Raw genomic sequence first — 72089 nt, 5'->3', positions numbered from 1 at the left:
GTTCCAAAGGTCCAAAGGTGTTAGAATGGATGCCCTAATTAAATACTTACTGAACTTCTGCTTTATTATTTATTCTTCCTCTTCCTTTCCTTTTATTTGTATTATTTTATTTTATTTTATTTTATTTTATTTTATTTTATTTTATTTTATTTTATTTTATTTTATTTTATTTTGGTGAACACTGTGTATTACAGTGTTCAGTTCAAGGTTCAGGCATTCAATCAAGTCTAAAATATTCATTTAACAACAACAACAACAAAAAAAAGAAAAAGAAAAAAAAAACTTGTTCTGTTTTATACAGCACTATTCAGCTATTCACTGTTTCTTTTTGAAGAATGTGTGTTAAAATAGAAGATTTCTTGAATAACAGCTGCTGAATAATTGTTCTTGTTCATCTATAACAGGAATATTGACCACTAAGAAATCCAGTATAAATTCTAATTTAATCCAAAATTCCTCAGAAGTTCTAAAGAGAAGTGCACACAGCAGCACTTCCAAAGCATAGTTATTAAGTCATGACTGTTCAAACAGAAGTGAACTCTGACACAAGCAGAATGGGAGCTTTCACAGCCAGACTTCCTATGCCAGAACTGCCAACTTAAATCCTCTTTGTTAAGGCTGGACAGTTCTAGTTTCTAGCCATCTGACCCAGTCTCCTGTTTATGACAGATCAGAGGTTATAGCTAGAGGTTGCTGGGAGCAGAGGGAGCGGAAAGACTGCTGCTGAAAGAGAAATATTCTTGAAGAAGGCTCCAGGAAAAATCCCTACAGAAACTGCTAGAGCAAAAGATTCACAGTTTAGGCATGTGTGATTCACAAAGGAAATCAGCTTAGTCATTTTCTCACTTCCAAAATCACCCTTTCTCATTAAAAGAGCTCTTAAGAAGATATGTATTATACACACACAGGCACACACAAGAACAAATTTATATAAAAATACAAATATATGAAAAATTCATGCTTACCACTCTAAAAATAGGTTGAGCCACAGTAATTGTTCTTGGCATACTGCTGTTAGGCTAACAGAAAAATATCCTAAAAGTTTCCCCCAGATTTTGTCAATTCCAATATTTTAAAAAATAAATAATACTAATTATTATTATTATTATTATTAATTAGAAAGGTAATTATTTCTTTAGTTTATAGAATCATAGAACGGCTTGGATTGAAAGGCACCTTAAAGATCATTTATTTCCAACCCCTCTGCCATGGGCAGGAACACCTCCCACCAGATCAGGTTGCTCAAAGCCCCATTCTACCTGGGCTTGTTGGGCTTGGCCCCAGGGATGGGACATCCACAACTTCTCTGAGCAGCCTTACACAAACCATCACATGATTTGCAGCACAACTCTAAGCATGTGTTTGGGAATTTACAGATAATACAATGAGATCTGTTTATATTTAACTGATTTTAGAGACAGTAGAAGAAAAGTGTTTCAAGGGCATTATAATTTTGCACAGTGAATTTTCTGGCTATTCTTTTCCCTGATTATTCCACATCTGTCTGTGCATGGCCTGAACCAAGAAACATAAGTATTACTATTCTAGTGAATGCCCTCTGGGGACAAACTGGGCTGTTGCGGGGCAGGAGTGATAGTGATAACCTTTCCTTTATGCTATTTAAAATATGCATATGGAGCAGGACAGGCCAGAGAAGCAACATGAGAAAAAAAAAAAATGTAAGGAAAGTTTTAAAAAGCTTTCTGATTGTTAACAGAGTGCAATTTAATAAACTAAATGCTTGATGGACTGATCTGTTGCTCATCCTTTTTGTTTTGTTTTGTTTTGGTTTTTGTTTTTTTGGTGTGTGTGTGTGTGTGAAATTTCTATGAGCAGAAATTGTAGAAATCTTGTAGAAATCTTATTTCTTTTGAGACTGAATGCTTTCTTTCTGTACAAACCTCAAAGCATTATGCAGTTGTTTACAAATAGTTTGGATAAGATACCAAAATCTGTCTAAATCCCATTTGTCTCACAATGACATATAACACAGTGTTATGACATTGTGTCCACTTTCAATTCCACTTCATTATAAAAAGTCATTACTGATGTTTGTGGGTGTGTATGTGGCAGGAGTCTAAACCTACTTAAAAGAAATTCTTAAGCTAACTTTTTCACAGAATTGTCTTAAGCAGAAATAATTTAAACCCATTCAAATAATCAGTGGCAAGAAAATAAATGTTTTTGTTACCATTAAAGTTATTTTTCACCCCCAGTTTGGCTATATGCCTATATGACAACACTATAGTTACTATATATATATATTTTTTTCTTTCAAAGATTTTGGTCCTATTATGATTTCAAGTGCATATCCTGTTTTTCCCACTGATGTTTTGTAGGGTTCAATGAGTATGTGTACTGTGTGGTATTCAAGCTTTTGTTGGCAACATAGCAACAGTAGAGAGAGACCTAGGTAAACACAGAATAGTTTAAAGTTGGAATATGGAAGTCAGGATCGTTGGTGTTCTGACCAAGTATTGGAACAGGATGACACCTGAGTAGGTTTTCTGCTGAATGTATCATAAAGGTGGTAGCCTTCACCTTAATGGAGCACTGAACTGCTTTAATTTCCAGAAAGTAGCTAGTACATACATCTTAGTGCATTCTACTTAATGTCACTGCTCCCATTTCTTTCAACCATTAAAAAGCAAATCATTGTATCTTGTGCTTTCAGTGCTTCACACTAAGGCCATGGCGGAAGCCAGAATTTAAACCTTTCATTTTCGGTACAGAGTTGATTCCAGGAAGGTTAAAATCCATGCCTGCTACACTTCAGTTTTTACCACTACAGGTGATGGTCAAAGTGATAAGCAACAGACTATCTTTTTCAGGTTACAGGGAACTCTGACACAGATTTAAAGAAAAGTCTAAAACTGAGCTCCTAAATGTTAGCTAAAAATCTTAATGTCTGGTCTTGCATAAAAATATGCACTATAACTCTGAAAATGCTTTGCCATTGCAAGAGTTGTACTTAACTGACTTGTATATGTTGACAAAAACTTTCACCTTTCAGATGTCTTAATATTTTACGAGTTGAGCACTCAGAAAGCCATGCAGTATGACATTGGTGTAGATATTTCAAATGTGCATATCAGATACTTCAGCAGGGTATATTTAAATATATTTATCAGACATCTAAAATAATATTAAATAGGCTGTTATGCAACCAGTGCAATTATTCTCCACATATAGACTTCCACTGAATTATTCGTAAAACAAAGTGGGCCTGAATTTGAGTCATTAACTGACTGAATTGCATAGAGAGATATGCCTCTGTACTTTATCAAGGTATTGGTGAGTGGTCAAGGCCAAAATGTTGCATTTAAATAATTAATTATTAATAATTAACTCTTCTGCACAGCACCTTTCTGTAGGCTTAGGCAACTTTTATAAGAGACAGCCTTAGTTTTCCGTTTGTAGATATCCTTGGGAGCAACTGTTCCCAGAGTACTGAAAGACCTTACAATTACTGGAATCCCTTTTATTTTTCTTCTTATGAATTTTTTTTTTTTTTCCTACACTATTTTCCATATGCTTTAGTCTTCAAGGAAAGATTCTCTATCTTGAGTTGCTATGCCATCATTGTGACTTAGCCCCAGCATGAAGCTCAACACCACCCCACTGCTCACTCACTATCCCCAGGTGCCAACAGGCAAAAGTGCAAGAACTTGCCCTATCTAAAGCCAATGGCTTTAGATAAAGGCAGTTCACTAGGTAAAGCAAAAGCCACATGCACAAGCGAAGAAAAAGAAGGAATTCATCTGCTGCTTCCTATCAGCAGGCAGGTGTTCAGCTACTTCCAGGAAAGCAGGGCTCATCATGTGTAATGGTTTCTTGGGAAGATAAATGCCATCACTATGAATGAACCCCTTCCCTCTCACTGTCCCCCCTTTCTTCCCCTTCTTTACCTCATTTTTTATTGGTTTTATTGCAGATGGTCCCTCTGGCCAGCCTGGATCAGCTGTTATGGTTGTGTCCCATCCCAGCCCCTACTGCATTCCCCAGCCTCCCTACTGGCAGGGCAGCACCAGAAGCTGAAAGTCCTTGGCTCTGTGTAAGCACTGCTCTGCAACAACTAAAACATCATTGTGTTATCACCACTATTTTCAACAAAAATCCCAAACACAGCATTGTGTGATCTTCTGTGAAGAAAATTAACTCTTTCCCAGACAAAATGCTGACAGCTATGCAAGAAAAATATGCAAGAAGCTTTTGGCACTTAATAAGGATTTTCACATTCATGTCAGGTAGGTAGAGATTACCAAGGAGGTTTGTGTTTTGCTGGAGAAAGGACAGAAATGATCTCTAATATCATTTCTAAGATTCCTTGGGATTATGAAAAATGGATGGGATGAACTCTTCCTTTTCTCCTCACCACCTTCCTCCCCCTCCCCCATTTTCTTGTATTCAGTCCTAAGTGTTTAGATGGATAAAGTCATTAGTGGTACATTCTCCTTTTTATTTTTAGTGTTTTCACTTCATAAACATCATCTTTCCCTCTCCTTTCCAGACTCCCATTAAATATTTTCAGATGCTTTTTGTTCCCCTATCTTTCCTGAATTTCACCTGCATCTCTAACACCTGACCGTCCAGAAAACCTAATCACTGCTAAACTACACCGCCATTAGGTTTCTAATTTGTCTTGTACCTTCCTACAGAGCTTTGGTCACCTCTGACAGACATTACAATTTACCTATATTTCCCATCCTTCCTCACTCCACTCGTGGTAAGTGTGATTGCATAGGGACAGTATGAATGTTACACAGTATCATAACTGATCCATTTACCTTCCAAAAGTCTGAATGAAGCCCCTTGTTTCTGTTACTGGGTTTGAATTCTGAAGACTCATATATGGTTGGTCTGCTGAACCAAAATAGAAAGTATTTAGAATTACACAAATATGGAAGCTCTGAAATCCATCTGGAGTTTTGGCTTGAGATAGATGCTGAACAACTGAGGGGTTTTGGTGCTATACACATCTGTAGTCAGGGCACTTGGATTCCACATGTTCCAAAGAGAGATTTTTGATGTGATTTTATACTCGAGTACCTAATGTGTCAGCAATGCCCTTAAGAACATTTCTAAGTAGCAGAAGCTTTAAGCTGGTTCCTTAAATAGTTTAACTATGCTGCAGCTATATTGCTTCCAGATGTGCACTGGTACATCCGGATACATGTTACTATGCTGTGTTCATGTGGACGCCCTAACTTGCTTTAGTCAGCTTTAACATGGGATTTCTGCATTGTATTGCACTGGGATCTGCAAAAATGTTTCATATTACCTTATCTATCTAGCTCTCTGTGTATGTTAACAGTTTGCAGCCTTAGAACCAGTTATTTGATATCTAACTTCTGGTGACTCATGAAGGGAGTTCTGAGACACTGAAGAATGATCATGCAAGAATAACCTTCAAAGACTGCAAGTTAAGAGTTTGTGGAAGATTCTGTAAAGACCGCAGTGGGTAAAGGGGTTGGCTAGAACATTAAAAAATATTTAAGGAAAACGAAAAACAGAAACAGAATGCTTGGTAAATGAGGGAATTTTCCAACAGAGAAAGCGGTTTGGACCAGCTTGAATAAAATATAAGGTTCTTGCTTGTAAGTAGCCAAGTCCTATCACATTCAGTTACAGTTTTTCTGAATAATGCCTGAGTAGAAACTGCATTAGGCTCACAGGATCAAAATATTCTGAAGAGAAAGGCTGATATAACATTGTCTCAGAAAGAATACAACATAGGATAGCTGAACAATTTTAGCCTTCTAAAAGTAAACCACAATTTCCTTTAATTAGACAACTTTTGCCTTCTTCCTCCTTAACTTTCCATCTGGAGGTTGCAGTAAATGATAGCAGTATTGAAAGCATTTAATGAGCTGTGTGATTTAATGCTCTAAAATCTTTCTGCTGGTTGTTTTCATAAACACCTACTGTAAGTGCCAAATCTGTGTATGATGAGTCATTTGTCACACATGGCTAATTTCTTTATTTAGGATTGCATGGGAAAAGAATCTCATTATTTCATTCTGAATTCTGTAACTATATTTTGCTTTTAGTTTATAGGTTTCAATTGTACCCCAGTCTTGCTTTGGTGCTGTGCGAAAAAATGCATAACAGTTTCTCAAAAAAAAAAACAACAAAAAGTCATAAAAAATAAAACCTTTTGGTTTTCTATACCATTTTCACCACAGTTCCACTGGTTGCGTGATCTTCTTTTGTTTTCTTGTTTTTTTTTTTCTTTTTTTCTTTTTTTTTTTTTTTTTTTCAAACTGCCTAATCAGATATTTCTGAGTAAAATCTCACTGGCCTTGGAACAGCTGAGTTCATGGTACCAGAAAATCAAAGCTAAATTTTACTCTCGGATTCTTATGTGGAATTGTAAAAGAAAGATTATATAGTATTTTCTGTCTTTGAATCTTATAACATCTCCCTTATGACTTTGCACTTAGGCAGCTTCTGTGCAATCTCAGATCCAAATGGTTCCAGTAAGTGAATGACTTCAGGTGGAAACGTTTCTAGCAGTTTCAGGTTTACACTAAGAATTAAACTTGTTTATAGAGTCTTGATGTTCTGATGATGAACACAGTCAAATTCCTGACCATTGTTTCTTCAGGGTTCTCATTAGACTTGAAAAGAGGTTGTCTCAGGGATAGTCTCTTGACTGTCAAGATACATTACAGGGCCAAAAACCTCACTCTGCCAGCAATGGTAAAGAATGGCACAAAAGTTCTTTTAAGGAGGGTTATTCTCAGGCTATTGGAGCTCCTTTCTCTACAGATAAGAACGATGATCAAGAAGAAATATAAACATTGTCCCTGCATAGCAGTCTTTCTATACTAATTGTTACTTCTAAGAACAGTAGCTAAATTATGATAGATGAAAAAGCAGAGTGAAGAAGAAAAAGAAAAAAAAAAAAAGAAAAAAAGAGAGCTGTAGAAAGTGTACTACAAACAGTTGTACAAGAAAAACAAGTGGAGATATAAATTATACCTGGTTTAGCATACAATTGGCTTTCAAAAATTTCTAAAGGGTGTGTAGATATAGCAGTAGTGAATAATATGAATGAACTGACACACCCTAACAAATAACTATGTGAAGCCTAGGAGGTACATGTTATGGTTTGGACAAACAGCTGTAAAATCTCAAGACAAATTATTGGGATCTATCAAAGCAAACAAAAGAATGCAGTCAAGCTTCCATAATAGTTTCTGCTTTATGAGAAATTATTAACTACACCTCCAGGACCACATAAACAAATATAAATCATATATAGAACATATATAGAATATATATATATATTAATCAAAAAACAGCTATAAAATTTGTGCCACTGGCTTTTTTTTTTTTTTTTTTGTTTTCTCTCTCTACCTTTTGGACTGTATATAGTAACTATGTTACAGACTCATCTAGTTATTTTGAAATGTAGTTTGTACCCCTCAGATTTCCATGCAATTATCTTTTTGGATGCAGTAGAGAAATAAATCATCTCTTTTTGTATCAAGTGTTGACATTTATTGGTTCATGTGAAGCTTTTCAGGAAAGTAGTTTTAAAATACAAAATCAAGTGACTGGAAATTAAGAGATAACATTGTAACAAATTCAGATAACTCATCATTATGAAGTTTGCAGATAAATAATGCAGTAAGACAGACTTTCCCAAATATATAGAGCATATTCACTGCTATTTTTTTTTATTGTTTTCTTTTTACATTACATTATGATCTATTTATTTATTTATTTATTTATTCTGTTTGGTGGTGGTGTTTTGGCCAAAGAAGTTAGTAATGCAATTCTACCTTACAGTTTCCTTCTTGAAAGTTGCTCACAAAATTCTAAAATGTCTATCAGAAAACATAATTTCTTCTCTTTAGTCATGTGCTTTTTCTTTACAATTCACCATGCAAAATATGACAAGTAGCAACAAAAGGTTAAAAATTGTAGATAACTTAGAATGGAAAGGAAAGAAAAGATGAATCTTGTACATAAAGAATTGGTTTTGTACTCAGAAAGGCTTAGGCTTACTTCTAGCAAAGAATGTGCCCATAAGCTAACCAATTAATTATTCTGTATTCACATTTTTTCCATGTGCAAACTGAGGCTTTTCCTGTAGTGCAAAATATACCCAAATAGTTACGGAAAAAGCAATCTTTCACTGACTTAAACCAATATTCTATAAGAATTTCCACTTGTATTTCTATATGTACATATAAATATATTTAGAAAACCACTTAAATGGTCTTAAATACCTATTTTATTTCCATAAGCATGAATTCTTCAGCTATCAGATTTGCACAGGTTTGAAACATAATTCACCCACTGAAAGCTGAATAAAAAGTGGTGGCTATAATGTAGCAGACTAGATGAACTTTTCTAGAGATTTGGAACCAGTAAACATTATTAATGAAGTCCATGTTAACTATCATAGAGTCCCAGAAATATAATGACAGATTCCTACAGGTAATTTAACTTTTTTTTTTTTTTTTTTTTTTTTTTTTGCCACTCTCTGTAGCTTTCATACTGTTTCTGTTTCTACTGACGGCTTTCATTTCCTGAAGAGTTTATATGTGTGTGTGTTTTTCTTTCGCTGTATGTGTATCCTTGCTGATTTTACCTTTAGGGCAAGGCAGAGATGCAGGTGTGTGGCCTCTTGTTTAATCATAATTTACCTGTGCTGGGTCTGTATTTCAAAAACAATATCTGCTAATTAATAATATAATATAATTAATAATAATAATTCTTATTACTATTAACCAATCTACACATTTTATCAAGTTGTCTGAGACAGGGAAAGCTATTTAAAATCTTGCAGTAAAATAAAGATGCTCCTTTTGAAAATTCTTCTTGGTCATACTGGGTGAGCAGTGCTCAGAAAACCAAGCTTGGACTGCTGCACTGTGGAAACTGCACACAGTGTGGGTTTTAATTCACAACTAATATGTTTTGTCATCCACTGCAGGCTCATGCCACATAGATTTGAGTGTAGCAGCTACTGGTCTGTGTTGAACTCTTGTCATTTCAAGCAGGCTGAAACACAATAAAAAAAAAAAAAAAAAAGCAACAAGGAAATACAAACATTCTGCAGAAAGTACATGTTGATTGGAGTCTTTGGGTTAAATCTCTACTTACAGACAGATATTTGAGTTTAGGAGACAAAATCACTGTTGGAATTAGGCTGCTCCCTCCTGGGGCTTGACCTCTGCAGCCACAGGGTCTCAGCAGACCTGGAGTGACCTTGCTTTGCTCGTGAGGGGCTTTAACCTTGACCTTGCACCTCTTTGTACTGAGTATCCATTGTAATGAATGCTTTATTTACCACTAAGAATATGCAGTTCACAGGCCTGTATCTAATGTCACACTCAGACACAAGGTCTGCCAGGCACTCCTGTGATCAGACTGCTTACTCCTAGACTTGCAGCCCTCTGTCACTCAGGGGCCATCATTTGAACATTGCAAGGGAGCAAAAGGTTGATGCGCTTTATTAGATTCCTGGCTCCAGACATATGTTCAGTGCACCAGTTGAATTAATTATGTGGAAGACAACTTTTTTAGAACAATTTTATCTATGTAGACATATATTTTAATGTTTTGATTCAAATGTAAATGTTTGTTTATTTTGGGAACAGAGCTCTGTTTTTCTTGTTTGTCAGCTTTAGCTTCACTATTTGCTGCTGAGTAGAGGTGCTACTTGAGCCTCTTTTGCTACAGAAACCACTGGTTGGCTACAGTGTTATTCATAGAATCGTAAGTGGACTCTGATATTTGACAGCATTTCTGCATTTTGGCCACTCTGCCTTCACCTGCAATTTATTAGGTGTCCTGTTTTCAGCTGGGATTTTTTTTTTTTTTTCCTTCCTAGAAGTTGGATTGTACTTAGGTTGGAAATAACCAACCCAGTAAGATTGGATAAGATACTAATATTTAAGTTGTTGCAGAGTGGTGCTTACACAGAGCCAAGGACTTTTCAGCTTCTGGTTTTGCCCTTCTAGTGAGGAGGCTGGAGATTCACCTGGAGCTGCAACAGGACATAGCCATGATAGCTGGCCCAGACTGGCCAGAGGGATGTCCAAGTGGTGTTATGCTGAACAATAAAACTGGGGTGTCAGGATGTTGTATGTGTGTGTGGAGGACACTGTTCCTGGTATGGCTGGGGATCTGCTGGCTGGTGGTGGGCAATTGCATTGTGCTTCACTTGCTATGAATATTCTTTTCATAGAATCATAAAATAATTAAGGTTGGAAAAGACCTCCAAGACCATCTAGTCCAACAGTCCCCAACCACCAATGTCACCCACCATACCATGTCCATAAGCACCATGTTCAACCCTTCCTTGAACACCCCAAGGGACGGTGACTCCTCCACCTCCCTGGGCAACCCATTGCAATGCCTGACTGCTCTTTCTGAGAAGAAATTTCTTCTAATTTCCAACCTGAGCCTCCCATGGAACAACTTGATGCCATTCCCTCTATTGCTAGTTATGTGCTAGAGGCTGACCCCCAGCTCCCCATAGCTTCCTTTCAGGTAGGTGTAGAGACCAATGAGGTCTCCCCTGAGCCTTCTCTTCTCCAGACTAAACAACCCCAGTGCCCTCAGCTGCTCCTCACAGGACTTGTGCAACAGCTTTGTAGACCTTCTCTGGACGTGCTCCAGGGCCTCAATGTCCTTCTTGTACTGAGGGGCCCAAAGCTAAACATAGTACTCTAGGTGCAGCCTCACCAGAGCAGAACACTGGGGGATGATCACCTCCCTGGTCCTGCTGGTTGCACTATTCCTGACACAAGCCAGGATGCTGTTGGCCTTCTTGGCCTCCTGGGCACACTGCCGGCTCATGTTCAGGTGAGCATCAGCCAGCACCCCCAGATCCTTTTCCTCTGCCCAGCTTTCCAGCCCCTCTGCTCCAAGCCTGTAGCACTGCATGGGGTTGTTGTGGCCGAAGTGCAGGACCCAGCACTCAGCCATGTTGAACCTCACCCCATTGGCCTCTGCCTATTGACCCCTCCTGTCCAGGTCCCTCTGCAGGACCTTCCTATCCTTCCACAGATTGACACTTCCCCCCAACTTGGTGTCATCTAAAAACTTACTGAGGGTGCCCTCAATTTCCTCATCCAAATAAAGATATTAAAGAGTATGGGCCCCACTACCTATTCCTGGAGAAAAACACTTGTGACCAGTTGCCAGCTGGATTTCACTCCATTCACCACTACTCCCTGGGCCCATCCATCCAGCCTTTTTTTAAACCAGCAAAGATGGTACCTGTCACAATGAGTATTATTATTTCCCCTTCCTTTACTGTTTTATTGAATGGATTTTATCTAAACCAACAAGTTTTACCTTTATTATTTGTTCTTCTTCCCCTGATTCTCTCCCCCATCCCACTGAGAGGGGTGGTGGAGTGAGCAAGTGGCTGTGTGGTGCTTAGCTGCCTCCTAGGTTAAACTACAACTCTAGTATCAGAATGGAGGCATTCCTACCTTTCCTGCCTGTACAAGGTTATCATATGAGGTAGCAGACAAGCTCTGTATTTCTTCTACTCCTCTCTGTGGACATGAACATGGGCTTTAACACGGACTGATTATTCTTACCTCATTCTAACATATAAATATGGTAAACAGAAGAAATTGTGTGTGCTCTTATTTGTCGTCACACTAGAAACATGGAGAATATATCCATGAATAGAAAACCGAAGTCAAACTGAATATCAAAAAACATTTGGAGACATTAAAAATTAAGTAGGCTTTTTCTCATCTAGCGCTATCCACATATGTTACACTCACAGAACAATGGACAGGCTTGCTCTATTATGAGTGCAGGGAAAAGCATTAAGAGGCAAAGGCAAGCAAATCAAAGCCAGGGACAGATAGCTAAAAAGAGAGAAAATGAAACCTGGCTAAATACATGTTCATCAGTCAGTGACTCTATTTATTTATTTTCTGAGAGAGGTACAGTCAGAGTAGAAGGACATTTTTTATTTGCAGAAAGTTTTCTGATGTGTCTCCTGTCCTTGATAGCAATCATTGATCAAGATGGAAGTAATAAATTAAAAGCTAGCAAGCAAACAAACAAAACCAAAAAATGATCAGGAAGATATGGAGTAAACAGCAAGAGAGGGCACTTTCTTAACTTATTAACGGCTCAGCAACTGTATTCTTGTGTGTGCAGTGTTCTGCCACTTTTAGTCACATTTTTTTCCTCTCCTTCCTGCCCATGAAAGGTTATGTTTTACTATAATTACCACAAGAAAATCTTTCCTTGGCAGCACATGTAATGATTAATCGCATTTCCTTTATTGCAGTAGTGGGTGGCTTTTGCGTATCCTCTCTTTATATATAGCCTTTAATTTTCTATAATACAGACAGTACTAAGTAGTTTGTTTCTAGTAACAAAGATAACAGTTAGCTACATATATTACAGAGATGGAGCTCTCAGACTGCCTGTGAGCTTTTTGAGCTAGGTACCTCTGCTTAATGGGTGTGAATAGCTACTACAGAAAGGAAAATAAATGACATCTAAATACCTATGAGTGTACAAATTAGAAACAAATTCTTGATTTCTCTCCTAAAATATGATACTGTAATAGCTTGAACACTGGATGAGTCATCCTGTTCATTAAAACTGGAACTGCCAATAAAAATGGTAATACAGAACAGCAGTGGTTCAGGAAAATACAGAGAGGGTGGGTGAAACAAACTGCCAGGTTATTAAGGTTTAGGGCAGGTTTGGCTATGGATTCTCTGGTATGACCCTAAGCCGTATCATTCTATTTTAAACAGAAAATAAATATCCAAGATCTCTGAAGTTAGGCTTCGGAAAGAGTAAGTAATGATTATATGTGGAGCCGTTTTACCCACAAATGATAATAAACCATGGATGTCAGTATGTGGGCACGATCTGTTTAGTTTCAACTATCTCATGTGCAGTGAGTACGTGTTAGAAATCCCTTGACACAAAAACAAAACAAAACAAAAAATAATTAGGGGTTAGATGCTTTCCCCACAGCAACACAACATGCCAGGCATCTTACTTTCTTAAGGCTTGTTAGTGTAAAATGCTTTTTCCACACACCTCAGCGCCACCTCCCAAAAAGTTAAGTGCATATTGTAGAAAGCTCGTGGTATAAGATTTGCAAGAGCAGCTGAACACTCTAGTAACCATAAAGGAGTATTACGCCTGCTAGATTGCTTAGCTTTCATACAGGTCAGGAGAGACATATTAAAAAAAAAAAAAAAAAAAAAAAAAAAGATACTTGAAGCTGTAGAAATACACTAACGTGGCAGTGTTACTGCTGTGATTAGCTAGAAGATTGAACTACAAGACTCTTTAGTAAGACTGCACTTATCCATGAGAATTTTTCCTGTTTTTGCATCTTATTTAGCTTAGGAATATCTAATGAACTCTGGTTCCTTCCAGATATACATCTTCATTTCATTCTTAAAGATGCCTACCAGAGCCACTTGCAGCAACTGTGGGTGACCTGGCCCTCCTATAGCTTTCCACAGAGCTCTTTCTATGTTCTCACTACCAGATTTCCTCTACTCTTGTTATGTGTTTGGATGTTGCAACATCCCACAGCAATGAGGTTATTACAGTCTTTCCGCCCACCCCTTCCTGAATTCCTTAATTAACATTTCTGTGGTGTTTGTGAACTCTGAAGGATTTACAGGAGAAAACAGACAGATGACACAAAGATTAAACGCACAGTCTTCCCACTGGTGAATCCCACACTACTTTTAGCTAGCATTGCATAAGAACAGAACATAGTATTGCAGGTGGTGAATTCAGAATTGTAAAACCACAGAATCAAAGACTAAAGAGTTGGCTTGATGGCAACACCCTGAGAGTTGTAGTCAATGGTTCTATGTCCAGGTGGAGACAGGTGACGAGTGGTGTCCCTCAGGGGTCAGTCCTGGGACCGGTGCTTTTCAGTATCTTCATCAATAACATAGACAATGGGATTGAGTGCACCCTCAGCAACTTTCTGGATGACACCAAGATGAATGGTTGCGGTTGATACCAAACAAGGAAGAGATGCCATTCAAAGGGACCTGGATGGGCTGGAGAAGTGGGCCCATGTGAACTGCATGAGGTTCAAGAAGACCAAGTGCAAGGTGCTGCACCTGGGTCAGGACAATCCCATACAGGAGTACAGACAGAGAGAAGAGCTCATTGAGAGCAGCCCTTCAGTGAAAGACTTGGGGGTGCTGGTGGATGAAAGGCTCGACATGAGTCGGCAATGTGTGCTTGCAGCCCGGAAGGCCAACTGCATCCTGGGCTGCACCACAAGAGGTGTGACCAGCAGGTGGAGGGAGAGGATTGTCTGCCTCTGCTGTGCCATTGTGAGGCCTCACCTGTAGTCCGACATCCAGGTTTGGGGCCCAAATGCACCAGTAAGATGTGGTCCTGTTAGAGCAAGTCCAGAGGAGCGCTACAAAGATGACAAGAGGGCTGGAGCACCACTCCTACGAAGACAGGCTGAGGGAGTTGGGGTTGTTCAGCATACAGAAGAGAAGGATTTGGGGAGACCTGATTGTGGCCTTTCAATACTTTGCAGAGTCCTGTGAAGAAGATCTACTCAGGTAGATACCGATAGGACAAGTGGGAATGGTGTTAAACTAAAAGAGTTTAGTCTAGACATTAGGAGGAAATTCTTCACGGTAAGGCTGGTGAGGCATTGCCACAGGTTGCCCGGAGAGGCTGCAGGTACCACATCCCTGGCCATGTTCAAGGCAAGGCTGGATGGGGCCACGGCCAACCTGTTCTAGTGGGTAGCAACCCTGCCTATGGAGAGGTCTTGGAGTTAAATGATCTTTAAGGTCCCTTCCAACGTAAGTCATTGTATGATGTGATTCCATGATCTCTCTGCAAGGCCTCACCCCTCTTGGTGGAGTCAACATCTCCACCCAGTTTGGTATCATCCACGAACCCGTTCCAAAAACCTGAAAGTCCTTCATCCAAATGGCTTTTGAGAACTTTGATGGGGAATGGTCCTAAAATGGAGCCCTTGGGGAACCCCACCAGTGACAGGTTGTCAGCCTGATGTAACCCCATTTGCAAGAACTCTCAGGGCCTGACCCATCAGCCAATTTTTCACCTAATTTATGATGCTTTTATCTAACTGATACAAGCATAATATTTTTTTATTTTTTTATTTATTTTTTTTTTTTTTTAATCTAGAATGATTACACTGACTGGCTTCCTTCGGTCAACTAGCTGCAAATTAGGTGTGTTAGATATGACCTTCCCCTAGTGAAGCCATGGTGGTTCTGACCAATGACTGTGCTGTCCTTTGGGTGTTTTTCAGTAACTCCCAGAATAGTCTTCTCCGTATTTTTAACAGACATGGAAGTGAGACTGACAAGCCTGTAATTGCTGGGATCTTCTTTCTTGCCCTTCTTTAAAACTGGGACCACGTTTGGCAGCTTCCGGTCAACTGGGACCTCTCCAGATTCCCAAGACCATTGAAAAATAATTGAGAGAAGTCCCGCGATGACATCAGATAGCTCTCTGAGCACTCTGGGAGGAATCCCATCAGGCCCCGTGGACTTGTATGCATCCAGGTGGAGAAGCAAATCCTGCACAAGTTTGGGGTAAACTTGGAGTTTATCGCTCCAGCAATCACTGTCCTCCAACTCAGGGCAGCTGGGGTCCCCAAGCCCATCAATGGTGTTAAAGACAGTGCTGAAAAAGGTGTTGAATATCTCTGCTCTATCTACGTCCCTGCGAGCAGCATCCCTGTAGTCCTGCTATGTCGCCCGACCTTGCTTCTAGCGGCCATACATTTTCTTTTTCCACCTAAGCTCTTGAAGAAGTTCCTTGTTCAGCCAAGCGGGCCTTCTGCCCCTCCTGCTTGACTTCGGACACTTTGGAATTGACAAGATGATTTCTAGGGCTGGCCAAGCATTTGGAACCCTCTGCCGGTTGACATGGTGGGGCTGGACCTTTCTTCTAAATCCACACGCCACCATATTATTCCACAAAATGCAGCCCCCCCCTCGCCTTTCCACCCTGAGGCCTGTGTGTAGCCCCCCCAGTCTAACATGGCTGCCCCACGAGAGGGCCACTCAGGTCAAGACCACCGCTTGGTGCCAATTCCGGTGCGTGCAGCCAGTTTCATGGGGAACAGCCCCCGGCCTGGTGTCACATCATGAGGTGGGAGGTGATTAGGATACAGCCACTGCTGTGGTGGAGTCATCAGCAGCCTGGGGAGAGCGGGAGGAGCAGGCGCAGGAGGACGAAGGCCATGCTGTGGTCGGTGCTGTGCCCAGGCCTGGGCAGGGTGAGGAGGTGTGGATCAGCCTGTGGGAGCCGTGCAGGGCTGCAGATGGCTCCTCACCCCATGACAGGTGAGTCAGGACATCCACCGCAGTGCTGGAGCAGAAGAGGCAAAGCTGGGTCCCTGCTCTTGGTGCCACAACCCAGGAGCTCTCTGGCACTGCTGCTCTCAGCTGCAGCTTATTGCGCTGCCCCAGGCCATGTTCCAGCTGTTTGCAGGGTCTGCTCTCTGGGAGTTACTGAAAATCGCCTAAAGGACAGCACAGTCATTGGTCAGAGCCAACGTGGGTTCACTAGGGGAAGGTCATATCTAACACACCTAATTTGCAGCTAGTTGACCGAAGGAAGCCAGTCAGTGTAATCATTCTAGATTAAAAAAAAAAAAAATAAAATAAAATAAAATAAAAATATATTATGCTTGTATCAGTTAGATAAAAGCATCATAAATTAGGTGAAAAATTGGCTGATGGGTCAGGCCCTGAGGGTTCTTGTAAATGGGGTTACATTGGGCTGGCAACCTGTCACAAGTGGGTTTCCCCAAGGGCTCCGTTCTAGGACCAGTCCTCTTCAATATTTTCACAGATGATTTGGATGAAATACTTGAAAGTTTTTGAGCAAGTCCAAGGGCAATTCCAAATTGGATGGAATTGTTGACTCTCTCGAGAGGGGTGAGGCCTTGCAGATAGACCTGGACAGATCAGAGAGCTGGGCAATCACCAGCAATATGAAGTTTAAAAAGAGCAAGTGCCGGATTCTGCACGTGGGGATGGGCAAGCCTGGTTATACGTACAGACTGGGGGACAAGATGCTGGAGAGCAGCCCCTCAGAAAAGGATCTGGGGGTTTTGGCTGACAGCAAGCTGAACATGAGCCAGCAGCACGTCCTGGCAGCCAAAAGGGCCAACTGCATCCTGGGGTGCATCAAGCGTGGCACTGCTAGCCAGTCACTTGGACAGGCTCCCCGGGAGATAAGTGGTCACGGCACTGAATCTACTAGGGTTCAAGAAGTGTTTGGACAGTGTTCTCAGACACATGGCATGATTTTTTAATTTTTTTGGGGTGGTCCTTTGGGGACCCTGGAGTTGGACCCAGTGATCCTTGTGAGACCCTTCCCACTCAGACCTTCTATGATTCTATGACTGTGATTGTTCAAACGGCCTGCCGCATCAGGGCCACCCAGAGCAGAGGACCCACATGCAGGTGGCTTTTGAAGATCTCCCAGGAGAGAGCAAACCGTGCAGGGCTCCGGCACCACTGAAGACAGCCTGTCTCTCTCTCTCTTGTGCAGCCTCCCTGCAGGTGGTTACAGACACTGACAGCCTCCTCCTGAGCCTCCTCTTCTCCAGGCTGAGCAGTCCCAGCTCTCTCAGCCCCTTCTCGCAGCAGAGCTGCTCCAGACTCTCCCGTGTCTCTTTAGCCCTCCACCGGACTCACTCCAGCACACCCAGGTCTGTCTTGGACTGGGGATCCCAGCACCGGTCCCAGCACTCCTGCTGTGGCCTCTCCAGAGCTGAGCAGAGCAGAGGATCACCTCCTGGGAGCTGCCAGCAACACAGTGCCCAATGCAGCCCAGGGTAGCATTTGCCTGCTCTGTGGCCAGGCCTCGTTGCTGGCTCATGGTCAATTGGTGTGTGGCAGGACTCCTGGGTCCTTTCCAGGCATGTGCCCCCAGCTTGTCCTGGTGCTGGGCTTGTTCCTGCCCAGGTGCAGCAATTGGCCCTTCCCCTCACTGAGCAGCTTGGGGTTTGCGCCTGGTCAGGGCACAGCTCCAGATGCCCAGTGAGGGCAGCAGCACCAAGCCGTGACTGCGCAGGAGGCACCTGGGTGCCACCGTGGCTAGGCCGCAGCAGCAGCAGTGCAGGCTGGCAGGAGACCAGAGCCCCAGCCGTGGGGTCAGAGGCTGCGGTGAGGAGGAGGCCAGGCTGGGGTGATGAGGCCGGGGCATGGGCTGGCCTGGAGCCCCCCAGTCTGGAAACACCTTCCCAGGAGCGGCTGCGGAGACACAGGCTGGAGCGGGGCAGCGGGTGCTGTCAGGGCAGCAATGCAACAGGGCAAAGAGTGGGCACGGCATCAGGAAAGGGAGGAGAAAGCAGGAGGGGTGGGGGATGGCAATGACCACTGTGCTGTTTGCAACACTGACACCTTTTCTGGGATTTTATTTGTACTCTGTGTGGTAGAATAGGACTCTGATGACCTTTGGGGTCGGTGTGTGTCCCAGCTGCTGTCCGGCCCTGGTCTTGGTGCATCCGCTACTGTTGCCGGCGGGGTGGCCTCTTCTTAGGTGGTGCGGAGGCCTGGGAGGAGTCGGTCTTCCTCTTAGGGGCTCTCCAGGGTCCCCCAGGAGGGCAGCCCCTGCTCCGCCTGGCGCTGGAGGGACCTGCTGCGGCCTCCTGTGGCTCCTCACGAGGTGGTGCCTGCTCCACTGGTTCTGCAGCAGGGGTGGAGTGAGGGTGGCTAGGACTCCCTCGACGGGCTTCTTGCGATGTGCTGGGCACCTCATCCCCACTGGAGCTGGCTGGATGGAGAGAGGGAGCTGGGACAGGTCCAGGAGCCACCCCTTCCAGGCCAGGTGGGCTGGCTTCTGGCACGGGGCTGGCCTCCCGATGCTCAGCCACAGGGGGCACATTGAGGCCCAGCAGTCGGTGAGCCTCCCTGCTGCACAGCTGCACGGCAACATCCAGGAGGTCACGCACAAATGTCGCCGCGTGCTGGTGGAGGTTGAGCTCCAGCAGCTGGACCAGGAGCTCTTCCTCCAGTGCAAACAGGCACAGGGTCTGCCTGACTGCGTACTCCAAGATGAGTGCCTCTGGATGCCTTCTCCTGAAGATGCGCCCCAGCTCCTGGCGCACCCAGTAGAGCAGCAGCTGGAGCAGAGCAGGGTGCCCCCGGAAAAGTTGGCCCCAGATATCCGTGGGGAGGCCACCCACCAGAGGCCTGGGTGCCTGGGCAGGGGGTCTGTCGGCGGATGCTGCCTCCGACGGGCTGATGACAAGCTCCTCGAACTTGTCATCAGCCTGCACCGAGTGCACAATTGATGTTACCCTCTGCTTGCAGAGGGGGCACTTGGGCTTGCTGCCAGCCTGCTGCTGGATGCGTGGGAAGCAGAACTGGTGGAAGCATGGGAGAGTGTAAGCGGCGCTGCCCCAGGTGTCCAGGCATATGGGGCAGCGGGTGTCCAACGCTGCGGCCACGCTCGCCACCAGCTGCAGTGGGCTGGGGGGAGCGGCAGGTGACGATGCGCTCCCTCACACCGATGCTGCAGCAGTGAGTGTCGCTCTGGAAGAGGAAGAGACGGGCCACTGCCATTCTCTGGCCTGGGGAGGGTCCCTCGAGGAGGAACCCCCGCTGCCAGCTGCCAGCACGACGTGTCATTGCACAGCCCACCTTTGCTGCTGCACGTGTGCCTCCTGGATGTCCCAGCTGCCGGGTCCAAGCAGGGCTGGGAGAAAAGCAGAGGTGGCTCTGGGGACGTAAGCCTCTGAGAGCTGCACAAAGCAGCTCTGAGAGCACGATCCAGCACCGAGGCTTGCCAAATTCCACACTCCAATCCTCCCACAGATGCTCAGCTGGAGGGGAGGCACAAACTGCTGGGCTGGGCTGCCGTGCCCGGATTTAAGCAGTGAGGGCCACGTAGTCACAAAGTGTCACCTGGAGACATTCCGGAGCACCAGGGGGATGTCACTGACAGTTGCCGGGCACTGGAGCCTTCTCTTCTGCAGGCTGAACGTCCCCAACTCCCTCAGCCTGTCTTCATAGGAGAGCTTCTCCAGCCCTCTGACCATGTTTGTGGCTTCCTCTGGACTCTCTCCAACAGGTCCAAGTCCTTCTGGTTCTGGGGGCCTCAGAGCTGAGTGCAGGACTCCAGGTGGGGTCTCACGAGGGCAGAGCAGAGGTGGACAATCACCTCCCTCACCTTGCTGGCCATGCTGCTTTTGGTCCAGCCCAGGATATGGTTGGCTTTCTGGGCTGCAAGTGCACATTGCTGGCTTATTTGGAGCTTCTCGTCAACCAACATCCCCAGATTCTTCTCCTCTGGGCTGCTCTCAATCCATTTTCTGCCCAGACTTTATTTGTGGTTTGGATTCCCCTGGCCCAGATGAACAACCTTGCACTTGACCTTGTTGAACCTTATGAAGTTTTCACAGTGCCATCTCTCAGGCCAGACCAGGTCCCTCTGGATGGCATCCCTTCCCTCCCATGTATCAGCCTCACCACACAGCATGGTGTCATTGGCAAACTTGCTCAGGGTGCACTTGATCTCACTGTCCATGTCACCAACAGAGACTTAAACAGTGTTGGTCCCAATCCCGAGCCCTGAGGAACACCACTCGTTGCTGATTTCCACCAGGACATGCTGCCCACCACTTTTGGCATGATTTGACCTTTGGAGACCTGGAGCTTCGGCACACAGAAACTCCTCTCCCTTTCCCAGATCAGAAAGTAGGTCACTAAATAAGAGCATGAGAGATCAACGGGTTTTCTTTCATGTTGGTGGCTGTGCACAGAGCCATGGGGAGAAAATGAAATGCCACTGTTCTGTTTTTCATCCAGGACAGATGAAATGCAGAAGGAAAAATACAGCAGGTCAATTATTTGCTCATATTCAAATGCTTCCTGGTCACCATGAACTTCATGGTTTAGACAGTCTCCTGGCAGGATGCAGCTTAATGCTGTCAAAGGGAAAAGAGGAAAGAAGAAGGCAATGAAGAATGGTGGGCACAGACTTTGCTGCAGGGGGCTGGCACACGTGGCTGACCATACTGGAGGGCAGGTCATCTCATCCAGTGCACAGCCCCTTCCACCTTGTATGCTGGGCCTGGATAAAAGGTCACTGCTGAGGAGCATGCACCCACATCTGGTTCAGGAGAAATATCCGAGGAAGACAGTGACCCTGACTTCAGTGTGTGGGCACAGGTGTTAGACACATTGGGCCAGTTACCATTTTTATCATTTATTTTGGTTTTCTTTGCAGAAGCACAGGTTGTAGACATGTGAGAATCACCTTTCCAGAAGACAATTGGAAGAGCTGAAGGTACTGGACTGTGGGGTGGGCAGGGGGTACACTACAATGTAGCTACTTACAATAGAATCACAGAATGGTTTGGGTTGGAATGGACTTGAACTAACTATCCCTTGGGTTGAGGGATGAACTAACCCCACGATAGCTGTAATGCTGGGCCATGCTCATCAATCCCAAATGAAGCCCCAGGTTGTGCAGTTTAGACCTACATTTTTACTAACACTTTTCCCTGCTAGCCATAACTAAGTGGGCTTTTCTTCACCAGAGTGGTAGGGATAGGTTGCTGCCCTTACAGTCAAACCCTGAGATCTGAAATAATGGACTTAAGACTGCAGACAAATAGGTTGCTCACTCACCAGTCCATTGCCAGATGTCAGAAATTACCAGCGAACGTGGTGGTGTGAGAAGCAGGTGACTCTTTTCAGTTAGGTGTCCTAGTTTCAGTTAGGATAGAGCTAATTTTCCTCCCAGTAGCTGGTATAGTTCTGTGTTTTGGATTTAGGATGGAAATAATTTTGATAACACACTGATATTTTAGTTGTTGCAGAGCAGTGCTTACCCTAAGCCACGGACTTTTCAGCTTCTCACGCTGTCCTGCCAAGGGGCAGGCTGGGGTGCAGCAGGAGTTGGGAGGGGACAGAATCAGGACAACTGACCCAGACTGGCCAAAGGGGTATTCCACACCATAGGACATCATGCTGAACAGTTAATACGGGGTGGCTGGCTGAGGTGGAGGGGACTGCTGCTTGGAGACAGGCTGGGCATCATTCAGCAGGTAGCAAGCAATTGCACTGTGCATCACTTCTTTTGTACACACTATTATAAGTAGTGCTATCATCATTAGTGCCTGCAATCAACACCACTACAGCCTCAGTGACGGGCCCTGCAGCCACTCCAAACCCAGCAGCCACTCCAAGACCCATGACAGGCCCAGTGGCCAGTCCAACCTCTGTGACAGGCCCTGCAGCCACTTTAAAGCCTGTAAGGCACCCTGCAGCCATTCTAACCTCTGTGATGGGCCCTGCAGCCACCCCAACTCATGTGACAGGCCCCAAGGCAGGGCCAGGGACACAAACTGTCCCAGTGTCAGCTGCCCCTCTATACAACATGAAACAATGGATGAGAAAGTCAGGTGAGCAATTGCAAATGCCCGCCCTGGAGCCTGTTGCCTTCTTTTGGCCAACCATAAAATCAGCCACTCCTGAGGGTGCTGTCTTGAAACTGTCACTAACTCTACACACCACCACATTCACCACCGATTTTTGATGTCCAGCAATGGACTAGTGAGCCCTAGCACTAGCCAGTATATGGATGTTGTGTGCCCACCATCCAACTGCACTTCATCTGTCGGTTGCCTTTTCACCAACTATGAAATCAGCCATTCCTGAGTATGCTGTCTTGAAACAGTGCTGTATTTTAATGTGGCCGGCACCTACACAGCTGTTCGCTTACCCTCAACCCCCGCCCCCCAGGGGGATGTGGGAGAGAATCATAAAAAAGTGAAAGCTTGTATGTTGAGATAAAGTCAGTTTATTAGGACAGGAAAGAAAGGAAAAATATAAAAATGATGCTAAAGGTACTGCTAATAATGTGTACAAAACAAGCGATGCACAATGCAATTGCTCACCTGACTTTCTCATCCATTGTTTCATGTTGTATAGAGGAGCGCATCATCACCTGCCGCTCCCCCCAGCCCACTGCAGCTGGTGGCGAGCATGGCCGCAGCGTTGGACACCCGCTGCCCCATATGCCTGGACACCTGGGGCAGCGCCGCTTACACTCTCCCATGCTTCCACCAGTTCTGCTTCCCACGCATCCAGCAGCAGGCTGGCAGCAAGCCCAAGTGCCCCCTCTGCAAGCAGAGGGTAACATCAATTGTGCACTCGGTGCAGGCTGATGACAAGTTCGAGGAGCTTGTCATCAGCCCGTCGGAGGCAGCATCCGCCGACAGACCCCCTGCCCAGGCACCCAGGCCTCTGGTGGGTGGCCTCCCCACGGATATCTGGGGCCAACTTTTCCGGGGGCACCCTGCTCTGCTCCAGCTGCTGCTCTACTGGGTGCGCCAGGAGCTGGGGCGCATCTTCAGGAGAAGGCATCCAGAGGCACTCATCTTGGAGTGGCTGCTGGGTTTGGAGTGGCTGCAGGGCCCGTCACTGAGGCTATAGTGGTGTTGATTGCAGGCACTAATGATGATAGCACTACTTATAATAGTGTGTACAAAAGAAGTGATGCACAGTGCAATTGCTTGCTACCTGCTGAATGATGCCCAGCCTGTCTCCAAGCAGCAGTCCCCTCCACCTCAGCCAGCCACCCCGTATTAACTGTTCAGCATGATGTCCTATGGTGTGGAATACCCCTTTGGCCAGTCTGGGTCAGTTGTCCTGATTCTGTCCCCTCCCAACTCCTGCTGCACCCCAGCCTGCCCCTTGGCAGGACAGCGTGAGAAGCTGAAAAGTCCGTGGCTTAGGGTAAGCACTGCTCTGCAACAACTAAAATATCAGTGTGTTATCAAAATTATTTCCATCCTAAATCCAAAACACAGAACTATACCAGCTACTGGGAGGAAAATTAGCTCTATCCTAACTGAAACTAGGACACCTAACTGAAAAGAGTCACCTGCTTCTCACACCACCACGTTCGCTGGTAATTTCTGACATCTGGCAATGGACTGGTGAGTGAGCAACCTATTTGTCTGCAGTCTTAAGTCCATTATTTCAGATCTCAGGGTTTGACTGTAAGGGCAGCAACCTATCCCTACCACTCTGGTGAAGAAAAGCCCACTTAGTTATGGCTAGCAGGGAAAAGTGTTAGTAAAAATGTAGGTCTAAACTGCACAACCTGGGGCTTCATTTGGGATTGATGAGCATGGCCCAGCATTACAGCTATCGTGGGGTTAGTTCATCCCTCAACCCAAGGGATAGTTAGTTCAAGTCCATTCCAACCCAAACCATTCTGTGATTCTATTGTAAGTAGCTACATTGTAGTGTACCCCCTGCCCACCCCACAGTCCAGTACCTTCAGCTCTTCCAATTGTCTTCTGGAAAGGTGATTCTCACATGTCTACAACCTGTGCTTCTGCAAAGAAAACCAAAATAAATGATAAAAATGGTAACTGGCCCAATGTGTCTAACACCTGTGCCCACACACTGAAGTCAGGGTCACTGTCTTCCTCGGATATTTCTCCTGAACCAGATGTGGGTGCATGCTCCTCAGCAGTGACCTTTTATCCAGGCCCAGCATACAAGGTGGAAGGGGCTGTGCACTGGATGAGATGACCTGCCCTCCAGTATGGTCAGCCACGTGTGCCAGCCCCCTGCAGCAAAGTCTGTGCCCACCATTCTTCATTGCCTTCTTCTTTCCTCTTTTCCCTTTGACAGCATTAAGCTGCATCCTGCCAGGAGACTGTCTAAACCATGAAGTTCATGGTGACCAGGAAGCATTTGAATATGAGCAAATAATTGACCTGCTGTATTTTTCCTTCTGCATTTCATCTGTCCTGGATGAAAAACAGAACAGTGGCATTTCATTTTCTCCCCATGGCTCTGTGCACAGCCACCAACATGAAAGAAAACCCGTTGATCTCTCATGCTCTTATTTAGTGACCTACTTTCTGATCTGGGAAAGGGAGAGGAGTTTCTGTGTGCCGAAGCTCCAGGTCTCCAAAGGTCAAATCATGCCAAAAGTGGTGGGCAGCATGTCCTGGTGGAAATCAGCAACGAGTGGTGTTCCTCAGGGCTCGGGATTGGGACCAACACTGTTTAAGTCTCTGTTGGTGACATGGACAGTGAGATCAAGTGCACCCTGAGCAAGTTTGCCAATGACACCATGCTGTGTGGTGAGGCTGATACATGGGAGGGAAGGGATGCCATCCAGAGGGACCTGGTCTGGCCTGAGAGATGGCACTGTGAAAACTTCATAAGGTTCAACAAGGTCAAGTGCAAGGTTGTTCATCTGGGCCAGGGGAATCCAAACCACAAATAAAGTCTGGGCAGAAAATGGATTGAGAGCAGCCCAGAGGAGAAGAATCTGGGGATGTTGGTTGACGAGAAGCTCCAAATAAGCCAGCAATGTGCACTTGCAGCCCAGAAAGCCAACCATATCCTGGGCTGGACCAAAAGCAGCATGGCCAGCAAGGTGAGGGAGGTGATTGTCCACCTCTGCTCTGCCCTCGTGAGACCCCACCTGGAGTCCTGCACTCAGCTCTGAGGCCCCCAGAACCAGAAGGACTTGGACCTGTTGGAGAGAGTCCAGAGGAAGCCACAAACATGGTCAGAGGGCTGGAGAAGCTCTCCTATGAAGACAGGCTGAGGGAGTTGGGGACGTTCAGCCTGCAGAAGAGAAGGCTCCAGTGCCCGGCAACTGTCAGTGACATCCCCCTGGTGCTCCGGAATGTCTCCAGGTGACACTTTGTGACTACGTGGCCCTCACTGCTTAAATCCGGGCACGGCAGCCCAGCCCAGCAGTTTGTGCCTCCCCTCCAGCTGAGCATCTGTGGGAGGATTGGAGTGTGGAATTTGGCAAGCCTCGGTGCTGGATCGTGCTCTCAGAGCTGCTTTGTGCAGCTCTCAGAGGCTTACGTCCCCAGAGCCACCTCTGCTTTTCTCCCAGCCCTGCTTGGACCCGGCAGCTGGGACATCCAGGAGGCACACGTGCAGCAGCAAAGGTGGGCTGTGCAATGACACGTCGTGCTGGCAGCTGGCAGCGGGGGTTCCTCCTCGAGGGACCCTCCCCAGGCCAGAGAATGGCAGTGGCCCGTCTCTTCCTCTTCCAGAGCGACACTCACTGCTGCAGCATCGGTGTGAGGGAGCGCATCGTCACCTGCCGCTCCCCCCAGCCCACTGCAGCTGGTGGCGAGCATGGCCGCAGCGTTGGACACCCGCTGCCCCATATGCCTGGACACCTGGGGCAGCGCCGCTTACACTCTCCCATGCTTCCACCAGTTCTGCTTCCCACGCATCCAGCAGCAGGCTGGCAGCAAGCCCAAGTGCCCCCTCTGCAAGCAGAGGGTAACATCAATTGTGCACTCGGTGCAGGCTGATGACAAGTTCGAGGAGCTTGTCATCAGCCCATCGGAGGCAGCATCCGCCGACAGACCCCCTGCCCAGGCACCCAGGCCTCTGGTGGGTGGCCTCCCCACGGATATCTGGGGCCAACTTTTCCGGGGGCACCCTGCTCTGCTCCAGCTGCTGCTCTACTGGGTGCGCCAGGAGCTGGGGCGCATCTTCAGGAGAAGGCATCCAGAGGCACTCATCTTGGAGTACGCAGTCAGGCAGACCCTGTGCCTGTTTGCACTGGAGGAAGAGCTCCTGGTCCAGCTGCTGGAGCTCAACCTCCACCAGCACGCGGCGACATTTGTGCGTGACCTCCTGGATGTTGCCGTGCAGCTGTGCAGCAGGGAGGCTCACCGACTGCTGGGCCTCAATGTGCCCCCTGTGGCTGAGCATCGGGAGGCCAGCCCCGTGCCAGAAGCCAGCCCACCTGGCCTGGAAGGGGTGGCTCCTGGACCTGTCCCAGCTCCCTCTCTCCATCCAGCCAGCTCCAGTGGGGATGAGGTGCCCAGCACATCGCAAGAAGCCCGTCGAGGGAGTCCTAGCCACCCTCACTCCACCCCTGCTGCAGAACCAGTGGAGCAGGCACCACCTCGTGAGGAGCCACAGGAGGCCGCAGCAGGTCCCTCCAGCGCCAGGCGGAGCAGGGGCTGCCCTCCTGGGGGACCCTGGAGAGCCCCTAAGAGGAAGACCGACTCCTCCCAGGCCTCCGCACCACCTAAGAAGAGGCCACCCCGCCGGCAACAGTAGCGGATGCACCAAGACCAGGGCCGGACAGCAGCTGGGACACACACCGACCCCAAAGGTCATCAGAGTCCTATTCTACCACACAGAGTACAAATAAAATCCCAGAAAAGGTGTCAGTGTTGCAAACAGCACAGTGGTCATTGCCATCCCCCACCCCTCCTGCTTTCTCCTCCCTTTCCTGATGCCGTGCCCACTCTTTGCCCTGTTGCATTGCTGCCCTGACAGCACCCGCTGCCCCGCTCCAGCCTGTGTCTCCGCAGCCGCTCCTGGGAAGGTGTTTCCAGACTGGGGGGCTCCAGGCCAGCCCATGCCCCGGCCTCATCACCCCAGCCTGGCCTCCTCCTCACCGCAGCCTCTGACCCCACGGCTGGGGCTCTGGTCTCCTGCCAGCCTGCACTGCTGCTGCTGCGGCCTAGCCACGGTGGCACCCAGGTGCCTCCTGCGCAGTCACGGCTTGGTGCTGCTGCCCTCACTGGGCATCTGGAGCTGTGCCCTGACCAGGCGCAAACCCCAAGCTGCTCAGTGAGGGGAAGGGCCAATTGCTGCACCTGGGCAGGAACAAGCCCAGCACCAGGACAAGCTGGGGGCACATGCCTGGAAAGGACCCAGGAGTCCTGCCACACACCAATTGACCATGAGCCAGCAACGAGGCCTGGCCACAGAGCAGGCAAATGCTACCCTGGGCTGCATTGGGCACTGTGTTGCTGGCAGCTCCCAGGAGGTGATCCTCTGCTCTGCTCAGCTCTGGAGAGGCCACAGCAGGAGTGCTGGGACCGGTGCTGGGATCCCCAGTCCAAGACAGACCTGGGTGTGCTGGAGTGAGTCCGGTGGAGGGCTAAAGAGACACGGGAGAGTCTGGAGCAGCTCTGCTGCGAGAAGGGGCTGAGAGAGCTGGGACTGCTCAGCCTGGAGAAGAGGAGGCTCAGGAGGAGGCTGTCAGTGTCTGTAACCACCTGCAGGGAGGCTGCACAAGAGAGAGAGAGACAGGCTGTCTTCAGTGGTGCCGGAGCCCTGCACGGTTTGCTCTCTCCTGGGAGATCTTCAAAAGCCACCTGCATGTGGGTCCTCTGCTCTGGGTGGCCCTGATGCGGCAGGCCGTTTGAACAATCACAGTCATAGAATCATAGAAGGTCTGAGTGGGAAGGGTCTCACAAGGATCACTGGGTCCAACTCCAGGGTCCCCAAAGGACCACCCCAAAAAAATTAAAAAATCATGCCATGTGTCTGAGAACACTGTCCAAACACTTCTTGAACCCTAGTAGATTCAGTGCCGTGACCACTTATCTCCCGGGGAGCCTGTCCAAGTGACTGGCTAGCAGTGCCACGCTTGATGCACCCCAGGATGCAGTTGGCCCTTTTGGCTGCCAGGACGTGCTGCTGGCTCATGTTCAGCTTGCTGTCAGCCAAAACCCCCAGATCCTTTTCTGAGGGGCTGCTCTCCAGCATCTTGTCCCCCAGTCTGTACGTATAACCAGGCTTGCCCATCCCCACGTGCAGAATCCGGCACTTGCTCTTTTTAAACTTCATATTGCTGGTGATTGCCCAGCTCTCTGATCTGTCCAGGTCTATCTGCAAGGCCTCACCCCTCTCGAGAGAGTCAACAATTCCATCCAATTTGGAATTGCCCTTGGACTTGCTCAAAAACTTTCAAGTATTTCATCCAAATCATCTGTGAAAATATTGAAGAGGACTGGTCCTAGAACGGAGCCCTTGGGGAAACCCACTTGTGACAGGTTGCCAGCCCAATGTAACCCCATTTACAAGAACCCTCAGGGCCTGACCCATCAGCCAATTTTTCACCTAATTTATGATGCTTTTATCTAACTGATACAAGCATAATATATTTTTATTTTATTTTATTTTATTTTTTTTTTTTTTAATCTAGAATGATTACACTGACTGGCTTCCTTCGGTCAACTAGCTGCAAATTAGGTGTGTTAGATATGACCTTCCCCTAGTGAACCCACGTTGGCTCTGACCAATGACTGTGCTGTCCTTTAGGCGATTTTCAGTAACTCCCAGAGAGCAGACCCTGCAAACAGCTGGAACATGGCCTGGGGCAGCGCAATAAGCTGCAGCTGAGAGCAGCAGTGCCAGAGAGCTCCTGGGTTGTGGCACCAAGAGCAGGGACCCAGCTTTGCCTCTTCTGCTCCAGCACTGCGGTGGATGTCCTGACTCACCTGTCATGGGGTGAGGAGCCATCTGCAGCCCTGCACGGCTCCCACAGGCTGATCCACACCTCCTCACCCTGCCCAGGCCTGGGCACAGCACCGACCACAGCATGGCCTTCGTCCTCCTGCGCCTGCTCCTCCCGCTCTCCCCAGGCTGCTGATGACTCCACCACAGCAGTGGCTGTATCCTAATCACCTCCCACCTCATGATGTGACACCAGGCCGGGGGCTGTTCCCCATGAAACTGGCTGCACGCACCGGAATTGGCACCAAGCGGTGGTCTTGACCTGAGTGGCCCTCTCGTGGGGCAGCCATGTTAGACTGGGGGGGCTACACACAGGCCTCAGGGTGGAAAGGCGAGGGGGGGGCTGCATTTTGTGGAATAATATGGTGGCGTGTGGATTTAGAAGAAAGGTCCAGCCCCACCATGTCAACCGGCAGAGGGTTCCAAATGCTTGGCCAGCCCTAGAAATCATCTTGTCAATTCCAAAGTGTCCGAAGTCAAGCAGGAGGGGCAGAAGGCCCGCTTGGCTGAACAAGGAACTTCTTCAAGAGCTTAGGTGGAAAAAGAAAATGTATGGCCGCTAGAAGCAAGGTCGGGCGACATAGCAGGACTACAGGGATGCTGCTCGCAGGGACGTAGATAGAGCAGAGATATTCAACACCTTTTTCAGCACTGTCTTTAACACCATTGATGGGCTTGGGGACCCCAGCTGCCCTGAGTTGGAGGACAGTGATTGCTGGAGCGATAAACTCCAAGTTTACCCCAAACTTGTGCAGGATTTGCTTCTCCACCTGGATGCATACAAGTCCACGGGGCCTGATGGGATTCCTCCCAGAGTGCTCAGAGAGCTATCTGATGTCATCGCGGGACTTCTCTCAATTATTTTTCAATGGTCTTGGGAATCTGGAGAGGTCCCAGTTGACCGGAAGCTGCCAAACGTGGTCCCAGTTTTAAAGAAGGGCAAGAAAGAAGATCCCAGCAATTACAGGCTTGTCAGTCTCACTTCCATGTCTGTTAAAAATACGGAGAAGACTATTCTGGGAGTTACTGAAAAACACCCAAAGGACAGCACAGTCATTGGTCAGAACCACCATGGCTTCACTAGGGGAAGGTCATATCTAACACACCTAATTTGCAGCTAGTTGACCGAAGGAAGCCAGTCAGTGTAATCATTCTAGATTAAAAAAAAAAAAAAAAAAATAAAAAAATAAAAAAATATTATGCTTGTATCAGTTAGATAAAAGCATCATAAATTAGGTGAAAAATTGGCTGATGGGTCAGGCCCTGAGAGTTCTTGCAAATGGGGTTACATCAGGCTGACAACCTGTCACTGGTGGGGTTCCCCAAGGGCTCCATTTTAGGACCATTCCCCATCAAAGTTCTCAAAAGCCATTTGGATGAAGGACTTTCAGGTTTTTGGAACGGGTTCGTGGATGATACCAAACTGGGTGGAGATGTTGACTCCACCAAGAGGGGTGAGGCCTTGCAGAGAGATCATGGAATCACATCATACAATGACTTACGTTGGAAGGGACCTTAAAGATCATTTAACTCCAAGACCTCTCCATAGGCAGGGTTGCTACCCACTAGAACAGGTTGGCCGTGGCCCCATCCAGCCTTGCCTTGAACATGGCCAGGGATGTGGTACCTGCAGCCTCTCCGGGCAACCTGTGGCAATGCCTCACCAGCCTTACCGTGAAGAATTTCCTCCTAATGTCTAGACTAAACTCTTTTAGTTTAACACCATTCCCACTTGTCCTATCGGTATCTACCTGAGTAGATCTTCTTCACAGGACTCTGCAAAGTATTGAAAGGCCACAATCAGGTCTCCCCAAATCCTTCTCTTCTGTATGCTGAACAACCCCAACTCCCTCAGCCTGTCTTCGTAGGAGTGGTGCTCCAGCCCTCTTGTCATCTTTGTAGCGCTCCTCTGGACTTGCTCTAACAGGACCACATCTTACTGGTGCATTTGGGCCCCAAACCTGGATGTCGGACTACAGGTGAGGCCTCACAATGGCACAGCAGAGGCAGACAATCCTCTCCCTCCACCTGCTGGTCACACCTCTTGTGGTGCAGCCCAGGATGCAGTTGGCCTTCCGGGCTGCAAGCACACATTGCCGACTCATGTCGAGCCTTTCATCCACCAGCACCCCCAAGTCTTTCACTGAAGGGCTGCTCTCAATGAGCTCTTCTCTCTGTCTGTACTCCTGTATGGGATTGTCCTGACCCAGGTGCAGCACCTTGCACTTGGTCTTCTTGAACCTCATGCAGTTCACATGGGCCCACTTCTCCAGCCCATCCAGGTCCCTTTGAATGGCATCTCTTCCTTGTTTGGTATCAACCGCAACCATTCATCTTGGTGTCATCCAGAAAGTTGCTGAGGGTGCACTCAATCCCATTGTCTATGTTATTGATGAAGATACTGAAAAGCACCGGTCCCAGGACTGACCCCTGAGGGACACCACTCGTCACCTGTCTCCACCTGGACATAGAACCATTGACTACAACTCTCAGGGTGTTGCCATCAAACCAATTCCTTATTCACCGGATGGTCCACTCTTCATATCCTTATCCTTCCAATTTGGAGATCAGGAAGTCAAATCAGATCAGGATGATGAACATGTCAAAGCTTTATAGAAGTCCAAGTAGATGACATCTGTCAGTCTTCCCTTGTTGACAGATTTAGTGACTCCATCCAAATGGCCACCAGATTGTTTGGACATGATTTTTCCTTGGTGAAGCCATGCTGGCTGTCTCAAATCACCTCCTTGTATTGCCTATGCCTTGACATTGCTTCCAGGAGGATCCTTTCTATGGTCTTTCTAGGCATAGAGGTGAGGCTTACCAGTCTGTAGTTCCCTGGCTTTTCCCTTCTACCCTTTTTAAAAATGGGAGTGATGTATCCATTTTTCCACTCACCAAGTACGTCACCTGACTGCCATGATTCTCCAAATGTGCTGGAGAGTTGCTTGGTGACTACATAAGCCTCAGGACCCTGGGATGCATGTCATCAAGGTCCGTAGGATTTCATTGGTTAATCTGAGTTAGGAGTCCTGAACTGCCTCTTCACTAACAGTAGGAGGGGCTCTGCTTCCCCAGCCCCTGCCTAGAGGTTTGTAGACATGAGAGATGTGAAGACCAGTGAAGATCAACATAAAGGATCTATTAAGTACCTCTGCCTTCATCATATATGTAATTACCAGTTCTCTGTCTTTATTTGTCAGAGGCGCTTTCTTTTGCAGCTAATGTACCTGTAGAATCCCTTTTTATTATTCTTTGCATCCCTTGGCAAGTTTAGTTCTGTCAGTGCCTTGGCTTTTCTGATCCCATCCCTGCACATCCAGACAGCATTTCTGCACTCATCCCAGGGCACATGGCTTTGTTTCCACTGCCTGTGCATTTCCTTCTTTTGCCAGAGTTTGAACCAGCAGATCCTTATTCAGCCATGCTGTTTGCTGCCCTCCCTGCTTAATTTATTACACATGTGAATAGAGAGCTCTTGCACTCCAAGGAAAATATCCTTAAAGAGTTGCCAGCTCTGATCAGATCCTCTGTCCCCAATGACCACATCCCATGGGATCTTTAATTCTGCGGATCATTATCATTAATCATTATCATTAATCATAATCATAATCATTGATTCTATGGACAGCTGCAAGTTGTCTCTTCTGAATTTTAAGGTCCTGACTTTACTCTTAATCAGGTCCATAACCATTGCGATCACCAACTCAACCAGTGCATGGCCACTGCAACCTAGGTTTCCTCTAGTCTTAACTTCTTTAATGAGTTTTCTGCATTGGTGAGCACCAGGTCCAGTAACACTTCTCCTCTGGTTGTTTTGTCTAATACCTGGACAAGAAAGTTGTCCTCAGTGGACTCCAGGAGTCTCCTGGATTGCTTACTGCCTGACATGTGGCTTTCCCAGTAAACATCTGGGTGGTTGAAATCCCCCAAGAGGATGAGAGACTGTGAGCACGATGCTTCCTGTAGATGGAGCAAGAATGCCTCATCCACAGGTTCCTTTTGATCAGGTGGCCTCTAGAAGACTCCAACCACAAGATGTCCTTTGTTGGTCTGGTCCTTTTTTTTTACCCACAGCCTCTCAACCTGCTCTTAACTGTTTCTTAGAGGGAACCCTTCACTATCTATCCATTTCTTAACATAGAGGGCAACACCCCCATCCTTCTTTCCCTGTCTGTCACTTCTATAAAGCTCGTAGCCCTCCATTCTAATGTTTCAGCTGTGATTCATCTCACCATGTTTCCATGACAGTAATTAGACCATAATTTTCTTGTTTTCCATGCTACTTGCATTAGTATACAAGCATTTCAGGGAGTTGCATGTGTATGTACAAGAACACTTCAGATGTCTTTTATTCAACTCAGCCCCTCTTGGGGCAGACTGAGGGGCCTCACCAGCATGCAGTTCCTCAAAAACTAGTTTGCAGTCCCATAGCTTGTCACTGGTGGGCCTGGTTTCATCCCCTATCACCTTCAAATCTAGTTTAAAGCCCTATCAATCATCCCTGTTAACTCCTGGGCATAAATCCTTTTTCCCCTTAGATATAGGGGCTTCACATTAGGAGTCAGTAGACCCAGTGTCATGTAGACTTTCCTATGATCAAGAAATCCAAAACTGTGACAGTGGCACTGGCCTCAGAGACACATATATGGGGGACAGTGTCAAATGCTTTGCACAAGTCCAGGCAGATGATTTCAGTTGCTCTTGCCCTATCCACCAATGCTGTCATAGAAGGCCACCTGATTTGTCAGGCATTATATGCCCTTAGTGAAGCCATATTATCTGCCACCAATTACCCCCTTACTTTCCACATGCCTTAGCAACAACAACTTGGTGTCTGCCCAGCCCTCTAATCTGTCAAGATCTCTCTGCATGGCCTCTCCATCCTTGAGGAATCAATCACTCTTAATTTAGTATTGCCTGCAAACTTACTTAGTATGCATTTGAGTCCTACATCCAGGTCATTTATAAAAGCATTAAAGAGAACTGTCTCTAAAACTGAGCCCGGAAGATCCCCACTAGCAGTTGGTCACCAGCCTGATGTAACCCCATTTACTATAACCCTTTGCAATGGGCTTCCTTGGCAAAGTTTTTCTACTGAAGGGGCTGCATGAGTGGCTTCTGCGAGGAGTCCAGCTGTGCCGTGTTATATAGAAGCCAGTCCCAGCTGTCTCCAAAAGGGAACTGACACTGGTTAAAGCTGAGACAATGACAGATACTGGTTGTATCTCTGTAAAAGGAGATTTAAGAAGCGGTAAAAATGGCTGTGCAACAGCAGCTAGGAAAGAGAAGTTAGAAAATAAGAGACATTCAGCCCTGCAGATACTAAGGTCAGTGCAGCAGGAGGGCAGGAGGTGCTGCAGGCAGGCAGCAGCAGTTCTCCTGCGGGCTGTGCAGGAAGAGGCCCCAGTTGGAGCAGGCTGTCCCCCTGCAGCCCATGGGTCCCCCATGGAGCAGATCTCCACGCTGCAGCCCCCCCATGGCTGGAGGAGCCCCCGGTAGAGCAGGTGGATGTGGCCTGGAGGAGGCTGCGGCCCATGGAGAGCCCCCGCAGGAGCAGGTTCCGGGCCGGAGCTGCAGCCCGTGGAGAGGAGCCCACGCAGGAGCAAGGGGTCTGGGGGGAGCTGCCCCCCCCCCCCCCCCGTGGGGGACCCATTCTGGAGCAGTTTGCTCCTGGGAATTGACCCTGAGGTACAGACCCACACTAGAGAAGTTCTTGAAGAGCTGCTGCCTGTGGGATACCCATGCAGGATCAGTTTGGGAAGGACGGCATCCTGCGGGAGGGACCCCACATGGAGCAGGGGCAGAGAGTGACTGCGAAGTAGCAGTGGAGGCGAAGTGCTATAGACTGACAACAGCCCCCATTTCTTGTTTCCCTGCACTGCCTGGGGAGAGGAGGTAGAAGAGTGTGGATGGGGGGGAAGTGTTTTTAGTTTGCTTTTAGTTTCTTATTGTTCTAGTCTTTTATCTAGTCTGTTATCTGTTATTAATAAATTATGTTAATCTTCCTATTTTAAGTCTGTCTTGCCCATAACAGTAATTGGTTATTGCAACCCATGCACCATTTTTTGTTGTATATTTTCTCTCTGTTCTTTTGAGGAGGAGGAGGAGTGAGAGAGAGGTGTGGTGGAATTTAGCTTGTCATCAGTGTGAAACCACCACACTCTTTGATCACATCTTGACAGCCAACTGTTTACCTATTGTATTGTGTATTCACTTAGCTGTATGGTGGATATTTAGTAAAAAAGAGTATTATAAGAAACAGTACAGAAAGCCTTGCTGAAATCCAAAGAGATTACATCAGCTGGCTTCCCTTGTTCAGCTAGATGGGTAACCCTGTCATAAAAGGAAATTAAGTTAGTCAAGCAGGACTTTCCCCTCATGAACCCCTGTTGGCTATGACAACATATAATATAAGTACATGATACTTGTACTAGTAGCCTTGCTATGTCTCTGTACATGTACTTGCACTATAGGAAAAAAACATCAGGAGATTCTAACACCAGTATTACTACATGCATCGGTGTCAGGCAGACATAACTTCAAAGGTTACTATTCCTTTAAGGAGGAAAAAAAAAAAAAAAAAGTAAGATTTGGTCTCATTTAAATACTTTTTAAATATAAAGAGCAATATCTAAGCTATGAGACTCAGTGCCAGTTGAGTATTTGATCCAAAGACTACAGTCATGTAATTTGTAGTACTTGAGGCTACATCTTAATAAGACCATCTGGAAATTGAAGCTGTTTCAGAATAGGGATATATACTTTTCCAGCGCAGTTACATGCTAATTGTAATCACTGAGTGTGTGTGTTGCTTGTTAGTTTCTAGTATGAGTTTTTTTTTTAACCTATAAAACTATAGGGGCAGATTTTTCTGCTGCTGGTGTAATATATCTAGAATTAACCTAAGGGTCTCTTTCCTAAGTGGTTTGGAACTTGGTTACCTCAGAGAGTTATACAAAACCTATCTTAATTTTACCAGCATATAAAAAAGATATAAAATGAAAGATTTATGATGAACAGATGTTATTACAGCTTTCAATATGAGGTCAGGTAAATGTCAATTTTGTTTCATATGGATTTTACTTCTGATAGTGTGTTAGATAACCCCCATAAAAGTACTAGGGAAGCAGATAGTAGCCTCCACAAAAATTGAAACAAATATGTACATTATTTGCAAGTAAATGTTTTTGTTTGAAAGTGGAACAATTAAAAAAAAAAAAAAAAGTATTTCCAGCCCTTTTCCTTAGGGATCATGATCACTGCTGCAGCATCGGTGTGAGGGAGCGCATCGTCACCTGCCGCTCCCCCCAGCCCACTGCAGCTGGTGGCGAGCATGGCCGCAGCGTTGGACACCCGCTGCCCCATATGCCTGGACACCTGGGGCAGCGCCGCTTACACTCTCCCATGCTTCCACCAGTTCTGCTTCCCACGCATCCAGCAGCAGGCTGGCAGCAAGCCCAAGTGCCCCCTCTGCAAGCAGAGGGTAACATCAATTGTGCACTCGGTGCAGGCTGATGACAAGTTCGAGGAGCTTGTCATCAGCCCATCGGAGGCAGCATCCGCCGACAGACCCCCTGCCCAGGCACCCAGGCCTCTGGTGGGTGGCCTCCCCACGGATATCTGGGGCCAACTTTTCCGGGGGCACCCTGCTCTGCTCCAGCTGCTGCTCTACTGGGTGCGCCAGGAGCTGGGGCGCATCTTCAGGAGAAGGCATCCAGAGGCACTCATCTTGGAGTACGCAGTCAGGCAGACCCTGTGCCTGTTTGCACTGGAGGAAGAGCTCCTGGTCCAGCTGCTGGAGCTCAACCTCCACCAGCACGCGGCGACATTTGTGCGTGACCTCCTGGATGTTGCCGTGCAGCTGTGCAGCAGGGAGGCTCACCGACTGCTGGGCCTCAATGTGCCCCCTGTGGCTGAGCATCGGGAGGCCAGCCCCGTGCCAGAAGCCAGCCCACCTGGCCTGGAAGGGGTGGCTCCTGGACCTGTCCCAGCTCCCTCTCTCCATCCAGCCAGCTCCAGTGGGGATGAGGTGCCCAGCACATCGCAAGAAGCCCGTCGAGGGAGTCCTAGCCACCCTCACTCCACCCCTGCTGCAGAACCAGTGGAGCAGGCACCACCTCGTGAGGAGCCACAGGAGGCCGCAGCAGGTCCCTCCAGCGCCAGGCGGAGCAGGGGCTGCCCTCCTGGGGGACCCTGGAGAGCCCCTAAGAGGAAGACCGACTCCTCCCAGGCCTCCGCACCACCTAAGAAGAGGCCACCCCGCCGGCAACAGTAGCGGATGCACCAAGACCAGGGCCGGACAGCAGCTGGGACACACACCGACCCCAAAGGTCATCAGAGTCCTATTCTACCACACAGAGTACAAATAAAATCCCAGAAAAGGTGTCAGTGTTGCAAACAGCACAGTGGTCATTGCCATCCCCCACCCCTCCTGCTTTCTCCTCCCTTTCCTGATGCCGTGCCCACTCTTTGCCCTGTTGCATTGCTGCCCTGACAGCACCCGCTGCCCCGCTCCAGCCTGTGTCTCCGCAGCCGCTCCTGGGAAGGTGTTTCCAGACTGGGGGGCTCCAGGCCAGCCCATGCCCCGGCCTCATCACCCCAGCCTGGCCTCCTCCTCACCGCAGCCTCTGACCCCACGGCTGGGGCTCTGGTCTCCTGCCAGCCTGCACTGCTGCTGCTGCGGCCTAGCCACGGTGGCACCCAGGTGCCTCCTGCGCAGTCACGGCTTGGTGCTGCTGCCCTCACTGGGCATCTGGAGCTGTGCCCTGACCAGGCGCAAACCCCAAGCTGCTCAGTGAGGGGAAGGGCCAATTGCTGCACCTGGGCAGGAACAAGCCCAGCACCAGGACAAGCTGGGGGCACATGCCTGGAAAGGACCCAGGAGTCCTGCCACACACCAATTGACCATGAGCCAGCAACGAGGCCTGGCCACAGAGCAGGCAAATGCTACCCTGGGCTGCATTGGGCACTGTGTTGCTGGCAGCTCCCAGGAGGTGATCCTCTGCTCTGCTCAGCTCTGGAGAGGCCACAGCAGGAGTGCTGGGACCGGTGCTGGGATCCCCAGTCCAAGACAGACCTGGGTGTGCTGGAGTGAGTCCGGTGGAGGGCTAAAGAGACACGGGAGAGTCTGGAGCAGCTCTGCTGCGAGAAGGGGCTGAGAGAGCTGGGACTGCTCAGCCTGGAGAAGAGGAGGCTCAGGAGGAGGCTGTCAGTGTCTGTAACCACCTGCAGGGAGGCTGCACAAGAGAGAGAGAGACAGGCTGTCTTCAGTGGTGCCGGAGCCCTGCACGGTTTGCTCTCTCCTGGGAGATCTTCAAAAGCCACCTGCATGTGGGTCCTCTGCTCTGGGTGGCCCTGATGCGGCAGGCCGTTTGAACAATCACAGTCATAGAATCATAGAAGGTCTGAGTGGGAAGGGTCTCACAAGGATCACTGGGTCCAACTCCAGGGTCCCCAAAGGACCACCCCAAAAAAATTAAAAAATCATGCCATGTGTCTGAGAACACTGTCCAAACACTTCTTGAACCCTAGTAGATTCAGTGCCGTGACCACTTATCTCCCGGGGAGCCTGTCCAAGTGACTGGCTAGCAGTGCCACGCTTGATGCACCCCAGGATGCAGTTGGCCCTTTTGGCTGCCAGGACGTGCTGCTGGCTCATGTTCAGCTTGCTGTCAGCCAAAACCCCCAGATCCTTTTCTGAGGGGCTGCTCTCCAGCATCTTGTCCCCCAGTCTGTACGTATAACCAGGCTTGCCCATCCCCACGTGCAGAATCCGGCACTTGCTCTTTTTAAACTTCATATTGCTGGTGATTGCCCAGCTCTCTGATCTGTCCAGGTCTATCTGCAAGGCCTCACCCCTCTCGAGAGAGTCAACAATTCCATCCAATTTGGAATTGCCCTTGGACTTGCTCAAAAACTTTCAAGTATTTCATCCAAATCATCTGTGAAAATATTGAAGAGGACTGGTCCTAGAACGGAGCCCTTGGGGAAACCCACTTGTGACAGGTTGCCAGCCCAATGTAACCCCATTTACAAGAACCCTCAGGGCCTGACCCATCAGCCAATTTTTCACCTAATTTATGATGCTTTTATCTAACTGATACAAGCATAATATATTTTTATTTTATTTTATTTTATTTATTTTTTTTTTAATCTAGAATGATTACACTGACTGGCTTCCTTCGGTCAACTAGCTGCAAATTAGGTGTGTTAGATATGACCTTCCCCTAGTGAACCCACGTTGGCTCTGACCAATGACTGTGCTGTCCTTTAGGCGATTTTCAGTAACTCCCAGAGAGCAGACCCTGCAAACAGCTGGAACATGGCCTGGGGCAGCGCAATAAGCTGCAGCTGAGAGCAGCAGTGCCAGAGAGCTCCTGGGTTGTGGCACCAAGAGCAGGGACCCAGCTTTGCCTCTTCTGCTCCAGCACTGCGGTGGATGTCCTGACTCACCTGTCATGGGGTGAGGAGCCATCTGCAGCCCTGCACGGCTCCCACAGGCTGATCCACACCTCCTCACCCTGCCCAGGCCTGGGCACAGCACCGACCACAGCATGGCCTTCGTCCTCCTGCGCCTGCTCCTCCCGCTCTCCCCAGGCTGCTGATGACTCCACCACAGCAGTGGCTGTATCCTAATCACCTCCCACCTCATGATGTGACACCAGGCCGGGGGCTGTTCCCCATGAAACTGGCTGCACGCACCGGAATTGGCACCAAGCGGTGGTCTTGACCTGAGTGGCCCTCTCGTGGGGCAGCCATGTTAGACTGGGGGGGCTACACACAGGCCTCAGGGTGGAAAGGCGAGGGGGGGGCTGCATTTTGTGGAATAATATGGTGGCGTGTGGATTTAGAAGAAAGGTCCAGCCCCACCATGTCAACCGGCAGAGGGTTCCAAATGCTTGGCCAGCCCTAGAAATCATCTTGTCAATTCCAAAGTGTCCGAAGTCAAGCAGGAGGGGCAGAAGGCCCGCTTGGCTGAACAAGGAACTTCTTCAAGAGCTTAGGTGGAAAAAGAAAATGTATGGCCGCTAGAAGCAAGGTCGGGCGACATAGCAGGACTACAGGGATGCTGCTCGCAGGGACGTAGATAGAGCAGAGATATTCAACACCTTTTTCAGCACTGTCTTTAACACCATTGATGGGCTTGGGGACCCCAGCTGCCCTGAGTTGGAGGACAGTGATTGCTGGAGCGATAAACTCCAAGTTTACCCCAAACTTGTGCAGGATTTGCTTCTCCACCTGGATGCATACAAGTCCACGGGGCCTGATGGGATTCCTCCCAGAGTGCTCAGAGAGCTATCTGATGTCATCGCGGGACTTCTCTCAATTATTTTTCAATGGTCTTGGGAATCTGGAGAGGTCCCAGTTGACCGGAAGCTGCCAAACGTGGTCCCAGTTTTAAAGAAGGGCAAGAAAGAAGATCCCAGCAATTACAGGCTTGTCAGTCTCACTTCCATGTCTGTTAAAAATACGGAGAAGACTATTCTGGGAGTTACTGAAAAACACCCAAAGGACAGCACAGTCATTGGTCAGAACCACCATGGCTTCACTAGGGGAAGGTCATATCTAACACACCTAATTTGCAGCTAGTTGACCGAAGGAAGCCAGTCAGTGTAATCATTCTAGATTAAAAAAAAAAAAAAAAAAATAAAAAAATAAAAAAATATTATGCTTGTATCAGTTAGATAAAAGCATCATAAATTAGGTGAAAAATTGGCTGATGGGTCAGGCCCTGAGAGTTCTTGCAAATGGGGTTACATCAGGCTGACAACCTGTCACTGGTGGGGTTCCCCAAGGGCTCCATTTTAGGACCATTCCCCATCAAAGTTCTCAAAAGCCATTTGGATGAAGGACTTTCAGGTTTTTGGAACGGGTTCGTGGATGATACCAAACTGGGTGGAGATGTTGACTCCACCAAGAGGGGTGAGGCCTTGCAGAGAGATCATGGAATCACATCATACAATGACTTACGTTGGAAGGGACCTTAAAGATCATTTAACTCCAAGACCTCTCCATAGGCAGGGTTGCTACCCACTAGAACAGGTTGGCCGTGGCCCCATCCAGCCTTGCCTTGAACATGGCCAGGGATGTGGTACCTGCAGCCTCTCCGGGCAACCTGTGGCAATGCCTCACCAGCCTTACCGTGAAGAATTTCCTCCTAATGTCTAGACTAAACTCTTTTAGTTTAACACCATTCCCACTTGTCCTATCGGTATCTACCTGAGTAGATCTTCTTCACAGGACTCTGCAAAGTATTGAAAGGCCACAATCAGGTCTCCCCAAATCCTTCTCTTCTGTATGCTGAACAACCCCAACTCCCTCAGCCTGTCTTCGTAGGAGTGGTGCTCCAGCCCTCTTGTCATCTTTGTAGCGCTCCTCTGGACTTGCTCTAACAGGACCACATCTTACTGGTGCATTTGGGCCCCAAACCTGGATGTCGGACTACAGGTGAGGCCTCACAATGGCACAGCAGAGGCAGACAATCCTCTCCCTCCACCTGCTGGTCACACCTCTTGTGGTGCAGCCCAGGATGCAGTTGGCCTTCCGGGCTGCAAGCACACATTGCCGACTCATGTCGAGCCTTTCATCCACCAGCACCCCCAAGTCTTTCACTGAAGGGCTGCTCTCAATGAGCTCTTCTCTCTGTCTGTACTCCTGTATGGGATTGTCCTGACCCAGGTGCAGCACCTTGCACTTGGTCTTCTTGAACCTCATGCAGTTCACATGGGCCCACTTCTCCAGCCCATCCAGGTCCCTTTGAATGGCATCTCTTCCTTGTTTGGTATCAACCGCAACCATTCATCTTGGTGTCATCCAGAAAGTTGCTGAGGGTGCACTCAATCCCATTGTCTATGTTATTGATGAAGATACTGAAAAGCACCGGTCCCAGGACTGACCCCTGAGGGACACCACTCGTCACCTGTCTCCACCTGGACATAGAACCATTGACTACAACTCTCAGGGTGTTGCCATCAAACCAATTCCTTATTCACCGGATGGTCCACTCTTCATATCCTTATCCTTCCAATTTGGAGATCAGGAAGTCAAATCAGATCAGGATGATGAACATGTCAAAGCTTTATAGAAGTCCAAGTAGATGACATCTGTCAGTCTTCCCTTGTTGACAGATTTAGTGACTCCATCCAAATGGCCACCAGATTGTTTGGACATGATTTTTCCTTGGTGAAGCCATGCTGGCTGTCTCAAATCACCTCCTTGTATTGCCTATGCCTTGACATTGCTTCCAGGAGGATCCTTTCTATGGTCTTTCTAGGCATAGAGGTGAGGCTTACCAGTCTGTAGTTCCCTGGCTTTTCCCTTCTACCCTTTTTAAAAATGGGAGTGATGTATCCATTTTTCCACTCACCAAGTACGTCACCTGACTGCCATGATTCTCCAAATGTGCTGGAGAGTTGCTTGGTGACTACATAAGCCTCAGGACCCTGGGATGCATGTCATCAAGGTCCGTAGGATTTCATTGGTTAATCTGAGTTAGGAGTCCTGAACTGCCTCTTCACTAACAGTAGGAGGGGCTCTGCTTCCCCAGCCCCTGCCTAGAGGTTTGTAGACATGAGAGATGTGAAGACCAGTGAAGATCAACATAAAGGATCTATTAAGTACCTCTGCCTTCATCATATATGTAATTACCAGTTCTCTGTCTTTATTTGTCAGAGGCGCTTTCTTTTGCAGCTAATGTACCTGTAGAATCCCTTTTTATTATTCTTTGCATCCCTTGGCAAGTTTAGTTCTGTCAGTGCCTTGGCTTTTCTGATCCCATCCCTGCACATCCAGACAGCATTTCTGCACTCATCCCAGGGCACATGGCTTTGTTTCCACTGCCTGTGCATTTCCTTCTTTTGCCAGAGTTTGAACCAGCAGATCCTTATTCAGCCATGCTGTTTGCTGCCCTCCCTGCTTAATTTATTACACATGTGAATAGAGAGCTCTTGCACTCCAAGGAAAATATCCTTAAAGAGTTGCCAGCTCTGATCAGATCCTCTGTCCCCAATGACCACATCCCATGGGATCTTTAATTCTGCGGATCATTATCATTAATCATTATCATTAATCATAATCATAATCATTGATTCTATGGACAGCTGCAAGTTGTCTCTTCTGAATTTTAAGGTCCTGACTTTACTCTTAATCAGGTCCATAACCATTGCGATCACCAACTCAACCAGTGCATGGCCACTGCAACCTAGGTTTCCTCTAGTCTTAACTTCTTTAATGAGTTTTCTGCATTGGTGAGCACCAGGTCCAGTAACACTTCTCCTCTGGTTGTTTTGTCTAATACCTGGACAAGAAAGTTGTCCTCAGTGGACTCCAGGAGTCTCCTGGATTGCTTACTGCCTGACATGTGGCTTTCCCAGTAAACATCTGGGTGGTTGAAATCCCCCAAGAGGATGAGAGACTGTGAGCACGATGCTTCCTGTAGATGGAGCAAGAATGCCTCATCCACAGGTTCCTTTTGATCAGGTGGCCTCTAGAAGACTCCAACCACAAGATGTCCTTTGTTGGTCTGGTCCTTTTTTTTTACCCACAGCCTCTCAACCTGCTCTTAACTGTTTCTTAGAGGGAACCCTTCACTATCTATCCATTTCTTAACATAGAGGGCAACACCCCCATCCTTCTTTCCCTGTCTGTCACTTCTATAAAGCTCGTAGCCCTCCATTCTAATGTTTCAGCTGTGATTCATCTCACCATGTTTCCATGACAGTAATTAGACCATAATTTTCTTGTTTTCCATGCTACTTGCATTAGTATACAAGCATTTCAGGGAGTTGCATGTGTATGTACAAGAACACTTCAGATGTCTTTTATTCAACTCAGCCCCTCTTGGGGCAGACTGAGGGGCCTCACCAGCATGCAGTTCCTCAAAAACTAGTTTGCAGTCCCATAGCTTGTCACTGGTGGGCCTGGTTTCATCCCCTATCACCTTCAAATCTAGTTTAAAGCCCTATCAATCATCCCTGTTAACTCCTGGGCATAAATCCTTTTTCCCCTTAGATATAGGGGCTTCACATTAGGAGTCAGTAGACCCAGTGTCATGTAGACTTTCCTATGATCAAGAAATCCAAAACTGTGACAGTGGCACTGGCCTCAGAGACACATATATGGGGGACAGTGTCAAATGCTTTGCACAAGTCCAGGCAGATGATTTCAGTTGCTCTTGCCCTATCCACCAATGCTGTCATAGAAGGCCACCTGATTTGTCAGGCATTATATGCCCTTAGTGAAGCCATATTATCTGCCACCAATTACCCCCTTACTTTCCACATGCCTTAGCAACAACAACTTGGTGTCTGCCCAGCCCTCTAATCTGTCAAGATCTCTCTGCATGGCCTCTCCATCCTTGAGGAATCAATCACTCTTAATTTAGTATTGCCTGCAAACTTACTTAGTATGCATTTGAGTCCTACATCCAGGTCATTTATAAAAGCATTAAAGAGAACTGTCTCTAAAACTGAGCCCGGAAGATCCCCACTAGCAGTTGGTCACCAGCCTGATGTAACCCCATTTACTATAACCCTTTGCAATGGGCTTCCTTGGCAAAGTTTTTCTACTGAAGGGGCTGCATGAGTGGCTTCTGCGAGGAGTCCAGCTGTGCCGTGTTATATAGAAGCCAGTCCCAGCTGTCTCCAAAAGGGAACTGACACTGGTTAAAGCTGAGACAATGACAGATACTGGTTGTATCTCTGTAAAAGGAGATTTAAGAAGCGGTAAAAATGGCTGTGCAACAGCAGCTAGGAAAGAGAAGTTAGAAAATAAGAGACATTCAGCCCTGCAGATACTAAGGTCAGTGCAGCAGGAGGGCAGGAGGTGCTGCAGGCAGGCAGCAGCAGTTCTCCTGCGGGCTGTGCAGGAAGAGGCCCCAGTTGGAGCAGGCTGTCCCCCTGCAGCCCATGGGTCCCCCATGGAGCAGATCTCCACGCTGCAGCCCCCCCATGGCTGGAGGAGCCCCCGGTAGAGCAGGTGGATGTGGCCTGGAGGAGGCTGCGGCCCATGGAGAGCCCCCGCAGGAGCAGGTTCCGGGCCGGAGCTGCAGCCCGTGGAGAGGAGCCCACGCAGGAGCAAGGGGTCTGGGGGGAGCTGCCCCCCCCCCCCCCCCGTGGGGGACCCATTCTGGAGCAGTTTGCTCCTGGGAATTGACCCTGAGGTACAGACCCACACTAGAGAAGTTCTTGAAGAGCTGCTGCCTGTGGGATACCCATGCAGGATCAGTTTGGGAAGGACGGCATCCTGCGGGAGGGACCCCACATGGAGCAGGGGCAGAGAGTGACTGCGAAGTAGCAGTGGAGGCGAAGTGCTATAGACTGACAACAGCCCCCATTTCTTGTTTCCCTGCACTGCCTGGGGAGAGGAGGTAGAAGAGTGTGGATGGGGGGGAAGTGTTTTTAGTTTGCTTTTAGTTTCTTATTGTTCTAGTCTTTTATCTAGTCTGTTATCTGTTATTAATAAATTATGTTAATCTTCCTATTTTAAGTCTGTCTTGCCCATAACAGTAATTGGTTATTGCAACCCATGCACCATTTTTTGTTGTATATTTTCTCTCTGTTCTTTTGAGGAGGAGGAGGAGTGAGAGAGAGGTGTGGTGGAATTTAGCTTGTCATCAGTGTGAAACCACCACACTCTTTGATCACATCTTGACAGCCAACTGTTTACCTATTGTATTGTGTATTCACTTAGCTGTATGGTGGATATTTAGTAAAAAAGAGTATTATAAGAAACAGTACAGAAAGCCTTGCTGAAATCCAAAGAGATTACATCAGCTGGCTTCCCTTGTTCAGCTAGATGGGTAACCCTGTCATAAAAGGAAATTAAGTTAGTCAAGCAGGACTTTCCCCTCATGAACCCCTGTTGGCTATGACAACATATAATATAAGTACATGATACTTGTACTAGTAGCCTTGCTATGTCTCTGTACATGTACTTGCACTATAGGAAAAAAACATCAGGAGATTCTAACACCAGTATTACTACATGCATCGGTGTCAGGCAGACATAACTTCAAAGGTTACTATTCCTTTAAGGAGGAAAAAAAAAAAAAAAAAGTAAGATTTGGTCTCATTTAAATACTTTTTAAATATAAAGAGCAATATCTAAGCTATGAGACTCAGTGCCAGTTGAGTATTTGATCCAAAGACTACAGTCATGTAATTTGTAGTACTTGAGGCTACATCTTAATAAGACCATCTGGAAATTGAAGCTGTTTCAGAATAGGGATATATACTTTTCCAGCGCAGTTACATGCTAATTGTAATCACTGAGTGTGTGTGTTGCTTGTTAGTTTCTAGTATGAGTTTTTTTTTTAACCTATAAAACTATAGGGGCAGATTTTTCTGCTGCTGGTGTAATATATCTAGAATTAACCTAAGGGTCTCTTTCCTAAGTGGTTTGGAACTTGGTTACCTCAGAGAGTTATACAAAACCTATCTTAATTTTACCAGCATATAAAAAAGATATAAAATGAAAGATTTATGATGAACAGATGTTATTACAGCTTTCAATATGAGGTCAGGTAAATGTCAATTTTGTTTCATATGGATTTTACTTCTGATAGTGTGTTAGATAACCCCCATAAAAGTACTAGGGAAGCAGATAGTAGCCTCCACAAAAATTGAAACAAATATGTACATTATTTGCAAGTAAATGTTTTTGTTTGAAAGTGGAACAATTAAAAAAAAAAAAAAAAGTATTTCCAGCCCTTTTCCTTAGGGATCATGAGTCACCTGAAGAGAAATTTTCACAGAAAGCATGATCATTACAGAGAAATCTCCCTGTATTATCTAAGGGAAACTTTAAAACTGAACTGCTCACTCCACAGATTAACTGGAGGAATGAGTAAACATTCCTGTCTGAAGAAATAGGGTAGATCTGATTTTAATATCTCTTATAGACAAATAAATTCTGTAAAGTCAAGGGATTCACACCAGTTTAGAAAGTGCATAAGGAATGTTTAAGATGTTAGAGTACTGGTGTAATGCTGTAAACACTATGCAGATATATTTATATATATATATATAGTATTTCAGTGCAGGACCCAACAGCAGACTGTTGTCTTGACCTGCATAGATACTCTGTTTAAATAAGGACTAAAGAGATATTCAACTCCATACTTGTCATTACACTCAGACTGGATGACAAAGGTCACAAAATATATGCATATATAAACATTAGCAAACAGTGACCTGATGCAGATTTCCATTTTATTTCTTATCTTTATTCATAAATTGAATTACTTTAATCCTTAAACCTTAGAACAAAATTGTTCCTTGAGATTTGGGAATGACATGGGAAATTAATCCTTCTTGTTCAATGACTCAGTTTCTCAATGAGGTGTAATATAATAATGTAAAGGAAATGTAGTCAACTGATGTATATAGTTGTTTGCCCTTCTAAAATACAATTAAAGTAGGTAATGCTTGAGCACTGTTGGAGCATCAGAGCTGTTATTAACAGTGATATACACTGTACCAGGATTGGTTCAAATTACATTGTGCATAGCTTTTCCTGCTGTCTTAATGGGGAACCTATTCTCACTAGATTATATGGGTCTAAATTAGTTTACATTGAAGCAACATGAGTTCTGATGAATATGAAGCAACATGATACTGTGGTACACAAAATGATATCAAGAAAAAGTCCTGTTTTATCATTTGTTTGGGAACTTTCTCTGCTGATCTCTTTGCATTAGATCCAACGAGTTTGCATAATCATGTTTTTCTGAGCAGGTTTTGAAGCAGTTGCTTATTCTAATAATGGATCTATTGCATGAGAACTGTAATTCTACCTATGTATGCTGCATTGTCTGTCATTCTGCACCAAAGGGCATTTCATTTTAAGGTATGTATACTAATATGTCTGCTCTGAGAAAACTAAACACATATCTTCCTTCCTTCCTTCCTTCCTTCCTTCTTTCCTTCCTTCCTTCCTTCCTTCCTTCCTTCCTTCCTTCCTTCCTTCCTTCCTTCCTTCCTTCCTTCCTTCCTTCCTTCCTTCCTTCCTTCCTTCCTTCCTTTTAGAAAGTGAGGAAAGAGAAAGCAGGAAAGTACATAAATCTTTATTTTACATCCTTTCACAACACCTAAGCTCTGTGCAACTCAGCATTACACAGGTGACAAATAAGTGTGCAGGTGAATCTCTGAGAAAGCAAAATTGTGACCTCAGTGTGCCAGGCTAGAGTGTGCAAGGGCTGTTATGAGATTATTGCCGCCATCAGCTGAGGCACTTTCAACTATTCTGTGCTATATGTGTTCTATGTAATGATCGCTGAATTAACATAAATACTGACCTTTTGGCTTGTTCTTTGGATCTGTGGTGCAGCAATTGATACAGGCCACCTGCTGTGGTGACCCACAGAGGATATGTGTTGTTATTGGCTTCAGCTAGAGAGTCCTGGTTATTCATTTCAGGCAGCACTTGTTTGTGCTTTTCTTCCTGGAGTTCCTAGATTAAACCACTTTGTGATTTCCCAGGAGGGTGGTTATTTCCCTAGCTTGCCTGCTTATCTTTCACCTCCTGTTGGTTGTGCTTCAAGAACCTGTCTGTTCCCATAAGGTTGTTCAGTCTTCTGATAGGTGTGAAACAGTGAGAAAATAATTTCTTGATTTCACCCTAGTGGGCTAAAACACTGAAATTAAAAAAATGCACACATATATATAAATACTTATTTATTTATTTATTTTAATTGGACTTTTTGTGCTAGGGTGATGCTCAGGTAGAGAAATGGAATTGTGTATTCTGGAAAACAGTCCATATTTATCCACTATGTAAATTTGATTAGATAACCTTTGCAACATTGCAGTACACAAGACTGGTACTAATAATTTGACATAAATTTTGGTTGCCCTGCTAAAGCTTTGTATTTTGTATTAGAATAGAAGCCGTGATTTAGTATAAAGCTTGCTTTCTGAAGCATTAAAAAAAAAAAGAAAAAGAAACAAAAATCAAAATCAACAACCTGTGGTTGTTAAATGTATTTATATGATGAGTCATCTAAAGTGGTGGTGAAGAAACTCTGAGATTGAACAGTAATTTTTTCTTTTCCTTCCCCACCTTTCATTTTCTACAATTAAGACACAGCTATTCTAGTATTAATTGTAATATATATCTAATTTATATCTAATATACATGTATATCATATACATATTATAACATATTTTCTGTATACAAATATATATAACTAACATATATTTCTAATATATTAATGCTTTAATCTACTGCTATATCTAAAGTATATATACTTATCTAATCCTAGGGTTAATTGTCATCTAAGCCATTGAAACATGTAGGCAGCAAACAAATTAGGAATCCTGAAAATGCACTTTAAAAAAGAGGGCTGAAAAAGGTGATGCCTAGATTGTAATATAAGCTGAATAACGATGAGTGCACACTCACTTTCAATGCTGATCATTTTGATCAGGAGGATAAAGATACTTAGGTCCTGTTTTCATCTTTATCATTATGGGTTAATGGGTAGTGCAGGAATCTGTATTTTGCTGTGGTCAACAATGGTTTGTTTAAAAAAGTGTCTCTACTTCTTCAGTGACAGGCCAGACTCCTGCTTGTAAGGCACAGAGTAAAAAACTTATTCATTAGATTGTCAAAGTCTATTGTAGCAATGTGTTGACGCCACAATACCAGCATTTGGCTTCCCTTTCTTCTAAATGGAACTATTGATCTGCATGGGTGTGCTTTCAATAGAAAAATACAGTGATGACCAAAGCTGTAAATAACTGCTGTAAAATGCAAAAAGGTAATTTTATGTACTAAAGCCATCTGGGTTATCACTTAATTCACTCCTACTCCTGCCCCCTGGGGATGAAAATTGCACTGTTATTATGATAGATTAATCTTCATTTCAGTGCATTCAGATTCAACCTGCTTAATCAATGCTTTTGTGTGATAAAAGAACTTCAGACATCCTGTCTACACTTGTCTCTTATCCATTAAGGGTATATTAACGGTAGAGATTTTTAAAAGTTAGAAGCACATATCATCAGATGAGATGTCAGAATCAGCCAAATTTGAAGATAATCAATGAAAAATAATTAATGGTGGTTCTCAAATAAAGTTACCATGTACAACAAAAGACTAATATTTTTTTAAAATTAGAAGAGCAAGAGTTATATGGGAGACATACTGAGATTAATTTAAAATGGAGATTTTGAATCTAGTGGAGTTAAACACAAATGTGCTGCTTACTTAATAAGTGCAAAGATAAATAAGTCAAATTGTGTGGAGTACAGAAAATCCTTGCAAACCAGAGCATCTTAAAAGCACTTTGACAACTTATTAGGCCTGAATTTCTACATGAAAAGTGTCCCAAATCCTCAACAACCTCAGATTACAATTTCAAGTCAGAAACTTTCAAAGGTTTCCGATCAGCAAATATTTTCATGTGGTCAGCTGATAGTTATAACAGATGTAAGGCAGTATTTTAAAGACAATTTTGCTGTATTAAGACAACATTTCTTCCTGACTTGCTAGTGTTGCTTTACATTTTTAAAAGTTGTGCATGGGGGAGTTTGTGCCCATAAACATGATAGCTTGTGTATGTGAATGCTGCAAAACAACAGTTTTTCACTGTCAGCACTTTTAATCCATCTTTTACTTCTTTCTTCCCTTCTGGCTCTTTCATTTTGAATCTAGACACCAAGATTCCATGACAAAATGATTCTGTTACGAAGACTACGACTTGGAGGTTATTATTGCCATTAAAAAAGCACCACTTTCAATATATAACTTTACTTTTGAAACCTTCATTTTATGCTCTGTTACATTCTCCTGTTTCCACAATGTTATTTTCACAAGAGAAAAGAGAAAATTGGAAAGATAAGCACTATCATGGAACATAAAAATATGTGAGACGTGAAAAAACAAAAACAAGCTCTTCACTAACCGTAGGTAAAAAGAACATTTTATGCCTAATGCAGAATGATAATGTCTCTTGAAAGCAATGGTTTTATATCTAAATCAAAGAAAATTGAAGAAAAGCCTACTGATTGATAACAGTAAACATTGCAAAGAGAGACATTTTGATAAGTCACTTTATCCTTTCTTTGTTGAAGAGGATAGATAATAGGTTTGTTTGCAATATCAGAAGAAGGGAGATAGAGGAAAGAGAGGGATGAAAGACTAATAACTCAATGAAATCTCATGCCTTGAGATATCCATTGTGTCACTTACATCCAGTGTGGGTGTTTGGGGTTTAGTCTGTTTTCTTTCAAACCACATATATTTAATGGTGCAAAAATATCAAGAATTTTCAATTTTACAAATCAAGGATCGGGGAAACACCTGCAGTCCTGATTAAACCCCATTCTCAGTTGGTCTCTTCCACCATGGGGTGCAGGAAAAGATGTGGAAGACAAGAGCTAGTTTCAAGCTGACTTTTTAATTGATGTGTTCTCAGAGTACCTAAAAGCTTACTGAGACTTTCATGCAAGTTGCTATCATCTTGGAGCTTCCCTAAGCTTAGGGGCAAGTCTTTTTAGACACAATAAAACATTGATTAAGCTCTATTTCTTTCTTTTCAGTGTAGAAACATCCTTGCACCTTTTGGATCAGAGACAGCTTTTGTCATGTCAGCATGAAACATAGGCAGAGCAATCTTATGATTGTCTGCAGAAGGCCATGCCAATGAACACAAATCAGAGTTAGAAAAAAGAGCAGGGGACAGAGGGAGAACAGGAGTTGAAGGATTTAATTTACACAAGCAGCACAAGACCACTTAAAGTCAAATGTTTTATATTCATGGTGCTAAATACAGAACTAGCAGTGCTTGGTCTTACAGGCTATAGCTTGGTAAATGACCTAAACCCTAAACTGTATTTTCAGCTTTCCACCCCCTTTTTTTTTTCTTTAAAGAAAATTAATGTCTTTTAGCAATGTAACACATTGATTAGTAATTATAAATAGAACACAACACATTGTTACTGTTGTAGGTATCACTGACTTCTGTCTCTTATTATACATTATTTAATCAAGAACATTAAAACATTTACATTTACAAAAGCTTATGGCATGAGTGTACCTGATAAGTTTGTGGATATGTTTATTTAAGGTGTTTTTCCCCTAGGTAGGAACGTTCATGGATAAGAAGACACGTATTATTTGCAGTGTAGTCCTGCTAGTTTTCCAAATTAAATGCATCTAGGCTGCCATAATTTCTTTGAGGAATTCATATTTACTTTAAAATGGGCTGGGGGGAAAATGAGAATGAGATATGCTAACTTAATAGACAAGAGAGGAAGAGAGCGAGAGAGGAAGTTATTTCAATATTATGCCATGCCTGCTGGGCTGGATTTAGAAATATACTCAGAGACATAAATTTTCTTCCCCTGTAGTTAATCCATTTCTGGGAGTGTCCTGTGCAGTATCCATCCAAGTAATATGTGTTTCTATTTGGTTCATTAACTTCTCATCTACTGGACAATGCTATGTAGTTGACAGCAAGGGAGTTTGTGAAGAAAAAAAAAACACACCAGAAAAATAAGCTTTAAGATGTTCCATATACGAAACAATTAGATTATATTTTCACAAAAGATACTTTACAAAAGTCCAAATATGTCCCAGGCCTAACTGAGGAAAGTGACACTTTGTGTTCTTTATATTCTGTCTACCAGATGTTGTCTGTTATTTAGTAATATACAGTTCCTATAGCAACTACAGCAAAATATAGTACATATGTTATAATACTAAAGAAATTAAAAAGACAAGCTCCAGCATACTAGATATATATATTTACAAAGAACCTTTGCTTATGTATAGCTACACATCCTGCCTTTACCTGACATATATGCACAATACTTTTCTGAAACCTTTCTATGTGTGCACAGTTTTTCTGATTGAAATTGGGCTAAATATGAAAGAAAGCAAAAGTTGTTAACGGTCCAGCTTGCTCATGTTCACAAAACTTCAGCTGAGATCAAAACCTATCCCAAATAAGACTTTCCTCCCTACCTATTTATTCAGAAAAGAACCAAACCAAACTGACTGTGTAAGGATCTCTCTTATGAAAACCAGAATATTTTAGGCAATGCCCAGTGAGAATTCTCTATTGGGTTTGTAGCTGTGTGCCAGCAACCCAGTTACAGCCTGAGTAGCATTGTCTGCAAAGGAGCATAAAACACTTGAGTGTGTGATATAATTAAGACAGTATGTGTCTTCAAACAACAATCTGTCAATGAAATAAAAATGTAACACACATTGAAATAGTCTCTGAAACATTCACCAAAGGTTCCTACAGTGTGAAAGAAATATGATTTATAAAATAGAATAGATACTTATTTTCTTGCAGCTGTTATTTCAATATTAGTCCACATAGACTGAAGCTAAAATAATTCACCAAAACTTGTACTGAAAAGTTTTAGCTAAGGTCAAAAACTTGGGAAGTTATTGTTACTAAAAAGATTTTGGCAGAGATGTCTTGATGTGACATAGCTGAGGTGTAGAAGCACCATCATGCTTAAATAAATTTCTGCCTTTATGTATGATGAAAAGGTAAATATTCTCATCCATTTTTGTAGTGGCAAGGGTCACTCTGCATTTTTGTTTGTTTCTTCTCCCCCCCCTCCCCTTATTTTTATTTATTTTTTTTATTTGATAATTTATTTTACTATTCAAAATTAAAATATATGCCAATGAAACTGAAAAAAACAAATATTATTTTAAGAACATTTTACTCATGGTACAAATATGTTCTACTTACATTTATTTAAAATCTGTCACTACCTCTACCCTTTCAATGGATAAAAAATAAGTGGGAAGTATTAAAATATATTTAGTAGAAAATTTTCCTTTTGCAGTATTTAGACAGCTGAAACATTCACTAACACAAATGAACATTCGTCTCAAACATGGTTGCAAAGGATTATCAGTCTCACAAAACCCAACATTTTCACAAATGTGGACTAAGACAATAAGATTATCTGAATACTATATATAAGATTATTGGTTGATAAAAAAAAAAAATCAAAAAAAAAAAAAAAAAAGAAGAAGCCCAGCCCTTAGCCTCATTCTCAGCAATGCATTGATGTTTGTTTGAAAGCTAACACTGTGGGAATATCATGTCATGTGCCATATGTATGTTCTCTTATGAACAGAACATTCTTCATGTATTTTACGTCAACCATAAATGCAGGCTGGGATTGGAAACTACCTTTTTTAAGGTACTTGCCCATGTTGTTGTTCCAGTTGTCTTAGAGAAGAGGGAGGAATGTCTATTTGGTTCAACCAGGGCATGATATATTTGCTACCCCTACAGCAGAATAGCAAATTATGCAGGTGCTAACAAAGACTTTTATCTCCTTGTGACTTTTTAGTGAAGGATAAATTTTCAAAGACTGAAATATATTTTAAAAAAAAAGTACTTGGGTTTAGGTGAATATCCCAAGTAAGCAAATGAACCCAAATGTAGCTTTGCATGCACTGATGGGCATTTTTGTGCAAATATTGATAATGTCATGCTTGAATATCCAATCTTCTTATCCAAACATTGGTCCTCGGAATGCTGAAGACAGCATGTACACAGTCCTAGAATGGAATTTTAAGACACTGACAATTTGGTTCTTGGTGCATTCAGACTTAGAACATATTATTTATTCCCCAGATTTTTACTTATATATATATATACTTATAATGGAAATAAATGTTTTTCATATGAAGTTTACTGTTATCATTAGAAATCAAAAGATCATCCGATACTGGAGATTTTTATTTATTTATTTATTATTATTATTTATTTAAACTCCTTTTAAGTGCTTTGTTTGCAAAGTGTTTCTTCTCCCTGCTCCTTAAAAATAACATTTTAACAACTTAGAGACTGGGGATTTTTAATGTCCCTATGAACACGTATGTCTTTATACCTGTTATAAGTGTGGCTAATATATAAAATCTTATTTAGAATGAAGATGTGAAATTTAGCAATGCCTATTGTTCAGTTCATAATTTTACTAATGCCAAAGCAGGAGCAAGAAGCAAACAACACCATATACTGCTTCTCTTCCCTTTGTATCTTCCTTATATGAGTTGGTGTTGTTAAGGATCTATTCTGTTGTTGCTTTTCTTAAACCTTCAGCCACAGTTTGGGAATAGCTGAAGCTTTTATTTCATTCCTTTCAACCCACTAAACACTAAAGGTTTGTACTTGTCACACAGGGTGTATGTTCTTGGCAATCATCTCAGGAAAGGATTCCTGCTGTGGGAATCTTTTGAGAAACACTCCTTACCTGACGCTACTAAGATGGTATATCTGTAAATGATAAAGGATGGTGCAGACATGGGTAATTGGGGATTAGGTGACCATCTGAAACATGAAAAAACAGAACCAATACTTTCTCTTAGAATACTTTCTTCTTTTCTTCTGAAAAGAAGCATGCTCATGGAGAAGGAAGGAAGAGAAGAGGAATATCTGATGAGGGTTAGGAGAAGGCAATCAGAATTCTAGCTGTGTCCTGTGAGAAGGCAGAAAAATTCAGGCTTCTCATCAATTTTACCAGCACTGCCATTTTTGGAAGAGAGGCATATTATCCTGTTAATATTCTGTTAGAAGGATGCTACATTTATATAAATGTGTAGCAATTTGGGGTAGGATAAATGAGCAGGTGTGATTATGTTAATATGAGAATATTTTGTGAACTGATGCTTTTCACGATGCCCCATGACTTTTCTTTTGGGTCTGACATCCTGTTTGCCTGTCTAGAGGGCGAAATTTTTCTTTTTTGACTAGAAGTGCTACTTAGTTAGTTTTATACTCAGTTATCTGGACATTTCCCCCCAACCTCCCATCCCTTTTCAATACACCTGTTAATCCCCAGGCCCTCTGAGGTACCCATAAGAAATTATTTCTAGAGACTTGATTCTCTGAGAAAATTCTTTCTCATCCATTATAAATTCACAGTATACACTAAAATAAAATAAAACCACTATTAAAAAATAATAAATAAAACCACTTCTACGAAGTAAAAGTCCTATGAATTTTCCAGATTGTTTTTGTAACTGTAGAGGTTTTAACTTTGGATTCTCTCTCCTTAGTTTAAGTGGTTAATGAATTATTGAATGCCCTCAGTGTGCTTCTTGCCTTACAAAACTGGAGAAAATATTTCTAGCTCCAAGAAACTCAGTGAAATGATCAAGTGCAGTGGTTCCTGCTTAGTGTAAAATTTGGTCCAAAACCCAGCATGTCTGCACTGAGAAGGGTTAGATGAGTGTAACAGGGCAGGTTTTTGCTACTTGCAGCATGCTGTATATTATCTTCTCTTTCTCTGCACCCCTCAGAAATCATAGCTACCTAAAATTTGTTTTGATTGATACTGCATGAAATGGAACAGTCTCACAGGTGAATAAACTTGTACAACTCTTTCCTTGAGCCATGATGATGAGTCACAGCTGTAGATCTGGGCTGCTGAACACTGACAGGCAATTAGATGGCCATAGTCCAATCATCAGGAGGTCATGATGCAATTATCTCAATTGCTATTCATTTATTCTAATGACATAGTGATTATTTGTACTCAGAGGATGACACAGAATAAAAGTCTGCACAATAGAAGAATTTATCAGAATTTAAGGTGATTGTCAGATGAAAAATCTTAGAAATTTTATAAAGTTCTCTTGGCTTTTTCCAGTGCTTTGTTGGTATTGCATTTTTCTCTTCACTGCTAACATGCCAACAGAGTTAAGTAGAGCCTTTTATGGGACTCCACAAAATGATTTGAACTTTGTCTCCATGGCTTTTATGAAACATTATCTATCTGTGGCAAAACAGTTATTCACGGTCACATAAGAAAGGTTGCTGTCACAAACAGGTTGCTCAATACTAGTGATCTAGTGATTGAGACAGGACATTTCCTCCAAGTTAAGAGAAGTCCAAGGAGGTTCCTTCTTCTCACTCTTTCTGGTCTCCTGGTACTTTCATTCTCTCGCTTATAAATCTCTTATTTTGAGAGTTTGGAACGGATGAGGTATATAAGGTGTGTAGGTATGGGAGGTGGGAAAGCATAGGTGACAGATGCCACATTGCTTGTCAAAACTGTGCAAAAATACTTTCTGCAGGCTAGACTTTCTGAAGCTAGCTAGTGTTCATTCACTGGGTACATTCTTACCCAGTATTGTACTGTATTCTGTGGCTTCCCTGTATCTCCACTTAAAAAAGGATAAAAGGATAGGCGATTAAAAGCCATGGCTAGAGGTTTGTATAGTTTGGATGTAAGCACAGGATTAAAACAGAGGTTCTCAAATAGAAGGGAACATTTTCAAGGGGAAGTTAAAGGCTATTACCCCTCCAAATATGCTTGTAGCTACAGACAGATGAGAAGCTTTAAAGACAGGTTGAGAAAAACAGTGTTAGCCATTTTTTATGTTCCTGTTTATTGACTTAATTCATTTTCTTCTTTTTATTTTCTTTCTTTTTCTTATTTGCTCTTTTTTTATTTTTTTATTTTTATTTTTATTCTTCTTCTTTTCTGTCTAATAGTCACAATGTTCATGGTACTAGAAAACATTCACAATAAACAGCTTTTGTGGTTATTAAATGCCTTGGCACTCCCTCACTTTTTAATCATCCACAAAAGCTTTTTAAAGCATGAATACTCCTCCACAGTGTACATTATCCCTTAATTATTTTTTCTTGAAGTGGTGAATTGAGTTTGAAACATTGGCATGCCTGTTTTTAACTTCATGTGTTGCTATTTTGAATTGCTTTCTCTGAGAGTCTCTTTAACATGGAATATGGAATACTTTATATTTTGTAAAAAGAGGGATTATGGGAAATTAGGCCCCAGAATAAGGTTAGGCAATGCAGACTTTCTGCAGAAAACTTTTTACTTTAAGAAAGCTGCATAGACACTCCCATGAACCCCAGAGAAAGCAGTAAAAGGGTGAAGGCAAGCCTGGTGACTGAAAGCTAGTGATTTATTTTTTTTTTTTCTCTTGCAGGCCAGCTTTTTGTGCATGGCTTGAGATAGGGATTTTACATGTTTAATCATTGAAAGGAGGGCTGTGGTAATATTTTGACGAGATGTCCAGGGATATACACATTTGTCTTAACTATTAAAAATGAGCATCATTTGGAAACTGAGTAGTTATTTTATTATCATTTTTTAAAGCACATATTTGAAACCATAAGAAGTAACAAATAGATTTAATGCCAAGTTTGAATGTTATTTGGAAGCTGAAGGAGTGTAAATGCCACTCCTAATATTAGAGTACACAAGGTAGCCTTAAACTCACAGTCTTCTAATAATTGCAATCTGTTACACCCCCTGTGTAACAGACATAATTATGTTAACAGCTTTCCTACTCAGGCACCATATATTTCCATTATGAAACCAGCCTCATTTAATTAGCATCATGTAGTAAATTAGCAGTTATAAGGCCTGTTGGGTACAAGGGGATCTCCGTTTTCTCACCATCTACTTAATCCTCAGTCAATGTTGAGATTACTGCTCACTCAATTTATGTATAAAAATGTGCTGACATTCTACTCAGATATTGTGACTCAATAAGTTTGTGGATTTGGAAAAAAAATGGTCCACTGTGAATACTTAACAGTAAGGATTACTAGATTCCCATCATGGTCTCTTTCTGAGGGGATGCAGAGAGGTAATGTGTATTAAAGTTTTGTTTTTTTTTTTTTTTTTTTTTTTTTTTTTTTTTTTTTTGAGGGGGAGATAAGAAAGGTGGGAGTTATTTTTACTAGAGTCATAGAATCATTAAAGTTGGAAAAGAACCAGAATCATCGATAGCTTTCTAAAAAGTATCAAAATATTAAGTCTACAGGGTAAAACATGAGATCTGAATGAAATTGAAATAAATAAATATATATATACATTTCAAGAGAAGTTTTCAGGTGTTCTAAACATCTAATTAAGGAGATATTTTTGCACAAAGCTCTCTCTGATATAGGCAAAACCAATTGGCATTATTTCTTATCTCCTTCATTTACCGAAAGAGTGAAGTTATGATGAGATATAAATTTGATTTTTTGTTGTCTGCCATTCTAGCTCAATTCCAACACATTAGAAAGAAGTCATTATTCTTAGGAAAACACTACCAATGTTATTTTAGTGTTTTGCCTTAAAACATTTTAATAATCTCCATAGTACAGAGAGATGCTGAAATAACAAAATAGCTGCCTAAAATGGGAGGAGTTCTCCACTGCTAGCATGGTTTTGAGAGGCGATGTAGTAATATGTCCTATAACCTAACAGAAGCCTAGGCTAGACTTCCTCAGGAGACTGAAATGCAAATATTTAAAACTCTTTGCACTTTCCAGGTGATAACCCATCTCACTGAAGCCAAAACAAGTGTTATCATTCACTGTAGGATTTGCTTATGGATCTGAATGATTGAAAATGATTATGCTTGTCATCTGAATAGCTTTTTAGCAGTTATTGTACTCAGATGATTAGAAATGAATGAATAAATAAATAAATGAATAAATAAAGGGTGTATTTGATTCACAGTCATCTGAAAATAGAGGAGAAAAAATAGAATCATAGAATCATAGAATATCCTGAGTTGGAAGGGACCCTTAAGGATCATCAAGTCCAACTGTTGACACCACACAGGTCTACCCAAAAGTTCAGACCATGTGACTAAGTGCACAGTCCAATCTCTTCTTAAATTCAGACAGGCTCGGTGCAGTGACCACTTCCCTGGGGAGCCTGTTCCAGTGTGCAACCACCCTCTCTGTGAAGAACCCCCTCCTGATGTCAAGCCTAAATTTCCCCTGCCTCAGCTTAACCCCGTTCCCGCGGGTCCTGTCACTGGTGTTAATGGAGAAAAGGTCTCCTGCCTCTCGACACCCCCGTACGAGGAAGTTGTAGACTGCGATGAGGTCTCCCCTCAGCCTCCTCTTCTCCAGGCTGAACAGGCCCAGTGCCCTCAGCCGTTCCTTGTACGTCTTCCCCTCCAGGCCTTTCACCATCTTCGTAGCCCTCCTCTGGACACTCTCCAACAGTTTCATGTCCTTTTTATACTGTGGTGCCCAGAACTGCACACAGTACTCGAGGTGAGGCCGCACCAGCGCAGAGTAGAGCGGGACAATCACCTCCCTCGACCTACTAGCGATGCCGTGCTTGATGCATCCCAGGACACGGTTGGCCCTCCTGGCTGCCAGGGCACACTGCTGGCTCATATTCAACTTGCTGTCTACCACGACCCCCAGATCCCTCTCTTCTAGGCTGCTCTCCAGCTTCTCATCGCCCAGTCTGTACGTGCAGCCAGGGTTTCCCCGTCCCAGGTGCAGGACCCGGCACTTGCTCTTCTTGAACTTCATGCGGTTGGTGATCGCCCAGCTCTCCAACCTATCCAGATCCCTCTGCAAGGCCTTTCCACCCTCATTTGAGTCCACAACTCCTCCAAGTTTGGTGTCATCAGCAAACTTGCTCAAAATACCTTCTATTCCTACATCCAGATTGTTTATAAAAACATTGAAAAGTACCAGCCCTAAAATGGAGCCTTGAGGCACCCCACTGGTGACCGCCCGCCAGCCTGACGCAGCCCCATTTACCATAACCCTTTGGGCCCTGCCCGTTAGCCAATTGCTCACCCATCGTATGATGTTTTTATTTAGCTGTATGGTGGACATTTTGTCCAGTAGGATCCTATGGGAAACTGTGCCAAAAGCCTTCCTGAAGTCCAAAAAAATCACATCAGCTGGTTTCCCTTGGTCCACCATACGGGTGATCTTATCATAAAAGGAAATCAGGTTAGTTAGGCAGGACCTACCCTTCACAAACCCATGCTGGCTGGGACCAAGGACTGCTTTGTCCCCCAGGTGCGCCTCAATAAGTTCGAGAACCATCTTCTGCATGATTTTACCAGGCACTGACGTGAGACTGAAAGCCTGTAATTGCTAGGGTCTTCTTTCTGACTCTTCTTGAAAATCGGCACAACATTTGCCAGCTTCCAGTCTACCGGGACCTCTCCAGACTCCCAGGATCGTTGAAAAATAATTGAGAGAGGTTCCGCGATGACGTCCGCCAGCTCTTTCAGCACCCGGGGATGAATCCCATCCGGACCCATGGACCTGTAGGGATCCAGGTGGAGTAGCAAATCCCGCACACGTTCAGGGTCGGTTGGGAGTTTGTCATCCCCACCGTCCCGGTCCTCCAGCTCAGGGCACCCTGGGTCCCAAAGCCCATCATCGACATTGAAGACAGAGGCAAAGAAGGCGTTGAGCGTCTCTGCTTTGCCTATGTCATCGTCTGTGAGGAGACCTTCCCTATCAAGGAGCGGCCCTATGTATTCTTTAGTTCTCCTTTTTCCATTCACATATCTAAAAAAAACCTTTTTATTTTCTCTCACAGACACGGCCAGCTTCAACTCTAGGTGTGCTTTAGCCACATGAATTTTCTCCCTACAAACACAAACAGCATCCCTGTATTCTTTCCAGGTCACCTGGCGCTCCTTCCAGTAGCGAAACACTCTCTGTTTCCGCCTAATCTCCGTTAGAATGTTCCTGGTCAGCCACGCTGGCCTCCTGCCCCGCCTGCCTGACTTGCGATATTTAGGAATTGCCTGTTCTTGTGCTTCTAGGAGGCATCGCTTAAAGAATGACCAGCACTGGTGGACATCGAGGCCTTCAAGAGCAGCTTCCCAGGGGACCTTGCTGACTAGTTCCCCGAGCAGCCTGAAGTCCGCCTTCCCCATATCTAGGGATGAGGTTTTGGTGGCACTTTTCCTTTTGTCACCGTAAATTTTGAACTCAACCACTTCATGGTCGCTATGACCGAGGCGGCCACCAATCACCACATCTCCCACCAGACCCTCTCTGTTTTCTAGCAACAGGTCTAGGAGGGCACCTTTCTTAGTTGGTTCCGTTAGCACCTGCACCAAGAAGTTATCATCTAGGTGCTTCATGAACCTCCTGGACTTGCTCGTGTCAGCCGTGTGGCACTCCCAGTTAACGTCTGGCAAGTTGAAGTCCCCCATAAGGACAAGGGGAGTTAATCTCAAGGCCTCTCTTAGTTCTGTAAAGAATAATTTATCAGCGCTATCGTCCTGGCCAGGCGGTCTGTAATAGACTCCCACAACGATATTCCCTTTGTTCGTTCGTCCCTTGATCCTTACCCAGAGGCTCTCAACTTTGCCATCGCCGACTTGAAGTTCCACACAGTCCAGCCTCTGCTTCACATACATCACCACCCCACCACCTCACCTACCCTGCCTGTCCCTCCTGAAGAGCCTGTAACCATCTATCGCAACACCCCAGTCACAGGACTCATCCCACCAGGTTTCCCTTATGCCGATGATGTCGTAGTTGCGGGACTGGGCCAGGACTTCTAGCTCATCCATTTTATTCCTCATACTGCGTGCGTTTGTGTAGAAGCATTTCAGGTGCGTCTCCTTACACTCAGCAACTTGTGGATCTAACCGAAGGACCTCACTGGCACACAGCCCCTCTGATTCTAGCGTACCATCCCTTAGGTCTTCACTGGCGTGCCTGGTTTTAGCCCTTTTCCCCTTCGAGGGGTGAAGATGAAGATAGGTGAGATGTTCTCACTATGTTTAGAGGAATGCTGTGTGTGAATTCTGAATTCTGCACTATGTTTATATACTAAAAACCTGAAACAATGGATAACTGTGTTTACAAAAATCCCCTTTGGTACCTGTGTGTCGTGGTTTAACCCTGCCGGCAGCTAAACACCATGCAGCCGTTCGCTCACCCTCCCCCCTCCCTCTCTGGGACGGGGGAGAGAAATGGAAAGTGAAGCCCATGAGTTGAGATAAAGACAATTTAATAAGACAGGAAAATAATAATAACAAAAATAATAATAACAATAACAATAATAATAATAATAATAATACAATGGTGATAATAGGTAAGTAATAATAATATGTACAAACAAGTGATGCACAATGCAATTGCTCACCACTCGCTGACCGATGCCCAGCCTAACCCCAAGCAGTTCGGCCTCCTCCCCCCGGCTAGCCACCCCTATATATTGTTTAGCATGACATCAGATGGTATGGAATACCCCTTTGGCTAGTTTGGGTCACCTGTCCTGGGTCTGTCCCCTCCCAGCTCTTACTGCACCCCAGCCTGCCTGTTGGCAAGACAGAGCAAAAGGCTGAGATGTCCTTGGCTTAGTATAAGCACTGCTCTGCAACAATTAAAACATCGGGGTGTTATCAGCACTTTCCTTATCCTAAGCCAAAACACAGCATTCCACCAGCTACTAGGAAGAAAATTAATCTGTTCTAACTGAAACCAAGACACTATGGAAGACAGTAATGTTTGCCTACTGTTATTGGATAACACAACATTGATCTTAAATAACAGTATGGGTTAAGAATGGTCCTTATTAGAAAAACAAATGTTAACATGTTTGAGTTAGCCATGGTTCTGAGATACAAGCAAAAGATATTTACAAATGGTTGTTTTCATAAAACTGAACTATTTAATTAATTGTCCTCACACTCATATCTGCACTTACAGGAAGAACTATTCAGAACTCTTTTTAGGAGGTTTTCTTGAGTCCTGGAGCATCAACATAGTAAACTTTTGTTACAGATGTGAACACGGAAGACTTCCATAAATTATGTGATCCTATTATTTTTGAGATTAAGAAATGTGTAAAGAATTAGATGTTTTAGAACAGATTAACCACTACTAAATATCTTAAACTACAAATACCTTACAACTGTGGTAAGGCTATGGGCTAATGTAGAGGTACATGATTATAGCTTTATTAGGATGATGTTTTATCTAGTACCTACCTCATCAGAATTTCGTAAACTTTCATGTAGGAAAGTTTTTTGTAAAAAAAACTTTTGTAAAAAAACTTTTGTAAAAAAACCTCTTTTGTAAATTCCCTGTAAGAATTTATTACATCATGACATCATGATGTATCTTGGAAACTAAATTTTAACTGAAGTGTTACTTGATTGATTCATGCTGGTCTACACCTAAAAAAAGAAAAAAAAAAAAGCAATTTTTATCTGTTTTGAAAATCTGAGAGAAATACCTGAAATCATTAAAACAAACAAACAAAGAAACAAACAAAAACAAACAAACAAAGAAACAAGCAACAAAATCAAAAACAACAAAAATCTACAGCACCTAGTAAACAAATGTTTTGGCTGTTTGACAAAAATGTTTTTGAAATGTTTGAAATGGCCAGACATAATTTAAAATCTGATGCACAGTGGGTAGTGCAGTACACAGTTAATCAAATTTCATATATCTTATAAATTAAACAGACTTACTGCACAGTCTGTTAATTAGAAATCATAACTTTTATTTAATCACGTTTTAATTATGTGATATCATCTACAGTATTTAATTAAATAATTAGGACATGTAATTAAAATTTGTAGGTATTAACTGAAGAATATTCATTCTATTCCTAATAATAAGCCTCTTCAAAAAGATAATCCATTACAGATGTCAGTGTGCATATTTTAAAGAAATTGAAGTAAAGTAATGAAAATAATATTTTTGGTCATATGTACAGGTTAAATCATGACAGCAGTAAGCAATCATTTTCATTTCAATGGAACTGTTTACATCTGTAAGAGAAATAGTTATGCTAAGTATTTGTGCTGGATTGGTATTTACTGGGTTTACCAGTAATGCTTGATGAGCTTCAAGATTTATTTTTTTTTTTTATCTCATAAGCATAGTCACTTCATTTTGAGATATTCCTGATTTATTTCTATTCCTGATTTATAGAAAACGAAATAAACAAACAAACAAATAAAACACAAATCCTGTTGGCATGGCAAAAGCATCTGTAGTACTGATGCATAAAAATTCTGTTTACTAGGAGATTGCTAAACAAAGTTTAAGATACAACCACTGCTTCATGTTAGTAACATTTATAGTTTAAAAAAATAGGTAAAGGGCAGGAAATGAAAACAGCAAAAGAATTCTTAGTTTTTCAGGAAACAGAGTGCTTAATAACAAGAGGTCATATAAAGTCACTTTGGTTCATCCCATATTTGTCTTGTTGCTCCAAAAAGATACAAAGATAAGGAAATAAGAGCTACTTCAGGAAGTTGTCAAGAGTTGTTTTTATTCAGCAAGGATGGAAACTGCTCCAGCACAGGTCCTCCACGGGTGATCAGCAGCTCCCCCCAGACCTCCTGCTCCTGCGTGGGTTCCTCTCCATGGGCTGCAGCTCTGGCCTGGGGCCTGCTCCTGCGGGGGCTCTCCACAGACCACAGCCTCCATCAGCACAGGTCCACCTGCTCCGTTGTGGTCTCATCCATGGGCTGCAGCATGGAGATCTGCTTCATGTGGAACCCATGGGCTGCAGCAGGACAGCCTGCTCCACCAGGGCCCTCTGCACAGGCTGCAAGGGACTACTGCTATAGCTCCTGGAGCACCTCTCCCCCTCCTTCTTCACTGACCTTGGTGCCTGCAAGGCTGTTTCTCACTTTCTCACTCCTCTCACTCTCCCAGCTGCTGTGTGGGACAGCACGGAGTCTTTTTTCCCTGTCCCTGTCCCTGTCCCTGTCCCTGTCCCTGTCCCTGTCCCTGTCCCTGTCCCTGTCCCTGTCCCTGTCCCTGTCCCTGTCCCTGTCCCTTTTCCTTCCTTCGTCCCTCCCTCTCTCCTTCCCTCCCTCCCTCCCTTTTTCTTTCTTTCTTTCTTTCTTTCTTTCTTTCTTTCTTTCTTTCTTTCTTTCTTTCTTTCTTTCTTTCTTTCTTTCTTTCTTTCTTTCTTTCTTTCTTTCTTTCTTTCTTTCTTTCTTTCTTTCTTTCTTTCTTTCTTTCTTTCTTTCTTTCTTTCTTTCTTTCTTTCTTTCTTTCTTTCTTTCTTTCTTTCTTTCTTTCTTTCTTTCTTTCTTTCTTTCTTTCTTTCTTTCTTTCTTTCTTTCTTTCTTTCTTTCTTTCTTTCTTTCTTTCTTTCTTTCTTTCTTTCTTTCTTTCTTTCTTTCTTTCTTTCTTTCTTTCTTTCTTTCTTTCTTTCTTTCTTTCTTTCTTTCTTTCTTTCTTTCTTTCTTTCTTTCTTTCTTTCTTTCTTTCTTTCTTTCTTTCTTTCTTTCTTTCTTTCTTTCTTTCCTTTTTCTCCCTTCCTCCCTTTCTCCCTTCCTCCCTTCCTCCCTTCTCTCTCTTTCTCTCTCTTTCTCTCTCTCTTTCTCTCTCTCTTTCCCTCTTTCCCTCTTCCTTTTTCTCTTGTGTGCTTTGAACCTTCTTTCTTTTTCCCTCTATGTTTTGTTTCTTCTTTCTTTTCTTACTTTCTTTATATTGGGATGTTGGTTGTCTAATTTCTCAGCAAAATTGCTTTCCCGAGCAAATGATATGTTGGAGATATGTGCAGCAAGGCCAGACAGCTTCTAAAATACGTAGTTTTGATTTCAGGAGCTGGAGAGCCTTTTTTTTTTTTCTTTTTTCTTTTTTTTTTCTTTTTTTTTTTTCCTGTTTCTAGTTTATATATGCCATATTTAAATTTTGTTAATTCTACATTTTTCTGTAGAACAACATTGCACTGGAATATTTATGATCAGCGTCAATTGTTTTGGCACTATACACCATGTTAATTTTGCTGGAGCTATGTAAGGAAAGCTCCTCCCACTTATGCTCATGAGAGTTTTCTTCAGATGGCTGGGTACCCTACTGCTTTCTTCACTCTTAACGTAAGTATTGTGCCAAGAGATTAGCATGAGTCTTCTACAACTTCAGGTGAAATTTTAGTGAAATGTCAGTGGTGTATAAAATGCTTTACAGTACTTTCATACTGGTGTTAATTTAGTGTCTTTACTTTTGACCCCATATGGTGAACCTTTACAACTACTAATTACTGTGAGTTTTAGCATGTAAAGAAGTTTCATTTTAAAAATATTTTTCTGAAATGAACTCTCTAACTGTATGGGCTCATGCTGCTGCTTCTCAAGCAGGAATTCTGTACAAGTAAAAATTATTGTCTGCTGTTAATATATTGTATAAATGCTATTTTTATCCCTGACACTTCACTGCTTAACTATGTACATATGCATGAAGTTGGTCTCCTAAGAGCTCATTTATTCCATCTGTCCCTACATGAGGCCATAATTTTGTTTATGACATCAAAACTAGTTGCTATGGAAATGATTATGTCACAAAGCAAAACTTCAGGTGGGAATAAAATATGTACTCAACAGATGATGAAAATCATTATTTTTATTAATAATTTTCTTCATGGAGTGTGGGGAATGTTTGTAAAATCTAAATGTAATGACAACCTCAAAGGATAAGCTTAAAATACACTATGATCTGTGTAAATTGAAAACAACAAAAGAAAACAAAACAAAAAGTAAAGTCAAGAATGATGAAATTCAATAAAGACAATTATAAAGAAGAAGACAAAAGATTGCATTAGAATGCAGAAAAAATGAGAGACAGCAGCAGAACTTCAGGGAAACAGCAAAAAGAACAACAGCAGAAACTTGAAGAACCCTGATCTCTAAGGCCGACTTTTAAAACCACGCAATTGTGATTCTGGGACCTTATCAATGTATATAGATACCCGAAGTGTGGGATGCAAAGGGATTTGGCCAACCTCTTTTCGTGGTTTGTGGGGACAGGACAAGGGGTAATGGCCACAAAATGGAGCACAGGAAGTTCTGCACCAATATGTGAAAGAACTTCACGGTGAGAGTGACAGAACACTGGAACACGCTGGCCAGGGGGGTTGTGGAGTATCTTCTCTGGAGATATTCAAGGCCCATCTGGACGCCTACCTGGGCAGCCTGTTCTAAGGAACCTGCTTTGAAAGAGGGGTTGGACCCGATGATCTCTCGAGGTTTCTTCCAACCCCTACAATTCTGTGATTCTGTGGTAACAGCAAAGTCATATGAAAGGACTGGAGGTGATTATTCCATTCCTGTGAATGTTTGTGTTGTTTTGGCTCTCTACTGTGGCCGGCTAGAAATACCTTTTATAATAAATTTGACAACATCAGGTCAGAGGAAAGAAAATATGACTTACAATGAAAAAAATAAAGGTACTGGCTTTGTTTAGCCCCCAAAAAGACCGAAGAAGGACACAGATGTGTTCTTATACACTACTTGTTATAATGTAAATGTATATCAACTTTGCTGGGAAAAGGATAAGAAGAAACAGTCTTTATTTACAACAAAGTAGATTTACCTTTAGTACAAAGAAAACAGAAAAAGAAATCAAAACAAACGAACAAACAAAACAAAACAAACAACCAAAAAAACCAGTCATTGTCCATGGAACAGGTTGCTCTGGTATGTTAGATTACGGTATCCTCTTCTCCTCTTCTCCAGGGGCTACAAAGAACAGATTAGTCAAACAATTGCCAGGAGTGGCCCTTGTGTGCTTGATTACACCTCAGTTTCAACCAGTATTTTAGGTGATATGTAAAATTCCCCTCTGGTTGTGCATCTCTATGATAGAATGTTTTTGAATTATTATTTTTAAGCAGCATATTAGACTTTGCAAATTAATGGTGGAAAGACACAAATATGCACAGAACCTTGTGAGGTTTTCTCCCATGCTCTATGAATACACTTAAAATACGCATTTCATTTTTTGTTTAAATGGTTTACAAGGATCTGTCCAGAGAGATTTTTAAGAAACTTCCATTTAAAAAAAAAAAAAAAAGAAAAAAGAAAAAAAAAAAAACAGCTGTTGGGCAGGGAAAATAATAGCAAGATAAATAGTTATCAGAAAGGTGGACTTAAACACTACATTGGAAACCCTATATTCTACAAAATTCTTGATAGGAACCTCTTCTTTGATCATCTTTTCAATTTAAGTCCAAACCTCATAATGTGGTGGTCATGTATCCTGATCTGAATATGTGACTGCGTCTAATTCTGAGAGTATATGAACTGCTATATTTTTGTCTGAGGCTTGGGCCCCAAAAATCTTTGGGACTTGGGATAACTTTGAAGTCTTTGGTATAACTGAAGATAGATGCATTTTGTGAGATGTCTACTAGTTTTCACATGAAAAAATCAGTTAGTGGTAGGATTAAATTTATTTGTGGCTTTCAGAATCTCCTCTAGTGAATTGGATAGTTTAGTCCATTTTTAGATGGCAGAAAACATTCTTTAATAGCATTAGACTTATATGCAGTCTTGAAATCTAAAAAAAAAATTAAGTCAGAGCTGAGATCTCAGTCATGATTGCTGTTAACTTAAATTCGTTTTCAGACACTGTGATAGGGATTTGATCATCTAGATGGTGCTTCTTGTTATTTTTTTACAGAATCACAGAATTGTCTAGGTTGGAAGAGACCTCAAAATCATCGGGTCCAACCTCTGACCTAAAACTAACAAGTCCTCCATTAAACCATATCACTAAGTTCAACATCTAAACGTCTTTTAAAGACCTCCAGGGATGGTGACTCCCTGAACTGGCTATCCAGCCAGTTTTTTACTCAACCAAGAGTACGCCAGTCCAAGCCATGAGCAGCAAGTTTCTTGGGGAGAATATTGTGGGAAACAGTGTCAAATGCCTTGCTGAAGTCAAGGTAGACCACATCCACAGCCTTTCCCTCGTCCACCCAGTGGGTCACTTTGTCATAGAAAGAGATCAGGTTCATCAAGCATGACCTGCCTTTCATAAACCCATGCTGACTGGGCCTGATCACCTGGTTGCTCTGCAAGTGCTGCATGAGGACACTCAAGATAATCTGCTCCATGAGTTTCCCTGGCACTGAGGTCAAACTGACAGGCTTATAGTTCCCTGGGTCTACCCTCCGGCCCTTTTTGTAGATGGGTGTCACGTTTGCCAGTCAACTGGGACCTCCCCTGATAGCCAAGACAGTTGATAAATGATGGAAAGTGGCTTGGCCAGCTCCTCCGCCAGTTCTCTCAGTATCCTTGGGTGGATCCCATCTGGCCCCATCGACAAAATTTCTGTGTTGACACCAGCCTCTGAGCCACATGTTTATCAGGTGGGCTTTCCGTGTCCTCTCTGTACCCCTCCCTGCCACCATAGGGATAGACGAAAACACCACCTGTACTCCTGCTCCATCCACTAACTGTCTCAGTCTCCTAAAGTTCTGTTTAATAGCCTTCAGGCTTCTCTCTTTACTTTTGTTTTACTTTCATAGAATTAGAAATGACCAGATATTACTCTTATTTTTGCAATTTTAACTAAGAGTCACAGTAACAATAACTGTGCTAATGATCTATATGTGATTTATTTTATAACCACAAAAATGATCTAGAGAAGTAATCTTTCCCACAAAATTGTTTGGGAACAAAGTTATTTTTCCCCTAAAATTAACCCTGAAGGGCTGCACAACTCTAGGACTATACAAACATTAGTTATTTGTTAACACAGAATGAGTGAGTGAAAGAATGATTCTTCCATCTGTATATAAATTATGGATGAATGAAAAAATAAATGCTATAAGAAAGGTGACTTCTCTTCCGTATGGGAGAAATTAAGGTCCAAATATACTAAGTTTTATATCAATACACAATTGGCACCAGTGACTGATTCTCTTTTAAAACAGAACAAATTCTAGCCAATTTATTTAAGATATCTAGTGCAAGAAAAAAACAAGTACAAGACTGTTCAGGAAACATCTGCTCTGAGGGAAGACTGTAATCATTAAAAATGTATTTACCATCAGGTAATTTGTAGATGCAGAATTAGCACTGGTTTACAGACAAGGATAAAATTTCATTCTAAGCAGGTGCTAAACCTGGATTTCATAAGTATACCTAGAATTTTCCTGCAATTCCCATAACATAAAGAGTTCAAATATCATACATTTCCGTATTGTACATATGAAGCTGAACTCTGACATATTGAAACAGATTGCAGTGGTCTCTTAAGAAATACAAAGGAACACATTATAAACTTGGAATAGGCTGTAGTTTGCAAGGTAATTATAATCTTGAAGGTAATGAAAGCTGAGTTTGGCTAGAATAGGGCCTCTGTGAGTCTCCCCACATATACATTGCTGATACGGATTTAAATACATGGAAAAAAAAAAAAAAGACAAAAGGAAGTTATGGCTTAACCTGCTACTAAAAAGGAAAGAATAAGTCTCACTCTACAGCTGAAAAGGGAGAGAAGAGGTCTGGAGAGGAAGACTTTACTTTATTCAAACACTGTGAACTAGTGAATAACGTAATTCTCACCCTTCACCTTAAACTTTTTGACTGTTTCTGACAAGGTGGGAATTTTTAACCTTCAGGAACATCTATTCCACCAACTGTCTTTTACTTCTCTATTTTTCTCTTAGCACGTCTCTAAAAGTTGTGGTTCTTGCCCAAGGTAAATAATTAACCAAACAGAATTTTATAGTAAGTTATTGGGTTTTTAGGACAGTACAATGAAGATAATTTAAGATGGTACTAACTATTCATATGTAAATGACATAGATGTTCAGGCTGCTGGAGCCTACAGACTCTAGATGTCTGACAGTCCAGAAATCAGTCATTCATTTTTAATATTCTAGTGTTTCTGGAGTGTCATCTGTAAAAGATATATCTTAAACGTTCTTACATCATAAACATCTTAAACCTCAACGTCATAATTCCTAGACTTCCTCTGTCCTTCCAAAAAATGTTTAATACAAGGATTACATGGCAAAAGCTTTATTGCGGTATTTGTTCCCCCAGACATGTCTTCCCCTTCTGGTGGTGGGTAGTCTTGCTGTAGCCTTCCCTAGCCACTCACTAAAGAAGTCCTCCTCTAACAGTACCTGGACTGCTATCCATGTTCCAGTGTACTTGCTAGCTCTCTCCCAGGGCTAGACCCTGTACACTGATAATATTACTTTTTTTTTTATGATTTTTTTTTTTTTCTCGTTGAAGGTAACATTAATCAGCTTCCAACTTAACACCATCTCAGGATCTGATTCAAGCAGTGAACTGAGACTTGACAAG

This window comes from Anas platyrhynchos, chromosome Z (assembly GCF_047663525.1).
Source record: "Anas platyrhynchos isolate ZD024472 breed Pekin duck chromosome Z, IASCAAS_PekinDuck_T2T, whole genome shotgun sequence".
Taxonomy (NCBI): domain Eukaryota; kingdom Metazoa; phylum Chordata; class Aves; order Anseriformes; family Anatidae; genus Anas; species Anas platyrhynchos.
The sequence above is the reverse complement of the archived record's forward strand: the minus strand, read 5'-3'. Positions refer to the sequence as shown.